The sequence below is a fragment of the Bidens hawaiensis genome, unplaced genomic scaffold (assembly GCF_021521415.1).
Source record: "Bidens hawaiensis isolate Kalapana, Puna unplaced genomic scaffold, B.hawaiensis_p1.1 tig00033241_1, whole genome shotgun sequence".
NCBI lineage: Eukaryota > Viridiplantae > Streptophyta > Magnoliopsida > Asterales > Asteraceae > Bidens > Bidens hawaiensis.
In genome coordinates, this window is record NW_027495701.1 from 29,777 (window position 1) to 94,615 (window position 64,839).

The 64,839-nt window shown below is 36.3% G+C and overlaps 4 protein-coding genes and 1 pseudogene across 5 annotated transcripts; 3 read left to right on the forward strand and 2 right to left on the reverse strand.

Annotated features, from left to right (window-relative positions):
* Nucleotides 1-18,180: 18,180 nt before the first annotated feature.
* Nucleotides 18,181-20,490, reverse strand: LOC143584700 (uncharacterized). The gene has a single exon (XM_077066695.1). The coding sequence runs from the start codon at nucleotides 20,488-20,490 to the stop codon at nucleotides 18,181-18,183; it is 2,310 nt and encodes a 769-aa protein (XP_076922810.1).
* Nucleotides 20,491-33,642: 13,152 nt separating this feature from the next.
* LOC143584691 (NAD-dependent malic enzyme, mitochondrial-like) lies at nucleotides 33,643-39,570 on the forward strand. Its single transcript, XM_077066689.1, has 19 exons — nucleotides 33,643-33,846; nucleotides 34,211-34,307; nucleotides 34,993-35,111; nucleotides 35,201-35,368; nucleotides 35,451-35,579; nucleotides 36,100-36,160; nucleotides 36,245-36,348; nucleotides 36,456-36,539; nucleotides 36,614-36,720; nucleotides 36,805-36,916; nucleotides 36,991-37,104; nucleotides 37,688-37,753; nucleotides 38,311-38,383; nucleotides 38,470-38,556; nucleotides 38,645-38,699; nucleotides 38,784-38,855; nucleotides 38,959-39,021; nucleotides 39,115-39,229; nucleotides 39,324-39,570. Exons 1-19 carry the CDS (start codon nucleotides 33,688-33,690, stop codon nucleotides 39,396-39,398), a joined length of 1,860 nt encoding a protein of 619 aa, XP_076922804.1. The 5' UTR covers nucleotides 33,643-33,687; the 3' UTR covers nucleotides 39,399-39,570.
* Nucleotides 39,571-42,205: 2,635 nt separating this feature from the next.
* LOC143584701 (phragmoplastin DRP1E-like) lies at nucleotides 42,206-47,446 on the forward strand (annotated as a pseudogene). The gene is made up of 14 exons (XR_013144401.1): nucleotides 42,206-42,226; nucleotides 42,905-42,966; nucleotides 43,360-43,466; nucleotides 43,561-43,662; nucleotides 43,761-43,811; nucleotides 43,902-43,963; nucleotides 44,033-44,123; nucleotides 44,203-44,267; nucleotides 44,365-44,559; nucleotides 45,066-45,185; nucleotides 45,275-45,637; nucleotides 45,711-45,761; nucleotides 46,528-46,977; nucleotides 47,070-47,446. The product of XR_013144401.1 is annotated as a phragmoplastin DRP1E-like (transcript).
* A 2,701-nt stretch (nucleotides 47,447-50,147) lies between these two features.
* Nucleotides 50,148-52,617, forward strand: LOC143584696 (UMP-CMP kinase 3-like). Its single transcript, XM_077066693.1, has 8 exons — nucleotides 50,148-50,228; nucleotides 50,316-50,370; nucleotides 50,499-50,616; nucleotides 51,131-51,287; nucleotides 51,672-51,752; nucleotides 51,827-51,934; nucleotides 52,018-52,089; nucleotides 52,549-52,617. Exons 1-8 carry the CDS (start codon nucleotides 50,199-50,201, stop codon nucleotides 52,558-52,560), a joined length of 633 nt encoding a protein of 210 aa, XP_076922808.1. The 5' UTR covers nucleotides 50,148-50,198; the 3' UTR covers nucleotides 52,561-52,617.
* Nucleotides 52,618-56,747: 4,130 nt separating this feature from the next.
* LOC143584702 (hypothetical protein At1g04090-like) lies at nucleotides 56,748-59,769 on the reverse strand. The gene is made up of 3 exons (XM_077066697.1): nucleotides 59,577-59,769; nucleotides 57,288-58,185; nucleotides 56,748-57,207 (listed from the first exon to the last, which is right to left on the reverse strand). Exons 1-3 carry the CDS (start codon nucleotides 59,767-59,769, stop codon nucleotides 56,748-56,750), a joined length of 1,551 nt encoding a protein of 516 aa, XP_076922812.1.
* Nucleotides 59,770-64,839: the final 5,070 nt, after the last annotated feature.

Sequence of the window (64,839 nt, forward strand, 5' to 3'; positions counted from 1 at the left end):
CACTGATCTCATCTTTAAAATGGATATGACGCTAGGAATGTCAAGATGTGTTTCTTGAATCAAAATCTTGCGCCTCAAAATGATGAAACATGGTGTTGACATTGGTTACCTAACTTTTGTAGTCGGGACAAAATTACTTTTGTGGTTTAATGGTGTTGGTGTGGGACACTTTAACAGAAAACTACTTGGATCTAGTATGTCATGATTTCAAGTAAAGAGAGGAAAGTTTATGAATACATTGATTGTCATGACTTTGTCGATCTTCATATGAAAAAGTGAATAAAATGGTCATAAAAATATATATTATATTAACTAATTATATTAACTAGAGTTTTTCTTTCAAGCTAACTCACATACCTCTATAATCCTACATTTTAATTTATACATTTTATTTATTATTAGACTTGAATCCTCAATTTTATGTGGATGGATATTATTACATCACACCTTAATTCAACTAGGTTAAACGCCATGGATGCCTAGTATACAGATACTTGGTTGATTTTCAAATGGTTGTGGGCGAGAAAGTTATTAAACTGAAATCTATGTAAGGTGAGATTGTTGTTAACATGGTACGATAAGTCATTACATTGATGGTAAGCACTTTTTATATATTTTGTGTTCGTAGAGTTGTACCATTATAGCAGTGGCGAAGTTTGAACTGATGCACCGGGGGGGGGGGGGGGGTGGCTCAAAATGCATACATAAAAATCACAAACAAGGGGGACCGGGCTCAAATTTTTGGTCGAAAAATGCTAAACTTACACTACGTATAAAAATTTTCGGCCGAAAACGGGAAAATTTATACTACTACGCACAAAACAGGGGCCGGGGCCACCCCAGGCCTCAATCAAGCTTCGTCAATGCATTATAGTTCACATGCACATAATTCTTGAGTTTTTTTACCAAAATGGGGGAAGGGAAAAAGTATTTACCTAAATGGATGAATTGAAAAGTATTTACCAAAATGAGTTATTTTGACTTACATTTTCTCACTCCTAATCTTATATTTTCTATTAAAAGTTTCTATATAAGGTAGATAAAAAAAATGAATTAAAAATAATAAAACTTTTAATGTGTATTTTCTCGTTTATATCAAGCTTATTAAAAAAATATTCACGGAAACTCTTATTTATATTCATATTTTTTATTTAACAAAAGCGATTTAAAGCAAAAGAAAATTGTTTTCGTTTTTAATTGCTTTATTATATGTTATTTTTGTTGATTTCTTCATGCTTTTTTTTTCTTATATGGGAATTTTCAAAAAAATTTCAAATATTTAATTGGACTTGATAGATATTGGTACCGATACTGTTTAGTCAATATCGGTTCAAGTAATGGCGATACTGGTATCGATGTTGTTCATCCAAAATCGGTTTAGTTCGTCATAGTACTGGTAAAGCACCGATAATCGTATAGCTTATAATTATAATAAAAAGTACTTTAGTTTGAATACACTTTGTATTCAACAAAATTTATAATTGAATATAGAGAAAAAATTATCGCAACCTTGTATTATGTTTTTATTTTAAAAGTTAGCGATTGTAACTTGTAAGTTATTTTTTCGCGTATATTATTTATAGCATAATGATTAATAAGAATTTTTAAAAGAAAACAACACTATAAAAAAGTTGTTTTCGTACATAGGTTTTGATCATAAAAACAACCTGAAGATAATTTGTATTTCTATCATAAAATAGTGGTACTATCAAATCATATTGTGCCCAATATAAAAAGAAAATGCTAGAAGAAAAAAAATAAAGGAAAAAACAATAATAAATCAACAAAAATAATGAAATATACGTAGACATGACTTTATTTTAAATTAGTTTTGATAAATAAATAATATGAACATAAAAGTCAGCTTCCAAAAACATTTTTTAATAATTTGGATTTAAACTAGATACAAATTAAAAAAATTATAGGTTTTATTATCATTAATTTAATTCATTTATTTATCTACCTTTTTATATAAAAATAATTTAATCAATAAATTAGGTGTAAGAAAATAACAAAAAAAAACTCATTTTGATAAATAATTTTCAATTCATCCATTTAGATAAATACTTTTTCCTTCTCTCCACTTTGGTAAAAAAACACAATAATTCTTTTCAACTATTCTACATGAAATAATGTGGTTGGTCAAAATTCAAGAAAACAATGGCATTTAATACCTCCATTAATATAAATGTAAAAAAAGGATTTAAACTAGATACAAATTAAAAAAATTATAGGTTTTATTATCATTAATTTAATTCATTTATTTAATTATCTTTTTATATAGAAATAATTTAATCAATAAATTAGGTGTAAGAAAATAACAAAAAAAACTCATATTGATAAATAATTTTCAATTCATCCATTTAAGTAAATACTTTTTCCTTCTCTCCACTTTGGTAAAAAAACACAATAATTTTTTTCAACTATTCTACATGAAATAATGTGGTTGGTCAAAATTCAAGAAAACAATGGCATTTAATACCTCCATTAATATAAATATAAAAAAAAATTATAACTAGAAACTCACATCCCTCTACCACTCTACTTTTGACTTTGTACATACACGTTATTGTAGAGTTGTGTTAAAATATCCCTCCCTTATTTTTTATTTTACTAAATGCACCTTCAGTAAGCATACTTGATTGCTAGCATAATATTACAATGAGGAACTATTCCACTAGTGTTTATGTGGTAGATTTGATGGTTGCGTGTGAATCACGTTTTTAAATTAAAAGCTACCTATTTTGTAACTTAAAATATTGTTCTAACAATAAATTATCGTACAATGCAAGTTGACATTATTAACATAGCACAAAAGGTTACAGTAAACATTCTTTTTGTATTTTTTATGGAATTATTGATGGTTGGTTAATTTGTATATAATTAAGTTCGTTTATTTATTAGTTTTAACTGTTTATTGTGGCAACTTCGATACTTCATACGTGTTTATTGTATTTCAGGTCATAGACGTTAAAGTACCTAATTTGGACCTGTACGAGCACGAGATGAAGACCCGGAATGATGTGTGATAGTGTATGATCAAAACTAGAGGATCTGGGTAAAAGTTGGTTTAGCATATCATTTGTTGAAATCAGAGTATCTTATGCTATGTAGAGAAGCAACGCACATCAGGAAGTTTTAAAGTATGGTTTGCTGAATTAGAGTATCATACCCTAAAGTTAGAGTACCATTTGTTGAGCCAGAGTATCATTTGCTGAAGCTAGAGTATCATATGCTGTACCAAAGTAAAACCACTTGAGTCGCTATTTTAAAACCCTATATAAGGATAAAGTTAGGGTTTCATGAAAAAGACTTCTGGCAACCAGAGCTTAGAGAGGGCGATTCCACCATTCCGATTCATACCGAGATCACATACATGTTCCATATCATCATAATTGAAGATTCCATGATGTTGAGACTCGGCTAACTTCTCCGAATCATACCCGAGATGTAAAGTTTGTATTATTTTCAGTTTTCTCATGTAATTAAGAACGTTTATGTATAATTGTTTATGGTTAATCTATTATTATTGATGTTTAGTATTTCTGTGTGTTCAATCGGTTTAGGTTTACGTTGATCTGAACGATTAGTTACCAGTTGCTATAATAATTGATCATAGGATTGCTTGATTAGGTTGAATACGGTAAAACATATGATTGCCCTTAACTGAGTCACACTGCCAGGGACTGTTTGATAACCAGTGCCGTGTGTAAAGCGATTATTGATGTCTAAGGTTTTGTCTAGTTGATCGGTCTGTAGTTAACCGTTAATGATTAATCTGTTAGGTTGCATGAGATTATCGTATGTTACTTACTTGAAGTCCCGGGTGTGATTTGCTTTTATTAATTTATTGAAACTTGTTCACTTGGTCGTTGCTTAATTCTAAACTAAAACTAATTGCTTGTGTGATCAGCACTAAAAACCATTTACTTCATAATAGTAACTCTGTACACGAATTACATTGACCACATACTTCTGGTGGATACGATACCTTACTTATCCTATCTAGATAGTTTAATTAGGTTTTTTATTGACTCAAACGACGATCATCAGTTATACAATTATAACTCTCATGCACATACAGTCAACAACTTTTAAATTGGGCTCATAACAAAGTTTTTCTACATTTCTTTTCAATTACTCTACCTTAGATACAATGTAATTGGTAAACAAAAAAAGTAAAGATAAAATTATGAAATTTAATACCTCTGTCAATAGAAAATTTTGATCATTAGAAACTCACTTCCTCCTCCCTTCTAGTTCTATACATACACACTATAATATGGTTGTGCTAAACACACCCTCCCCTGTTATTTTTATTGGATGTACCCCACTATTGCAACGTGGAACATGCTCTAGGATTGGTTATATGGACTATTTGATGGTTACATGTGAATCACAATTTAAAATCGAAAACTACCAATTTGGTACTTTAAAATATTGCTCAAACAATAAGTTTGCGTACCTTTTAGGGTGGCATAAAAGGTCATGATATTGATAGTACACATTTTTTATGTATTTATGTCGTGGAGTTGTACAATTACAGTTCTCGTACACATAAAATTAACTTTTAAATTGTGGTCGCGATAACTTTTTTTCTACATTTTATTTCAGTTGTTCTATTTCAAACAATATACTTAGTCAAAATACAAGAAAACAGTGATATTTGATACGTCTGTTGATGAAAAATTAGATCATCAAAAAATCACATCCCCTGTCTCTCTAGTTTTGTACATACATGTTATAATAAAGGTTTGTGCTAAACAAATCCATCCCACTAAACTAGTTACATCTTTTATATACTTACCTACTAGAGGTACATTTAAATGAGTATGCTTAGCCACCACATTATAGTGTTGCATCAAATTAGTATATACTTTTGGGCAATACAAATACTATATATTGAATGATTTATTACACTTAGAACATGTTTCAAATTAAGATGTTGACTTACATAAAAAAATATGATGAATAAGAAACAACACACCAAAACTTATTTTAATGATTTTTAGTAAAGTTTTAACATAATTACTGATACCCTTTGCTATTTAAAGCCATATAAAACAATTGATAGCAAAAACATACCTACATATTTTTTTAAAAAAATATCATAACAAACCAACATAAAAAAAATTCGCGCGTTGCAACGGGGAACATACACAAATTCGATCAGTTTTAAAAACTAACATAAAAGCCCTAAACCAAATATAAACCAATTGGAAAAAAAACAAAAAAAGAAATAATTTAAAAAATACCTACATATTTATAAAAAAAATCACGGCCAACAAAAACTACATAAAAATAATAGATGATGCTTCATTTAACTTTATAAGTTAAGAACCAAATCTAATAAAACGTGGATTATAAAATTGATTACTTCCTGAAGAAACACTAACCGAACCCCGGGCAGGTTACTGGTAACCTGGGGGTTGGAGAGATGTTTCCCACGAGGGGTTAGACCCTTGGAAGATGGTTCTTCTGATAACCTGCAAAACAGACACCGTGAGCTCGTCACTGAGAAGGGGGGGGTTCCTCCTTGTGACCACCCTCCGGCGTGAGAATCAGACTAGATTGCTCTTTAAATATAAAAGTATATTAAGAGATTGCTAGAGCAGATATCAGGTATAATATGATGATAATGTAGTAAGATATGATAAGATGAGATGATCATACCATTTGTGGTATTTATAGCCGAAGGTAGGTTTCCAAGGGGTTTAGCCGGCCCAACACGCTACCAACTGTAACCTATGCACGTGCCCTGCCTGTGAGTGGTGGATAGGTAGCGTCTGACACAGAGCAGGCGTGTCGTGCACGCTTCCTCTTCTGCCAACTACAGGCTAGGCACGTGGTATGGCAGGAGTTGGTGGGTAGGCGGCGGCTATTGGTCACAGTGCTGTGGCGTGCTGTCTGCCATGCTGCTGTCAGTGAGCTGTCGCATCTCTGATCAGATCTTTTGCCCATACCTCGTCAGGTACAGTAAAAGATCCTTCAGTATACGGACTGGCTTATTTGGGCGGGAGTATTCCCCCTCCCGCCTCTGTGCGAGATTGCTCCCGGCTTGGCTCATTCCTTCAGGTGACACTGAACGATTGAGAGCTAAGTGCCTTGTGCGTGTAGCCATGCTGCGCGGGTGGCCTTCCCTCATGGCTTGTATCCGAGGCTGCGGGAACAGGCGGAGTCCTTCACCATGGGGGGCATTTCCTGCGGGACCAGCTTGCATACTGCGCGTAAGGACGTCACTTCTCTGAGCATGGTTGGTCCTGCGGATCCAGTTGGTCTCTGCGCAGACGTCCCTGTTTAAGGTGAGTCTTGCGGGCCCAACTGGGCTCTGCTGGGACCTACCTCTTCAAGTCCCCCCAGTCCAATGTTCTTCTCATGAGTGTTTAATGAAGTGAGGTGAACTTTTGGACTTGAGCAAAGGGTTTTGAAAAGGGTTTTGTAAGGTTTTCCATGGGGATTCTTTCCGGGGAAGTCCTTGTCACTTGCAGAAATGCCCGAGTTTCCTGCTTGGTCTTTGGGTATGATGCGGGTAGGTCTGTAACCTCCTCGCAAGTCAGGAGCATTGAGTCCCAGTTGTATGTATTTTCCATGAGGTTTTGGTAGTTTTGAACATAGTGATCAATTATGTTAAGACCACCAATTCCATCCTGGAGCTTCAAACAACGTAGTTCTCGATGTTCCCGCTATGCGGGGATGCTATTTCCGTTTCCGCAAGCATTGCCCAGAAGATCCTTCTTGGTTTCAATTCCCAGCGGAGCGCTAGGTATGTGAAGGGTTTTGCCTTAACACTGTACCTGCGCTCGTCTTACGGTTACTTTACTCTCAAGGTATTCCTGGCGTCAATTCCCTGCGGGTGCTAGGTATGTGAAGGGTTTTGCCTTTACACTGTACCCGCACCTGTCTTATAGTTACTTGGTTGCCGATGTACTTGGCTTCAATTCCCTGCGGGTGCTAGGTATGTGAAGGGTTTTGCCTTAACACTGTACCCGCATCCGTCTTATGGTTACTTGTTCGCCAAGGTTTTCTTGGCTTCAATTCCCTGCGGGTGCTAGGTATGTGAAGGGTTTTGCCTTAACACTGTACCCGCATCCGTCTTATGGTTACTTGTTCGCCAAGGTAAGGGGGTATTTTCCCGCTTCTTTTTAAATTTTGAATTTTGAAATTCGAAAGGTTGGTGAAAAGATAAGTCCAAACCTTTGAAACGTCGTGCGACGGTTTCTTCTGACTGTGTCAGAACGTGCAGGAAGTTATGGTGACGTGACAGAACATGGTCATTCCAGTCGCTTTTTCAGGCGCGTGGGAGCGATTTTTCGGGCGCGTGGCCGCGAATTTACTGGCACACGTCCTTTCCACAGCTGTTGCCAGCTTGCTTTTTGCCACGTGTCATAGTTTCATTGCACATTTGATTTCTCTCTCCTCCGCATTAAATTCACCGCATTAATTGCGATTACTATATAAAGGGGGAGAGGGTTATTTGCAATTCACACTTTCCACTTTCATCTCTTCTTCTCAAGTAATTTCCGGCAGATTTTTCTGTTCAGTAAAGCATTACCCTGAAATCTCTTTTCGTCCTTCTTCCACCATGTCTTCTCATGATGCTGATGACCAGAAGACTGCTGGCGAATGCCAGTGCTCTCTTCCCGTCGATCTGTACCAGTATATCATCAGGAAGTTCATGCTCGAGTCTCTCGAGCCTGAGTTTCCTGAACCCCACCATACTGTGTACGATGCCCCTAGTGGCAAGATCGGGGTTTATGCTGCATTCTTTGTCTACGGGAACCTTAGGTTTCCGTTGACAAAGTTTGTGTACCGTGTCCTAGAGAGGCACGGTGTGCACCTGACAGAGGTGCACCCCATGGCCATTGCCAAGGTCCGGCACTTTGAGTGGGTGTGCCGGATACTGGGCTTTGAGCCCCTCGTTGATCGCCTGATGACCTTCTATACATGGAGGTGCATCCAAGGGTGGTACACTCTTACAACCCGTATCAAGGGTTTAAAGATCTGTACCACCGAGCGGAGTCTTCGCTCATGGAGAAGAGAGTTCTTCTTCATATCCGCTCGCGCCATCCCCATCGCCATGAAGTTCAAGAATGGCCAGGCGCTTCCGAACCTTCCCGCCCTCAACTACGAGGAGGCGGAATGGTTCTCGAAGATTTCCCGGGTCCAGTCCCCGGTTTTCCGTTTTCCGGAGTCGGCGATGGTGATGTTGGGGATGAGCCGGGTGTGGAAGGCGGCGAATGCGGATAAGGTTCCGATCGTCCTTGAATATGGTTCGAACTCTGTCCCTTATGGTACGTCTTGTTTCATTTTGCTGACTTCGATTTTTACTAACTTTCTTGTTGATTTCAGAGGGGAACGATCTTCAGTCGCTCCTGAACCCGCGGGAGGAAGATGGTCCTGCGCGGATGGGTACTCGTGCTCTGGACGAGAACGAGTTGCCCATCTTAGAGCAGACCACGGGTCGGTTCGTGGAGGTTTACCCGCCAGGCCAAGAGATCCTGAGCCACCGACGGCCAGGTAAGCCTATCTTCTACCCTGAACCTCTCAATGCTGTGCCTGCTGCTGGAGTTCATGACATTTCTTCTTCTGAGGAATCCGCAGAAGGTCCGCCACTGGTGCGGAAGAAAAAGGCTGCCGTCGGGAAGGGCAAGGAGAAGGTGGCCTCTACGGCCGACCCGGTAGTCCTATCTGACTCGGAGTCAGATAATGCAGAGGTGGCGGGGAAGCCCGGTGGTGAGGAGACCACTGCTCCGGAGGCTGCAGGTGTTACCTCCGGGGAGGCAGCGACGACGACGGTTACCGGTGTCAAGAGGCCGGCTCCATCGGGTTCGCCCCCGCTCGTCCGTGCGTTCAAGCTCAAGAAACCCCGTGAGTACCCCCATAATTCTTGTCTAAATTTGTTGTTTCAAATAAATTTTTCTAACACTTTTGCTTGTGCAGGTGTGGATGTTGACGCATTCCAGGGTGGAGTTGGAGCAAGTGTTCCCCCGCCAATGACGGTAGGCTTGGTCAGTCTTCCCGAGGCGTCGACCCAGGCTTCTGCTTCCGCTGGTTCCAGCCTTCCTGAGGCTGTTCCAGCTGAGAAGGTGTCTCCGCCGGCCGTGACTGCAATTTTTACAGCATCTTTCACGGAGCCGGCGGTTACTGTTGCTGAGGAGGCGGTGCCAACAACGGCTACCACAGCGGCTGCCACTATACCTGCGCCACCGGCACCGACGGCCGGACCATCAGGTACACGCCGGGCTTTCCGCCGATCTATGCCACCTTCCCGTCTGCCTGACCTGTTGGATGGATTTCCTTTAGGTTCAGGTGATGGGTTTGGCGGCTATCGGCCTGTTATTGACCCTACAGGTACGTAGGGTTCTTTTTTTCCCTTATATATTTTTATCATCTTTTCCTAACTGCCTTTGTTTCTTTTGCAGTGTCGGATTCCAATGAAGTGTATGTTCCAAGATGGAACATACGCCGAGGAACAACCCTTCGCACCCCTGTGGAGTGCGTGGACTGGGCTCGCCACGCTGCTCCTCCTGGTGCGTTGGGGGAAGCCATGGCTAGCTACCAAGAGGGTAGGCTAACCAATGAGCTTCGGGTTCTCCAGGCCCGGACGCAGCCCCGCGTCGAGCTGCTTTGTCGTGAAAACGACAAGTTAAAAGCAGCTCGCGCCAAAGATGTATCTGAAGCGCGGGCTCTTCGGGAGGAGAACCGGCAGTTGGCCGCTGCCGCAGCCGAGAAGGAGAAGGCATTCAAGGCCCTCGAGGTTGAAGTCCAGGCGCGACTCGAGGCCCGCTCCAAGGCTGCCCAAGCTGTGAATGAACAGCTTCGGCTGGCCAAGGAGACTGCGCGAAACTCAACTGAGAGGGCTGCCAAGGCTGAAGCTGTTGCTGAGCCACTTCGCGAAGAGAATGAGCAGCTTAAATGCAAATTAAAGGCTCTTCAGCATGCTCATGACGCCTTGGCAATGGAAGACGCCAAGAAGCTGCAAGAGATTCTTGACCAGAGGGGGGTGCTTGACCAAACCGAGCGGAAGCTTAAGGGCGTCGAAGAGGCTGCCGCAAAGGAAGTATTACTTGCCAATCTGAACCAAAGCGAAGCCGAACGCGCCCGTGACGAAGTGCAAGCTACCCTCCAATGGCTACTTCGAGAAGCGTTGCCTCAGGTATCCTCTTTTTTTTTTTCTCTTTTCTACTTGTAATTAGAAAATGTTCTAACTTGTAATTTTCTTTTGTAGGTTGTGCGTCGGGTCCTTTCAGAGACCTCTTACGACGATGCAATGAGCGCAGCCCTCAACGCTTCTCATGAGGATGGGGAGAAGACTGGTTTCCTGCTTGGTCTAGGGTTTGCTGAGAGAGGCTTTCCGCCCTCCAACTTCCCTTTATTCAATGTTAATACTGAAGTTGCTTGACCAAGCTGTGAACCAGTATGCTGCCTTCCCGCATCCAGTGGTGGAGAAGGTGAATGAAGCTGCTGCTGCTGATGATGGGCTAAACATCCTTAAGGCTTTCCTTGGGCAGCCACGCTCAGACGGTGCTGGTCCAAGCGGAGGTGGCCCTGAAGCCTGATCCTGAAGATCTCTTCCCACCGTTAGGATAGACAGCTTTGTATAGATTTCTTTTAGGCGGGTAGTTACCCGGCCACTGTTGTAATACATCATTGAAATATTAATCTTTTTGCGTATAAGACTGTTATTTCCTTCTTTGGGTTCCTTGCTTTATAAACTTATGACTTGCATACTTAGTTTAAATTAGCAATTTTCCAAGTGTTCAGAATAAGAACCTTTGAACGTGGTTGATAGTGGGTTAAAGTTTCGCTTCCTCCTTCGTGATTGTGCGGGTAGAACCGTCACTTGCACTTGGTAGGATGGCTAAACTTTAACTTTTATCTAACCTGCGTGCTGGTTTTTCATCTTTTGAGGATAAGTTAACCTTTGAACGTGGTTGATAATAGGTGAAGTTTTGCTTCCTCTTTCGTGATTGTGCGGGTAGAACCGTCACTTGCACTTAGTAGGATGGCAAGACTTTACCCTTATCTGACCTGCGTGTAGGTTTTTCTCATCTTTTTAAGAATTTTGTTTTGAACCGTTCGATGCGCGGTTGTTGGTGCAGTTCCCTCGAATGATTCATGCGGGATAGACCGGCACTTTCATTTAATGGGATGAACTCCTTCAACTGACCTGCGTGAAGGTTTGCCACGTTATTGGGTTCGTGCGGGTAAGACCGCCTTCCCACGCAACGACTTCACGTGATATGAATGTCGTCCAGTGTTGGATAGTTTTAACCGTTCGACGCGCGGTTGTTGACAGGTTATTATTCAGTTTCCTTAATGATTCATGCGGATAGACCGGCACTTTCATTTTTGGGTGCTGAATTTTTTCCCCTTCAACTGACCTGCGTGAAGGTTTGTTACGTTATTGGGTTCGTGCGGGTAGGACCGCCTTCCCATGCAATGACTTCCCGAAACTATGCGGTGAAAACCGGCATATTAGTGTCCAGAAAAGTATAAATGTAAAATCATCAGCTTCGATGTTCTAGGGAGAATCATTTCCATTAGAAGTGGCTCTTGGCCTTTTCTTTACAAATTGGAATTGATTTACATGCAAACTGTGTAAATGAGCTCCCTTCCATGTTGTTGGGATGGGAGCGCCATCGAGCCGACACGCACCTGTTTCGGGATCTCGTTCTTTACGCAGCATGTAGTCTCTATTGAAGCTGATTTTTTATTCGTGTTTACCCCAGCCGTGGTTCCACACGCACCTGCCTGCCTGCTTAGCTTTTATTTCGCCACGAGGTGCGCGAGCGTCCCATCTCTGACGAATGTTTCGACCATGTCTTTTACGTCTATGCATTCTTCAGTGTTGTGGCCTTTTGTTCTGTGATAGTCACAGTACTTGCTCCGATCAGCATCGTGACGATGTCGGATTTCTGGAGGCTTTGGCCATGGGAGCTCTTCATTAGCAAATATGTCAGTGACGCTTTTGGTAAGTGGCGTCCATCTGGGGTTCCGGTGCGGCTTTACATTATCCCTTTCACCCAATCGGTGTTGTAAGCCGGATGAGGTGTCAAAGTTTACCCTTGACTGCCAAATGCCTTGCTTCCGTTTTTTGTTCAATCGGGCGGTGAGGACGTTGTCCTCTCTCGTCCTCTGGGTGTAAAGGTTTGTGTTCTGCGGAAGGTCTCTACCCAGTTGCTTCTCCGTTTCCGCATAGCGTTTGGCTGCTGTCATGATGCCATCCCATGTGGATGGCATTCCATCTTTACCCGTTAGGGTGCGGATAAGCTCTGGGTCTTGCGCGCCCTGGATGAAGGCTGCGCGAACAAGATCCTCGCTGATATTGCCCAAACTTAACTTCTTTGAGTTGAAGCGAGTGATGAAGTTTGGCAGAGATTCATCTTCTTCCCGTGTGCATTTGAGGATTGTCCATTGCTCCTCGGTATACTTTCGCTGCTGGCTGAAGTGTTGGCTAAACTTCTGCTGGAAGTCTGCCCAGTCGTAAATGTGGTTAACCGGTAAACGATCAAACCAAGCCCTAGCAGCCCCCACCAGCGTCATTTGGAACATGTAACACCACGTAGGTTCCGTCCAATTGCTAACGGTTGCCCCCGCTATGAACCTGTTCAAATGATCGTCTGGATCAGATAGGCCGTCATATGTGCCTATGTTAGGCATTTGTTTAGCACTTTTCGGGGCAATTGCTTCAGCAATGTCCCTTGCAAATTTGGACGTTCCTGCATTTGTAACGTTTGGTCTGAACGTTTTAGAGAAGTCTCGTGGACTTCCATCTATGCTTTTTGGTTTGAAGGCTTGTCCAAAATGCCTTTTCGGTTGGGTTTTCGTTTCTTTACGCTTCCCTTTTGCCTTATGACGAGGGTTCGCGTCGGAGTCGGATTCCTCCGAGTCATCCTCCCAGTATTCGAATTCGTTGGCCTGTTGCACGGAACGCAAGCGTTCGTTCAACTCAGCCTGAAATTCCTTTTGTCGTGCCTCCGCCCATGCCTTGACTTCGTCGAGAGTCTGGCGGGGGAGTCTTCGTTTTTCAAACTGGGTATCGGTGGATCCCAGTAGGCGGTCATTTACTGCACTTGCCCCTGCTTTAGTAAGTGGGGTAGTGTTCGTAAAATTTACTTCACTTGCTCCGGCTTCGGTAGCCGGAGTAGTGTTTGTAAAAACTGTGTTGCCGGTATTCCCCCCAATAGCTGGGGTTGTGGTTACCGGAATTTCTCTAACCATCTTTTGTATAAAGTTTTGAAAAAACTGGAGAAAATTGTAGTTCTAGCTTTATGCACGGATGGCGCCAATGAAGAAACACTAACCGAACCCCGGGCAGGTTACTGGTAACCTGGGGGTTGGAGAGATGTTTCCCACGAGGGGTTAGACCCTTGGAAGATGGTTCTTCTGATAACCTGCAAAACAGACACCGTGAGCTCGTCACTGAGAAGGGGGGGGTTCCTCCTTGTGACCACCCTCCGGCGTGAGAATCAGACTAGATTGCTCTTTAAATATAAAAGTATATTAAGAGATTGCTAGAGCAGATATCAGGTATAATATGATGATAATGTAGTAAGATATGATAAGATGAGATGATCATACCATTTGTGGTATTTATAGCCGAAGGTAGGTTTCCAAGGGGTTTAGCCGGCCCAACACGCTACCAACTGTAACCTATGCACGTGCCCTGCCTGTGAGTGGTGGATAGGTAGCGTCTGACACAGAGCAGGCGTGTCGTGCACGCTTCCTCTTCTGCCAACTACAGGCTAGGCACGTGGTATGGCAGGAGTTGGTGGGTAGGCGGCGGCTATTGGTCACAGTGCTGTGGCGTGCTGTCTGCCATGCTGCTGTCAGTGAGCTGTCGCATCTCTGATCAGATCTTTTGCCCATACCTCGTCAGGTACAGTAAAAGATCCTTCAGTATACGGACTGGCTTATTTGGGCGGGAGTATTCCCCCTCCCGCCTCTGTGCGAGATTGCTCCCGGCTTGGCTCATTCCTTCAGGTGACACTGAACGATTGAGAGCTAAGTGCCTTGTGCGTGTAGCCATGCTGCGCGGGTGGCCTTCCCTCATGGCTTGTATCCGAGGCTGCGGGAACAGGCGGAGTCCTTCACCATGGGGGGCATTTCCTGCGGGACCAGCTTGCATACTGCGCGTAAGGACGTCACTTCTCTGAGCATGGTTGGTCCTGCGGATCCAGTTGGTCTCTGCGCAGACGTCCCTGTTTAAGGTGAGTCTTGCGGGCCCAACTGGGCTCTGCTGGGACCTACCTCTTCTGGTCGTGGGTTCGCGTCCCACGGATGGCGCCAATGAAGAAACACTAACCGAACCCCGGGCAGGTTACTGGTAACCTGGGGGTTGGAGAGATGTTTCCCACGAGGGGTTAGACCCTTGGAAGATGGTTCTTCTGATAACCTGCAAAACAGACACCGTGAGCTCGTCACTGAGAAGGGGGGGGTTCCTCCTTGTGACCACCCTCCGGCGTGAGAATCAGACTAGATTGCTCTTTAAATATAAAAGTATATTAAGAGATTGCTAGAGCAGATATCAGGTATAATATGATGATAATGTAGTAAGATATGATAAGATGAGATGATCATACCATTTGTGGTATTTATAGCCGAAGGTAGGTTTCCAAGGGGTTTAGCCGGCCCAACACGCTACCAACTGTAACCTATGCACGTGCCCTGCCTGTGAGTGGTGGATAGGTAGCGTCTGACACAGAGCAGGCGTGTCGTGCACGCTTCCTCTTCTGCCAACTACAGGCTAGGCACGTGGTATGGCAGGAGTTGGTGGGTAGGCGGCGGCTATTGGTCACAGTGCTGTGGCGTGCTGTCTGCCATGCTGCTGTCAGTGAGCTGTCGCATCTCTGATCAGATCTTTTGCCCATACCTCGTCAGGTACAGTAAAAGATCCTTCAGTATACGGACTGGCTTATTTGGGCGGGAGTATTCCCCCTCCCGCCTCTGTGCGAGATTGCTCCCGGCTTGGCTCATTCCTTCAGGTGACACTGAACGATTGAGAGCTAAGTGCCTTGTGCGTGTAGCCATGCTGCGCGGGTGGCCTTCCCTCATGGCTTGTATCCGAGGCTGCGGGAACAGGCGGAGTCCTTCACCATGGGGGGCATTTCCTGCGGGACCAGCTTGCATACTGCGCGTAAGGACGTCACTTCTCTGAGCATGGTTGGTCCTGCGGATCCAGTTGGTCTCTGCGCAGACGTCCCTGTTTAAGGTGAGTCTTGCGGGCCCAACTGGGCTCTGCTGGGACCTACCTCTTCACTTCCATAGTTTTGTTTTAAAATAAATAAATCTATCAACTCTTAATATAAAGTCAAATTTTCGTTACAGATATTTTTATCTACGAATCATGTGCATTACATCTATGTCGGGACCAACTCCATTAATTGGTTAGAAGAGTTTTATTCACACTATGAATGTGACCAGGGTCCAGGCTATGGTCATAGTTTTGAATTTTGAAACAAAGATTTATAGTTACATATAATTGTCTGTATATAAGTGTTCTCGAAGATTGAATAACAAAACAAAACCGTTACGTTCACAAACGCTCAATTGTGGGGACTAGGTCATAAATGCATTTATCTATTCATGTTTAACGTCTATCACATCTCAAGAATTAGATGCATAACTTATGTTGGATTTATTCATGACATACAACAAACAACGTAACTAATGAAAATTTTGATTGTTTTACATTACAAATTAAAAACTCACAAAATATCAAACTTCATAGGATGTCCTAAAACTTCCTTTTTAGCGGATAGCCCTGAGATGCTCTACTCACATGCTACTATAACTTATCATGAAATATGTAATAACATTTACCAACTTTTCCTCCATCACTAATCTATGTTATACCAATAACTCGACACTCTCTCTTTATCATTTTATACATTTTTTTAAATACATGTAAATGTTATGAATTTTATACTTTATTGTTGTCATTGAGTGGTAATGCCCAAATATGTTCCACAAAATCCGAGTATAGGTTGCCATGCGTATCTGGTTGTGTAATGCCCACATAATAGACTCTCGCTATGTGTAATCAGTTTTTTTCAAATTCCTCATCGTGACGTTTCATCGTAGAACAAATCACACAACATTGATCTTCAAGAATTATGGTGTGCAATATGATGCACGCACACGCCATGTTTTTTTTGATGAGATCATACATGTGGAGTTTTGCACTATGTGCCAACGTTTCTTGAGGACACCAATGCTTGTTTCATATCTTGATTTGCATTTTGTAAATGAGTAAAGCCCCTTCTGTCCCTCGCATCCCATGCTAATATGACAGAACGACATTACTCTCTAAATCATCAACTATCATTGAAACAATTGTCTAATTAGTCGGAACCGTCACCTAAATTATTCGTCGGTAAAGCAGTCGGCTACCAAGCGTTCACGTGTAGCTCTACGATATCTATTCAAGCGAGTTTTCTTGTTCTTAGATGCGAATTATGCTCTTCATCGAATAATATATATGTTGTCTCTTTAGTTGTGCTAAGAAAAAAAGTGGTTTCCTTGGATGATGTATTCATGTTGTAGTTGTGTAGAAGTAAAAAGGAAATGAAAATTTGTTTTTTTTGAAAACTAAAAATAAATGATAACATAAAGACAAGATTTCCTCTCTAAAATTGGCCATTGCACGACCACACAACCACAACAACATAAAATTGATCGAGTGATGAGCGACATGATGATTGTGCATCTCACCAAAATATGTGGGATGAGGGTGTGGCTCGGTGTTCCACGCTCACTCACATATGCCACCTCATTATCGCACGTATAACATATAACCCAACTATTCACAATTATTTTTATAAATTATTCATGTCACGTATCACCATTATAATTACAACGCCAACATGTCTACCCCATTGCATCACATACACAAGCAAACGTAACCACAAAATTATTTGCCACCTTACGAATTACATATTATGTTGTTATGTCATAAACTTTCTTTGTACATAACATAATTTTGTGGCACATATCATGACTAAACCATCACATGAACATCGCCCTCGTACCACCAGCTAGTCTCATGGTTAAACAAACACATGACTGCTACCATAGTACCACGTTACTTATAAATCATTGAAACATTTTGAACAATATTGGACTTCATCTATTCTCAACAAAGCTTTATGAGCCGGGGGTCTCTTTAGAAGCAGCCTCTCTATTCTTACGGATAGAGGAAAGACTTGCCTACATCACGCTCTCCCATGACCCTACCGATAGCGTGCTATGCGGTGGGATATACAGGGCTTGATTGATTGATCTATTCTCAACAAATTACATTTTACAACAAAATCTTTCGTTGCATACCCTTGTCATTATACGACCCTTGTGACAACCCACAAAACGTCACTCCATAAAACACCCAAACCTCACTCCATAAGACGTCTTCTTATTATTGACACATGGTACACAAACCCACAAAACCATTCATATTCATAAATAAAGATGTATATATAAACCTTGTTTACAAATCATTATGATTAACCAAATCCCTTAACCATCTTGAATTTTTCCCATAACCACAACAAATTACATAAACTCATAAGCCAGTCATCATCCCATAACTCAGTCACACCTCGTTCTCACAACATAACCAACTCATTCACATAAACTTTTAACTCGAGATTCTCGTCGGACGCACAAACATAACTTTATACTTGTATAATTCTCTAACATACCACAATTACTTATACCCGTTATCGTACCTGAAACATGGTTGTCCACCAACCAAGCCACAACACCTCCAGATCACCTCAAACTCAAATTTCAAACTCATATATATATATATATATATATATATATAATACATATACACACCCTTTCACCTCCCACCTTTCTCTCTCATGAGACGCCGTAATCTTTATTAGGCTGAGGGGTGTGGGGGGCGCGAGAGGGGGCGCGAGTGGGGGCTCCAGCCAGTGACGGATTTAGAATTTTTTTTTATCTGGTTCGCTATTTTAAGATGCTCTAAATATATAAGAACGCGTATAAAAAAATTGGGTCGGGTTGACGATTCGGATTGGTTTAACGGTTCGGGTCAAGAAAGATTAATCATATAATAAAAAACGATATAATAACTAAAAAACATCATCATTAGAAACTAAAAAAACACGGGACTTAAAAACGATAATCTTTCGAAATAAAAAAAAACTAACCTTATAGTTGTTCTTTACGAGTTTTCATCTTTTGAAAGCGTTGCATTACATCTTCGATCGAAACTTGTAGTAAAAACTCTCTTTCAATGTAGCAAATGCAAGAATCATTCATGTACCCGTCACCCATCCTATTACGTAGTTCCGTCTTCACATGCTTCATTGAAGAAAAACTTCTTTCAACACTAGCCGTTGCAACCGGTAGAACTAGTGACAATTTTATTAAACGATAAACCAACGGATAATCAATGTGTTTTCTTGTTTCCACCATCATTTTTGCAAGATCACTTACCCCTTTAAGATTGTCAAACCTCGAATCTTCTTTCACATTAGCAATGTAGTGGCCAAGTTCAAACATGAGTTTGTCTCTTTCATCAAAACTAAAATCATACGGATACATCTCGGCCAACTTTAGCAAGTTTAGCTTATGAAAGGGGCGAAAATCACGACACGGGCTCAAAGAACTCATAAACGTAAGCAAATCCGTGGTTACCTCATTAAAACGATTTCCAAGCTCTTGAATTTGCATATCGAGAACCGTATTGAAATTATTAACCACATAATGGTGACGATTAGTGATGTTTGTTTTTCTTCTTCGGTTTTTTGGGTCAACATACTCATCTTCCATGTTAACAACTTCAATCTCATATTTGTCACAAAAAGATGTAACATCTTTTAAAAGAGAGTCAAAACCTTCAAGTCGATAGTTTTCAAGAGCTTTTTTGGTTGATCTAACCAGCTCAACTGCATTCATGATGTCTTGATCCTTTCTCTGAAGAGCTTGAGACAATGTGTTTGTAACTCCCAAGATGTACTTCATCAAATGTAGATAAAATACAAAATTAAAAGATTTTATGTATACATGAAGGCCATGTGCTTGACTTTTCTGAGCACGTATCTCTCCCCAATTTTCTATGTACTCGAGCACATCAATAACGGCAGGATATAAAGCAAGCAAACGCAAAAGAGTTTTTTCATGAGAACTCCAACGTGTATCTCCAGCTCTCGCAAGTGACAATTCTTGACTTTTTCCACGCCCTGTTTCAATTTCCGGATTCAAATGTAATCTCTCTCTTTGACTTTCTCTAATCAAATCTACTCGTTTGCAAGAAGCACCAACAACATTCGTTAAATCCGACACTTCATCAAAAAACTTATAGATGTCATGATGCTTTGTCGCAAGAGCCACAACAACAAGTTGTAGTTGATGAGCAAAACAATGAATAAAATATGCCGAAGAATTTTCTTTCAAAATCAAAGCTTTCAATCCATTAAACTCACCGGACATGTTGCTTGCACCGTCATATCCTTGGCCTCTAACCTTCCGCAAACTCAAGTTGTAACGAGCAAATAAATCATCAATTGCAGATTTAAGAGACGACGCGGTTGTTTCCTTGACATGGACAAGGCCAATGAATCGTTCTTTTACAATTCCAAATTGATCAACGTATCTTAAAACCACGGCCATTTGTTCCTTTTTAGAAATATCTCTCGATTCGTCAACCAATATTGCAAAAACATCATCACCAAGTTCATTGAATATCTTTTTTAATACTTCTTGTGCAAAACAATTGCAAATCTCTTTTTGGATGGATGGAGCGATCATTTGGCATCTCCCCGGAGCGTTACTTAATATAACCTTAGCAATATCTTCATTTATTTCTCCCAACAATTTCAAAAACTCTATAAAATGTCCTCTATAGAGTGAACTTTCAGATTCATCATCACCACGAAAAGGTAATCCACCATTCAACAAACCTTTTGCAAGTCTAACTGAGGTACTCAAACGGAGTCTATAGTCCCTTTTTTGTTTATTAGTTTGTTTGTCAAAGACAACATGTATGGATTGTTCTTGTTTAAGTAAGTCCTCACCTTTTTTACGTGCTTTGTTGTGAAGGCTTCTAATACCACCAACATGTGAGGATATTCTATCAGAATGGCTCCAATTACCAAATCCATCGGTCACAAACGCATCTTTTTGACCAGTTTCTGGAAACAAATAACAAAACAAGCAATATGCTTTATCCGTTTTAACACTATACTCCAACCAATTTTCATGTGTCTTAAACCACTCGGGACGAAATTTTCTTAAGCAACCACTAAAATCTCGTTGCGGGAAATTATGCCCAATAGGTTGACATGGCCCTCTTAGCAAATATGTTCTTCTAATTTCATCTTTTTGATTAGGATGATATGATGAAATCGGCTTTCGATCTGAAGGATCCCATGGAAGATCATCCAATTCGACTCTTGCCAGATTATTACTACTAGATGGTGAAGGGTCTCGTGGCCTTCTCGATAAAAAACGGTCCATAATCTATCAAATTTAAGTTCTGTAAAAGCAAAAATAAAATTCAAAGCCCTAAAAAACTAACATCTTTTTTGAACACTCAATCATCAAAAGTCTCATTCTAACGAACTACAAAAGGGGCGGGATTCGGGAACGCACCTGAACGCGGAGGCCGGACTGCCGGAGGGTATCGGACTATCGGTGAGACGGCGACGGCGAGTTTCTGGTGTGACTGTGTGACTGTGAGTGTCGGAGTCGTCACCGTCGGCGAACGCGGAGGCCGGAGGATGTCTGGATGTGTATTGTGGATTTAGGGTTTTTAATTTGTGGGAGCTACAGATGGAATTGGAGATTTGGAGGTGGTCGGCGTCTGTCTGTGTGACTGTGAGGTGGTCGGCGTCTCGGCGAGTTTCTTTCTCTACGGTAGAGGTGGACAGACAGACAGTGAGGGAAATTGGGGGTGTTTAGGGTTTTTAAGAAAGGTTTATAAGGGTAATAGAGCACAAAAGAAAAAGGCAAAAAAAAATAAGGTTGTGTCTTGTGTGAGACTCGAACCCGGGTCTGCACTCAAACACAATGCACGCCTTGCCACTAAGCCAGTATATGTTTTATGTATATATTTGAAACGAATTATATATATGGTTCAGCCCAGAAACACATGGTTCGCTAAAAAAGTCGCTATTAAATGCTCCACTACGGTTCGAAAAACACCTGGTTCGCTTGACCCGGTACTCACATGAATAAATCCGTCCCTGGCTCCAGCCAATAATATTGTGACGTGTGGCAGAGAGAGAAACTTGATAAGATGGGTGTTGGAGCCCCCGCTCGCGCCCCTGGCCCTGGTGTGGAGGGGCGCGAGCAGGGGGCGCGAGCGGATTTTTTTAACATTCCCAACGGCTATATTTAACATTCCCAAGCTCTTTCTCGCGCTCTTCCCAGCCGCTACCATTCTTGCGCCCGCCTGGAAATCCGCGCTCGCGCCCCTCTCGCGCCTCGGTGGTGTGGTGCTCGCGCCCCGGATGGCCTCACGCGCCCTTTCTCGCGCTCCACACCCCTCAGCCTTACCCTCATATCGGCCGGCGACTTTATCCCTTCAATCCTTCAGTTACCTATTATCCTCCGGCGATATTAGTTGCTCATTCAATTGTCTCGTTTTAACACCCTTTATCTTTCAATCATCAATTGTCTGATCAGTTTCAATTGAACTCCCTACAAAGCATCGTTCACGTTCTCTCTCTCTGGTGACCACCCACCGGATTATACAGTTGATTCATGTTCGACCTATAATCAAAACTACATGCCTGCCCACTTCCTCAACTCCTCCAATTGGTCCAGGTTTGTGATCCCATGACATGTCCTAATAACAATATTATGTCCGATTTTGGTAATTAGTTACCTTTCATGTATTGTATTCTTGATTCCAGATTGATTTAAGGAGCCCAATATCATGGAAATCATGCTGCCAAATGCCACATCCTGATATGCTGGTAAGTGCGGGTATTATTATTATTATTATCATCATCATCTAATTGACTTCTTATCTTTGAATTTGTATTCCAGATTGAGGCAAGAATTTTGAAGGTTTTGTTGGCTAGCTTTACTTGATTTGTTCATGGCTGACTTTGCCCAAATTTTTAATAAGTTTATTTATGGTTGGACAGATGAACCAATTACCAAGCTTGTCTGAGTTTATGGCTTGTAATCTTGATGCTAACAAGGTTTCAAAGAAGTTCATTTAATGTGTTTCTCAGTTACTTAGGTAAGCAGTCATGATTTAATGGAATGATATTGGTTTTAAACAAACGATTAACTTGTTTATAACTCTAGTTTTAGGTTACTGATGCTATTGACATGTTGGTTTGTATGTCACATAGAGGTGCTTGTGGATGTGAGACCAACTATGAAAACTATGCTGGAGCTTGTTACTCGAAGGATGCGTTTGAAACAACAAAGGATGTGATCAGTCTTAAAACACAAAACAAAGAGTGTTACTCCGACTGTGACTAGATATACAAGAACACTTCGTTATTTAGTGAAGGGGAACTCGTTATGATTGTTTTATATTTGCATAAATTTGCCTCTGATTTGATTGTTGCATCAAACTACATTAAAATTGTGTCAATCTACTGAATTTGAGACCTAGGTACCAAAACCAAACCTTTTTTCCCTTTCGAAATCATGTATGTACTGCAATATTATTACTCTTTTAGTCATTCAAATTCAGTTGATGTGATAATTTGAAATTGGTTACTTGGGTTATGCTTATGACTAGAATGCATTCAATTGCTAGGAAGAGCATTTACGGTACCATATGGCACCCACATGGTTTGCTTAGGATTTCGTCATTTCGTTTATGTTTCTTTTTATTTTTAATTTTTTAATAAAATTGTCAAAACTGCACAAAAAAATAGTTTTGGTCAAAACTGTTGTGACTTTTCTATCAAAGCATTTTAGTAGGGACACTTTGGTCAAATTTCTCAAAGCAATATGGTCAAAACTGTTGTCAAATTTGTTTTTGCTGTCTGCAGGTGTGTGCAGAAATCGTGTTTTACAATTAGGATTGAAGATTTGTGTGTAGAAATCGTGTTCATACAAGTAAAAATGAGGTTTTGACTGAAGATTTGTGTGGTATTTATGGTTGTCTGTAGACGTTCCACCACCCGTGCTCACCTACCTGTTTTGGGTTCCGGCTCGAAATCAAGGGCAAGAGGAGGAGTCTGATAACATCTCTGATAGGGTGCTGACTTTGGCTTCCTCAGATTCTCACCATTGATGTTTGTAATCCTCCATGAAACAGGTAAAACACCAACTCATGCTTCTGAGTTGTAACTTATGAATTTGTATTGTTCAATATTGTGTTATTGATGTTTAATCAAAACAATCGATCTTAAGCCTCAAAATGCGTTTGTTTATTAAATGAGTCTGAGCTTGAACTTTACTTGTGGAGTTTGAGCTGGCTCGCCACTTTAAGGTCCATAAATTAATTAATATATAATAAACGAGCTGAGCTCAAACTTGACTTATGGAGTTCGAGTTGGGTTGCAAGCCTAAACAAGCCACATTAAATAAATACTTTGTAATATATAATATTATATATAAAACTATATTAAAATAACTAAATGAGCCAAGCTCAAGCTTTCATAATCTAAATGAGCCAACATCAAGCTACAGGAACTCGGGTTCGGACCAGCTTGTTTGAATTGAGTTGGCCAGTTGGAAAACGTAGAAGGAAATTCAGATATTAAATATGATTATATTTAGCCACTCAGTGATTCAAATTATTTGTTTGATGCTGAGTTTGTTCTGTTTGAAATGCCCCTTGATGGTGGTTGTGCATGCAGTATCTTGAAAAGGAACTTGGAAGAGAGAATTTGAAGACAATGAAAAAGATAAAGGCTACTCTGACCAAACTGAGATTTTTTTGCAGGGTTGACTTTTTAGTCACAATTTACCAAACTGTCATCTGGATTATGTGCAATTTGACTGCATTTCAGGTACTGAACTTATGCAACACATAGACGCATTCATAATATGTTTTGATTATTAAGGGTTTTTTTTTTCATTTTTTTTAAAAACTGTCTGAAGATTCAAGTTTATGAAAGTTTTAGATTAGAAAATATAGACGCGTTTGAGGTCCATTTTCCGGAATTTTATAAAATATTCAAGCTAAAATAAATGACAAAATCATAACAGGCCATATTTTAAGTAAACAATTCAATCTGGTATGGGTGGTCAAACGTGTCGAGCCGATAAAATGAGTCAAACATGTTCTAAAATCCATAAAAGTGTAAGTGAAAAAGGTAGATCATTACTATTGTCATATATTGTTGTTTTATGATCGTATTTTACAAATTAATTGCTTGTGAAATTAACACATTCAAAGTACAAAAGTATCAATATGACGACCCAACTTTACCCGAGCCGTCTTTACCGCAGTAAAATTTTAAAAGTTAACAGGGATAGTTTTGTTTGAAATCGTCTCGTTAGCTATTATATACTTACATGCTAGAAATTGACCTGTTAAACGCAACACTTTGGACCCGTTAAAAAAGTTCGACCAACTTGTTTTCAAGTAAATGTACGTATTTTGTTGGAAAATGACCCGTTAACTAATATGTATTTACTTCTTTGTCGGAGTCAACATAAGTTCTCTACAATACCAACTAATATTCACATTTTTCTTAATAAAAAAACGTTATATATGCTAAAAAAATCCGACAATTAATGTGATTTTGACCCCTCTTTCTAAGGTTCCGAATTTGTACTCTTTTTAATTGATTTTTGAAAAGAAAAAACTAATTCTAGACTTAGTGAGCTTACGATTTGTAGAGTGTTAACATGGGATAATAGTATAAAGATCTTTGTTTCCATATACTATTGATCATATTAGACTGTCGTTTATGAACCTGCTAGGAACTTTCGTTAAAGGGAAGCAGAATGCTTAGGGTTGTATATGTTGAATATCGCTGTAAAGGGAAAGTCTAATGTTAATGTTACTAAAAAACTTGCATATGTTATTTGGTAATAGATATCAACCTTTTTTTACTACATATATGCTCTATGGTGCACTGTATTTGATTTTGATAAATTTCTAATGCCTATATTTGATTCGACCTGTTAGTTTGCATGACTCGTAATACACTTATTTTTTAAATTTGCTTTAAAGTATATATACTTGATTCGGCCCGTTTGACCAGTTTCCTTGACTTGTAAAACACTTTTTTTAGTATACATATTTGTTGTGGCCCATTTGACAAGCTTAGTTGACTTATAAAGCATTTATTTCCTGATGTGCCACTTGATTATGTTGAACTTCAGATATTTCCATGTCAGACCATGTTTATTCCTTTTTAAAACTGCTTTTGGATGCTAATTTGGTACCACATTACTTTAAACATTTAAATTCAAATTCTAATCGATCATAATTATCAGTTTTAGAGTGTAATTGTTCATGTTGCAGGTTGCATATGTCATGACTTTGTGAGAAATGCAGCTTGCATATGCGGCTAATATGTGGAATGAAGCCTTGAATAAACGGTTCTGTATAGGTATCTTATATTCTACTATTAGTTAATAATGTTATGTTGATAGTTTTTAAATTTATTGACATATGCAGGTATGTTGGCCCAGGTGCGTACATGCTATGTAAGTGGTTGCTAATCGGTATGTTATTTTTTTTAATTAAATTATTATGGATTTTATTAGAAAAATCAACTTATAGTTCGTTGTTCATGCAGTTTCCCTTCCCTCAAAGTGGAATGTATTTTTGTGGCTATTCATTCTTGTTGCCTTGACTCAAAGTTGACCCTCAAGGTTGAATTCTTCTCTTTCATAATTATTTATCTGATTAAGTTGTTACCAGTGTTTTGAAAACCTGGCCCGGCGTCGAATCGGGACCCGGTACATATACCCGGCCAGGTCAAGGTATTTTGGCCCGCCTGTTCTCTAAAAACAGTTGGGTTCTTCGGTTGCGGTCGGCCCGGACCCGGTGTAAATGCACATGGAAATTGGTTGTTACTATTATTTTTTATATTTATAATTTTTAATATATATATAAAATATATATTTATATTTAAATTATTTATGGTGTCATACGGGTCAAACACCAGTTTGTGCTCCCTGGTCGGTTCGACCTTTGACCACGTAAGGCATCCAGGTCGGGTCTGAAAAGATTGGTTGTTACAACAATCTTTTAGTGTTGTTAATGTTTTTATCATTTGAATTCTGGGTTGTTTTCGTTCATATAGTAACTAATCCTATAATTACTTATTTACCCATTTCGGTTACCTTGTTTAAAATACTTTTCATCTATAATGCTGATTGATGACAGTTAAAAATCTCTAAATATTGATACTTGAAACCAGAATAACATTAATTGTTCATTTTTGCTAATTGAAATACATTAAATGTTCCTTTTGAAGATCTAAATATCTTAAATGTTGTTTTTAAGAATTAAAAAAAAATAAATGTTGGCAACTGTACAACATTAACGTGCAAATGGTTTACATTCTGGATGGTTTTGAACTTTTCAAGGTCAAAGCTGGTTTTAAGCATGACTTGACTTTTATGATCAAAATGACATAAGAGACATAACATGGTTGTTCGAGGTTTAGGCAACAAGCGGGCATGGCAATGGCGGCGAAATGCAAAGCCACAGTGACAATCGTTTTAGGAACAGTTGACACATTGTTTTGGTATTAATACGTGTTTATCTTTTTTTCTTATCTTGTATGCATAAAGTTATAATCTTGAATCAATATAGTTTATTTCATTTATTATTTTGGTATTAGTTCCCGCGTATCCGTTGCGAAACGCGGGCTCTCCTTACCGGGATGGTTTCTACGTTATCAAACCGTAGTGAGCGGTTTGGTTTGCGCTTTATACCGGATTGCTCGCCTCGCCGACAAGATATTGTAACTTCTGTTCACATATGATGCGGAAATTATCTCCTACTTAGATTTTCAAAAGTTTATTTTCTGTTTTACTTTTATTTATTCGTGTTTACCTCTAAAATTGCTAGGGTCGACTATAAATATTGTTTTTTGGTTTGATTATCATTAAACGTGAACTTTTTAAGTTCTGTCACCAACAAAACCTTAGAGGTTTCTTGAAGCGTGTGTTAATCTTTAACTTTCTAGGCATTTGATTGCTTTCGATAACCGCATTAGATCAGTTATGTCATTGATTTAACTTTATTGGATTTTGGTATGTTTAGGCACACTAGGTGGAAAATGACAATCTTGTGCTGCTCAGTTAAGACTTTCAATAATATTTTTACTTGATTTTGAAGTAGATATGCTGACTTTGTCCTAAATATCTAATATTTTAAAGAGTAAAATATGATTGAAACCACTCTACAATCCTAAATATGCTGAAGACGTTTAAGGTATCCTCGGCAACCTTTAGCTTCAATTGCAATCAGTATTATCGAAATCCCAATTGTTCCATCCATTATGGTGCAATCAAAATCAATAATCTATATCTATGCTCATAAGTTCTATAGGGACATGAAATTTGAGCCCATACATGAGATTTGTAACGAGTGATCGATGCTTTAAAAAGTGCAAGTCATATTGTCTATATTGATAGTAGGCGAGTTCTGGCCGTTACAGTTGAGCTGGAACCCGGGATACCGACAATTCCTGGGATCATTGTGTCATGAGGGGGCTGGTATTGGATCCCTGAAACGGTTCCACACGAGAACGATGTCGCACGGTTTATAGGATTCATATAGATTGCCTAAAGTTTGTGGAACCACAATCACAACAAACACGGTTATGATGATTAGCAGTTTCATCAGGATTATTTTATCGTCAGCTTCTACCCTTTTTTCTTATACTTTGGTCGACATTATATGCACCTAATTACCCAACTAACTTCAGACAAAAATCCTATTTGAGTTGAAATTTGATTAATATAGGTCAAAGCTATGTTTACTCGACCACCACAGGTTAACATTGACTCAAAATGAAGAACAATTTGCTAACTGAACTAAAAGAAAAATTAAAGTTCACACCCGATAAGTATGTTTTTATATACATCAAATCTTCTCTTCAAGTGGTAATTTGTGTAATGGGTCAAAGGGACCTATAGATAGCACGTGGAAAAATGGTTCGCTTTGACTGATTTTGGAAAGTTCTTCTAGATACTACATAGTTTGTATTAAATTATAAAAAATGGTGCCACCTTATATTTATTTAACATATGGACAACCGTAAAAAAAAATTCAAAAAATAAATCAATATTAAAGGTAAACCGCAATATATATCTCAAACGGTCATATCGCCCGATTTGCTTTCATTTGCGTGGTTTAGTCAATTGTTTATTAACACCTCTTCTAAATTCTGTCATTTTTGTGGTGCATATATGTGTGGCGGTAATAATGCTTCCAATTACTTTTACTATAAATAAACTTTGTGGTATTATTTAAGTTAACGGTTCATAAATATATATTTGTATATCAAATATTTATTACTTATTCGGTTCTTGAATTTTGTTTGACTGATCAGTTGGTCCTATGAATATGACAAGTAACACATGTGTCATCGCTAACATCCTTATACGACCCCGCCGCGAAGCGTGGGCTCTGTCCGTAACACAACGAGCCGCAACGCGCGGGCACTCTTACTAGTATATATATGTATATATATATATATGTTCCGAGTCTTGCTTATAAACAGTGTCGGACTCGGAAAAATTTCTCACATGGCGGAAATTTGTTGGGTCAATACTCAGTGATATATAAAAATCGAGTTGGTTCAATCGTTTGGGTCGGGTCAAAGGTCCGGTTGATGGTTGGAGGTTCACCTGCTTCAAATATAATATTATCAGGACCCCTATTTTTATTTTTTAACTAGTTGATTCACCCGCCGCGTTGCAGCGGGGTAGCGCGGGGGAGTCAATGTAAGTTATTTGTTTTAATTTGTTATGAAGGTTAACATATTCTTTTCTTCGTTGGTTGCATATGAAGTCGGTTGCTTATGAAGAAATTATCGTCTAGACATCTTACATAATGCACATCAGCTGGTAAGACTGATGTTAACCTACTATTATTAAATTTATTTTGCGGATAGTTAATATGACAGCCATTATTTATATACTACATGTGTTTTGCATTTCCAAAGTTAGGAGCTTGCATGACATGTATTAGGAGCTTGCATCACATGTATTAGGTTGCTTTTTGGGGAATGTTCAGTTGTTCAAAAAGACTGTGTAGCATCATGGTTGAGCAGCATCCTGCCTATCCGCTAGCAAAACATTCCTGGGTTGGTCTTCTAAGGTAATAGTTGGAGGTGCTTGTCCTCGTTGGTTGTTTCAGCTTCTTTACCTTCTTTGTCTGGTATGGCAGATTGCAGTTGTCGCTTCGATGGGACCGTGGCAGCAACACCTGAAGTGTACGTTGTAGAGTTGGTACTTGTAGTTTGCAAAATATTATAGTATGGTATTCTACATAGTTTTAAAGTATATACCTGGGGTGTCTATGATTGCCTGTCGTTTCAGTGGTGTTGAAGGTGCTGGTGTGTTGGGTGGTGGGATTGCGTCTGTTACCGTTGCTGCATTTAACGTCCTTTTGGTTATGGTGTTATAAAAATATGTGTTTTGATTCATTGTATTGACCAATTAATAAGTTATACCTGGTGAACCCTTCTTTGGATCTGACGGAGATGATGTGCTGCTGGTGTTTTCTGCAGATGATAAAACTTAAGTTAACTTAATCCTTCAGCAAGTAATGAGAACATTTTGCTAGTGAGCTGAATTAAACCCATATTAAACTAACCAATCTGGTTAATTTTAAGCATATAGAATTCAGTTATTTAACGCTTTTAAGTCTTTGTCCCTAAGACAAAAGCTTGTTTTATTTTAGGGATGACAATGGGTCGGGTTTGGGATGGGTCTATGTATTCCCAAACCCGTAACTGATTATTAATACTCGTCCTCAAACATGTCGGGTATTTACCCGTCGGGTATCAGGTATATCCATGGGTTTCGGTATCCCGTTAGTGCATTAAAAATACCCGTTAAGTATACGTAACTCAAAACTCGTCAAGTAGGTTAACCATTAAAGCAAATTGTCATATTTGTTACATAGAATATACATTAAATCATATAAAAGGACAAATGCTCAAACACTTTAAAAAATGAGTATATATTTTCGGAACTATATACTAAAATTTAAGGTGCATTGATATAAATAAAGAAAATTATGTTAGGTTACTCGGGTATATAATTGAGTAAACGGGTCTATATTATCAGGTGATCGGGCCAGGTAATCGAGCATAATACAAATCCCATACCTATACTAAACCCGTTAATATTCAAAAGCAATCCCAGACCCGTCTCATACCTTGAAACGGGCATTACCCATTGCCATCCCTATTTTTGTTTTGTATTATAAAATGAGCCTCTAATGTATGAACAGAGCGCATCTAGTTACGCAACATTGGTTTTATTTATTTATTTATTTTTGGGTGTTGTTTAATAGCTTTAGAACTCTGAAAGTAACCTGTGTGTTGTTTAACTTTTAAGTTGTGATGAATATCTTTACCTAAAAACTTAAAAGCATGCACACTACATTTCTTGTGGAGTTTTAGTATGAATACCTTGTGAAATTAGTTGTTGCTCAGGAATTAATGGCATTTCTTGTGGAATTTCATGAGGTATGTTAGTTTCTTCTAGGACTTTGTTACAGGTAAATCTTGTCGATCCTTGCTGAATGCGGTTTTTGAATTGGAGTTGGAACTTCTTTGTCTGGCCATTTATTACATGCAATGGACCTGGTAGTGTATTAGGGTCTTCAAAGGCTTTTTCAACCACCATTGTCATTGCATCTATTTGCGCCAATGAGTAAACTGCCTCGTCAAACAATGTAGCTGTTGTAGTCCCTGTTTTGTCTTCGATTGTTACATTGACACAGTACCTATATTTAAATTCTTTTGTTAGTATTTAAATGGAATTTTATGTGCAGCATGTATTAAAAAAGTTGTTATAGTTGATAGTCTTACATGAATCTTTGTTGTTGTTCATTTGGATGGTTACCACACATCCATCCGGGGCCACGCAGATGTAGTTTTCGATTACACTGGATGCACCCTCGATAAAACCATTTCCGTTCATAGATGACATCTTTGATGGTGGCGATGCAAGAAAATCTTCGTTCCTGTTAGCGTTTAACATTTAGTGTAAATATTGCAAATTGAATGTATTTTAACACAATAAACTCAAAAACTTACATTGTTCTATGTCGGATTCATCTGCAATAATTGTGAGATTGTGAAACGACCTCTTTGGTTGTTTGGTATGTTGGCGTACCTCATTGTAAACCTGTGTACAATATACTTTGTAATTGTACTATGTGCGCTATGTAGGTTTTAAAAGTAGTGTGTTTGAGGGTATGCGTGGTTCTTACCGTTCGATTAACTCATTGGTTTCAGGGACACATGGATTGATGTAGACGTGTGTAGGAGCGGTTGACTCAAGCTGTAAATCTTCATATTTTTTTACCCTCATTGAAGTGACAGCTACTATACATGGAAAAGCTGCATTGGTGAGGCTTTCTATGTCAACCATATCAATTGTTTCTTCCCAAAGAGCCACTTCAATGAATTTTTCATTCAAACTGTATCATTATATGTTCAGATGGTTAGTTCGACAGTTGTACTTGTGTATCAATAATGTGCGTGTTGTGGTGTATGTGCTGGTGTCTTACTCTGCATCTTCCAATAGAAATTTCAACAATCTTCGTCCTGATGATGTTGGTCTGTTTGTGGTTATCGAGTCAAAACGCCCTATGAAATCAGTAATGTACATGTTCATTAGTGCATATATAATGTGTCTGGTAATATAAATAGGCTGATTTTTTTACACCTGTTAACAGTAAGTGGGAATCTAGACGACTTTGGAGAACGTGGTACTGTACAAAGTTGAAGTAGTGTAATGGGAAGCCTGATGGGTCGACTGGAATAAAAGAGGTTCCTCGGACAAGTTTTATGGTCGCCTATTGAGGAACAACGTTGTGAGTGCGTCTCGGCTTTTGCGACACGTAGTTAGACACCCTGTAGCAACCTTGCATTTTCATATTGTTTTCAAAGTGAAACTTATCGCGGTTGTTTCCACACGCCTCAATCGCATGCCCCTGTATATTATGTTGATTTGTAGGTTTTGTTAGAATTTGAATTATGATTAGGAAAACTATAAATATTAAGGGTGTGTTAGGCTTAAGTTGTCCCTTACCCAATCGATCGGAACCGGTTCAAAAGGAAAAACTTAAAAAAAGATCGTGCATATTCAAAAATTTTAACCGGTTCCATTCGGGTTTAACCTATTTCAAGAGAAGTTCTCAAATTATTAATTGGGATATACAAAACGGTTGTTAAATTTTGTATATGTTACAAAACTAATTATAAACAGTCTGAGAACTCCTCTTTAGAAATATAAACACAACATAGGACAATTTATTTATTGTGATAATCATGATCAAAAGATCAATACTATAATAGAATCTATATGGTAATAGTATTCTTTTATAAGGAAAAAATTTAGTCGTTGCACCTCTTTATCCACAAATAAGTAGCAACATTCATTCTTAAAAGCGTAGGATTGCCATTTTCTTATGACACGAATGTCTACAGGTTCTGCACCATCCTCATTCCAAATGAGAGAAAGACTTCTAGATGTCATCTTAGGTCACCTGTAGAGTAAAAAATTTAACAAAAACAACAGGGTCAAATGGATGAAAACATGCACCTTTGTTTATCAATTTTTTAACATTTGAGCGATAGTGACTTTATAATATGGTTATTTATCAAAATTTAAGCTGAACCCTAAGAGTTTTGAACTTGATAATGCATGATTCACTCTATAAAAGTCAAAATTGAGGCATAAACTGAGCTGCATATTGCAATTAAAAGGGACTAATAAAAAGCATAGCTTAACTGGATTATATAAACTCTAGACTCTTATCAATTTACAATGTTTACTGGTTATTCAAAATGGAAGCAAAATTTCCGTTAACCGATTAACAAATCCCTAACAAAGAAATCAATAACATAAAAAAACTAAGCATACCTGTGTGAGGAATACAAACAATTTTACTGGCTCCTCATTGTCGTGCCATTTCGCGGGCGTGGGGGTCGGGTTTTATCCGGTGAATCCCTCAATAGGTGGATCGTTAGGGGCTCCGTCCGTCCGGACTAGTGGCCGGCTCGGGCTACCTTTAGCCAATGGGGGCCGCGTACAGAGTACTCGGTATTACTTAGTTGGTCGTTCAAAAAAATAATGATGAGAATCAAATATAGTAATTATATATACAAGCTATTTAATTATGTACTTGATTCTCACAAAATTTAATTTGTAAGTTAATTTTCCTTTGCTCTGTATAGTTATACTCAAACCTTTCATCGAGTCAATCTCAAAATTCCTTGATCGAGATTCTTAATATTTTATAAAAGTGAGCTTATATTTATCATAACATATACCAAAAATAACATGTCCAAATTATTATTATGTGGTCACACTTAATTCAACCCGACCCGTTAAAACTGTACAAGGGCCTAAAAGATCTTTGCCGACAGACAGCAAGCACCCCGTTGATTATAGTCTGACTAAAATAAAAAGTCTCTCTTCACCTTCTTAACTAATTAAAACCCAGAATCAACTTTATGCTTTGATTTTGATTTCAGTTATTCTCTTATCCATCCGATCGATCATTGAAAATTCAACAAAATGTCCAATTTCAATCGTCAGATTCGCTTATCATCGTCCGTGATCCGATCCTTATATGACTACAGGATCTCCAGATCTTTCACCACCATTGAAGGTCATCGTCCCACCATTCTTCATAAGCAAGGTCTCGATATTCTTCATGATCCATGGTTCAACAAGGTAGTTATTATTATTATTATCATATTATATGCAGTTTGTAGAATTAGATAGGTTAGCTAATAAGTTGGTTAATTTGCTATCAAGTTATAATTAGTTGTATGCTAGTAGAGCTGCTAGTTTCAGAAACTGGTTCGTGGTTGGTCAACAAAAGTCAAAACCGTTTCGGTTAAAACCGGCTTTTTAACTGGTTTTTGGCCGGTTTCGGTAGAGAGAATTACAAACCGGTTTTCAATTGGTTCCAAATTGGTTCGGTTTCACTTCAATTTTCGGGTCTGTTCGGTTAACTGTTTTTTTTGTCACCTCCAAATGCTAGTGTTGGTTTACATGTTGCTGGTTGGTTAAACTTTGAAGTTTTGGTTAACAGGGAACGGCATTTACGATGACTGAACGAGATCGTCTTGAGCTTCGGGGGCTTTTGCCTCCAAATGTCATGAGCAATGAACAGCAAATTGACAGATTTAGTAAGTTACTTTTAACTTCTTTTGGTTTTAACAACTTACCGGTTATTAATTTAGTAATGCCTGGATATCTTTATGAATCATGTGATCAGAGTAAATATTTTGAATATCATGAGAGTAAATATTTTGATAGTTGAAATTAGACGTATTGATTTCCTTATATAGGTGTCGAACTGTTACAAAGTTTGGGGTGAAATGTCGCAATGTTTTAGAATTAGTTATGTGGCAGTTAGGGTGTATGTGTGTAATCATTGCAGTTACATCGGTATCAGGACTGCACTTCGGTAGCAGAGTCAACAACTACCAAAGCATAGTTGTTAATAGCGCTCATAGCAAACACTATAAACATGAAAAGAGCGTATTTAGATTTAATATGCATATGAAATATTTCTAATTTTCTTCCTCTCGTGTATCGCTAAACATAAAATAGCGCTCGCCATTTCATCACTACGTAGCGTATAGGTAGCTTGTCGCTATCGTCCGCTCCGCTATTCGCTATTAACAAACTATGAACCTTCAGTGTCACTACCGAACTTTGAGTTCGCTAACGAACTCAGCCAGGGGACCAGTATGGTCATAAATCACACAAACACACAAAAACACAACACACGTATTTACGTGGTTCATCTGATCAGGAGCTGATTATTTTTGTGAAATGTTATTTAGAAATATTTTATTAAATTTACAGTGGCTGACCTGAAGAGACTCGAGGTAAACGCTAGGGATGGACCCTCAGACACAAATTCTTTGGCCAAGTGGCGAATCCTTAATAGACTACATGACCGAAATGAGACAATGTACTATAAGGTGAGTGGTTAATATATCAACAAACGTGCATATATAATTAATATATCAAACAGATATACTTATATGTGCGTTTAAATGGCACTTGTTAGGTTCTAATTGCCAAAATTGAAGAATACGCCCCTATAGTATACACTCCAACAGTGGGACTCGTTTGCCAGAAATACGGCGGGTTGTTTAGAAGGCCACGGGGGATGTATTTCAGTGCTGCGGATCGTGGAGAGATGATGTCAATGGTTTATAATTGGCCTGCTGATCAGGTCTCTGTAATTTACAATTTTTATAAGTTTTTATTATGAGAAAAGCCTTAACATTAAAACTGAATGTGGCTCATTTATGTAGGTTGATATGATTGTTGTTACTGATGGAAGCAGAATCTTAGGTCTTGGTGATCTTGGAGTTCAAGGAATAGGTATTGCAATCGGGAAATTGGATTTATATGTTGCTGCTGCAGGAATTAACCCTCAAAGAGTAATTTTACCATTTCCAACTTTTATTTATATTATTATTATTTCTAAGCTTAACACGGGTATGAAATTCTGGCACGACATGAACCTAACACGAAATGCGCTGGTTTGGTATAAACGAGTTTGGGTCAGTTTCTGGTCGACTCCGTGAGCTCGTTTAGGAACACATTTATTTTTTGATTTATTTTTTTTAAATATATTTTATGTAATAAATTAAATTTACTTGGGTATCTTATGCCAAATTTTAAAACTAAAAAGGAAAGTGACATAAGATTTTCTATAATTAAAATGTTATTGGTTTATATAACTTAGTCAGTTTTGTTGAAAATGTAAATTTTAAGTTTTAATATGTGAAAACAAATAAATAAAAAACTCTAGGGTCAAATGGGGTCGTGTTTGGGCCACCCCGCAAATATGCGTGTCGTGTTCGGGTTCACGTGTGTGACACAATTTTCGGTTTCGGGTCTTGTTTTGGTTCATTTAGCACCCCTAATAGCTTAGTGACTTCTATGTTTGTATAACAGGTGCTCCCTATAATGATTGATGTTGGAACCAACAATGAGGTTCTTCTTAAAGACCCCCTATGTATGCTTTACTATATTAGAATTTTTGTTCACAAAATATATTTATTTTTTTCAAAAATGTGGTTTGATTAACTCATTTGTATAGATTTGGGATTACAACAACATCGTCTTGATGGTGACGAATATCTTGCTGTCATTGATGAGTTTATGGAAGCCGTGTTCACTCGTTGGCCCCACGTTATAGTACAGGTAATCAGTTCCACTAGGTTTCCATGTGTTTGTTTCAGGGGCAAAGTAGTCTTTTTGTATTCAACATTTTTTATTTTACTCCCACGAATGTTTAATATTGATATTAGTTTGAAGATTTCCAAAGCAAATGGGCCTTCAAGTTGCTGCAACGATATAGAAACAGCTACAGAATGTTTAATGATGACGTGCAGGTAAATAGTTGATATGACTCCAATTATCTTGATACTTCTATTTGAAATAAAAATGTTGAATTTTTTATTTTTAGGGAACAGCTGGAGTTGCAATTGCTGGTCTTCTTGGAGCTGTGCGAGCACAAGGAAAGCCAATGATTGACTTCCCAAAACAAAAGATTGTTGTTGCCGGTGCCGGAAGGTTTATATTCTTTCTTTAAAGTGATTTTCAATTATTTTTATAAAAACAACAATGAGATAATTAATATGAGCGCAAATATTGCAGTGCGGGAATTGGGGTACTGAATGCTGCTAGGAAAACAATGGCAAGGATGTTGGGAAATAATGAGTTGGCATACGAGAGTGCTGGGAGTCAGTTTTGGGTCGTCGATGCTAACGTAAGCATATTATTAGCTACATGATAGTTAATAATATAAATCCTCATATGGGTTGTTTTTGGGGGATGAATCAGGGTTTGGTGACAGAAGAGCGTGAAAATATTGATGATGATGCAAAACCATTTGCAAGAAAGACCAAAGAGATCGGTCGCCAAGGGTTGAAGGAAGGGGCTAGTCTTGCAGAAGTGGTGTGTTTAAATACCTTAATCTTCATCCAGTTTTTTATTATTCTTCATATTGTGAATTATCATATATCTTTCTGAATCCATCACAATCGAAGTTTTATATAATTTACTATAAAACGATTACAATAAAGTGGCAGGCAAACGGGCAACAAGCTGCGCCGCAACCAAATTCTCATATATACCCAGTTTAAATGAAATTTAGCCATTTTACCCCTATGATGTCATTAACCTACCAAATTCTCCCTATTTATTAGTATATATATACTTATAAAGAAGTATATATACTTATATAATATAGAGAAGAAAGGTGTTGTAAATGTTTCACATATGATATGTCATATGAGTTTTGTAGTTGATATTCCAGGACGATTTTTAAATCTCATATTTTAAGAAAAAAATATGTTAATGCTCATTTCTTGAATTGTTTTTCTTGACATGGGTAAATTTGATATATTTGACTAATTTGAAGGGGATGTATGATATATTAAGTTTGGATAGTGTATAAATGATATCACACAAATTTGTAGGGATATATATGAACTTGTCACTACTATTTATTAATCAAATATGGGATATTATGGATCAGGTTCGGGAAGTAAAGCCTGATGTACTCCTTGGGTTGTCTGCAGTTGGCGGTTTATTTTCTAAGGAGGTATGTTTAGATTTCTATTAAAATTTTAGTGTTAATTACATGAATACTCCCTTAGATATACCCAAATTGCGTGTTTGATCCCCAATGTTGTTAAATGACAAGTATCATCCAAATAGTTTGTTATGGTTAACACTGGTACATCCTAGCATGGATGGTCGTTAATCTTTCCAGTTAAGTGTGTAAAATTTCTTTTTTGCCTTAACTATTAAAAATAAAAAAAATAAAGCATTAAAAGAAATCATGCGGAACCGACAAATATTTGCCGGTGAGGCCCGTTTGATTTCTTTTAATGTGTTATGTATTTATTTTATTAATAGTAAGGGTACAATAGTAATTTTACTCACTTAACTGGAAAACTTAACAGCCATCTACACTAGGGAGCTTCAGTGCGACCCTTAAGTCTATAACAAACTGTTTCGAACTTTCCGTCATACTTGCCATTTTAAAAAATTGGGGAGCAAACATGCAATTTGGGTATACATCAGGGAACGTCCGTGTAATTTAATTCAATGATTTAATACTCTTTTCATGTTATTTAAGTCACACTGTAAATGTAGGTATTAGAAGCACTTAAAGGGTCAACTTCAACAAGACCAGCAATATTTGCAATGTCAAATCCTACAACAAATGGTATGCATATATTTACGTTAACAAACAACCTGACATGTACTTTTACATATGAGTTCTATTTATTTGTTTTAAATTGTTCACGATAGCCGAGTGCACCCCCGAAGAAGCATTTTCCATTGTTGGAGAAAATGTCGTTTACGCAAGTGGAAGCCCGTTTGCTGACGTGGATCTCGGTTTGTCTTCTAATTTTTTAACATTTTACTTTCAGAACTTAAACTATTTAACTTCAAAGCATTTATCTATTTATTATTTTTGATGCAGGAAATGGACATATTGGCCATTGCAATCAAGGAAACAATATGTATCTCTTTCCCGGGTAAGTTGTTATTTTCAGCATCTCATTAAAAATTCATATCTTCTTTCATTTATTATTTATTCTAATCTTTACTTAATATTGCAGCATTGGTCTCGGTACTCTTTTATCTGGCTCTAGGATAGTCTCGGATGGCATGTTACAGGCTGCAGCTGAGTGGTAATTATTTAAGTAATTATTTAAATTTATAAAATCAGAATTAATTTCTTGATTGTCTTGTAACCTTTTTTTATTTTATTTTTTTCAATAATTAAAATAACAGCTTGGCGGGATATATGACTGAAGAGGAGGTCCTTAAAGGAATTATATACCCTTCAATATCAAGGTATCGACACATGTATTCGATTATACTTTTTTGCTTTTTTTATATTAAAGAAACAGTTATGTTAATTGTTTTATATGTTGTTTTGTGTCCCAGTATTCGTGATATTACAAAACAGGTAGCTGCTGCTGTTATTAGTGAAGCAATAGAAGAAGATCTAGCAGAAGGTTATCGTGAAATGGATGCTCGTGAGCTATGTAAGCTAAATAAGGTATTCTCATAATTTAGCCTATAATATAGATACATGAACACATGTATACGTACATTTAAAAAGTTTGTTTCTTTAACACTTACGTGTTTTACAGGATGAAATTATTAGCTATGTGGAGGACAATATGTGGAATCCTGAATATCCGACACTAATTTACAAGAAAGATTGAACGAGAAAAGGAAGTGTAAACGAGTCAGACGATTGAACTTTTGACTTTATTTTTTGTTGCATAGCCCTTGCATTGTTTTAAGTTAAGATGTTGTGCGTGCATATAATCGGGATAACCTATGAGGAACCGTATAAAGCCTGATAAAAGTTAGTAAGATGGATATTTGCAGTTATACACGGACAACCAAGGTTTGCGTTAGAAAATTGTTTCGGGTCACAAAATTGAGCCGGGCTGAAATATGTTGTAAAGGGCGGGTATATTGAAGAGCAATATTGCCGGGATATTTCAGACATTAAATGAATTTGATGAACAAAATAAACCTTCTATGAATTTCCCCCCGATTAATTAAATATCAAAATGACTTGTATAAAAACTATAACATAAACAGTAAAAAACTCCAAAAAGAAAAAAGAAAAAAAGGAATTGTGACACTAACCCATGAATTTTATCTATGCATATATAATTCAAACATATTTGGCAAACCGTTTATTAATAATTATAAAGCTAATTATATGATTACTTTATTTATGAGTGCTTTAGCCAAATAAAGGCTTGTCATTTTTCGATTGTTCTTACATACTTTTTTACTTTTAGTCATAAAAAAATAAAGTAAGATATATATTTTACTATTTTTGATTGCCACGTTTATATAAGATAGCTCTTCGTCCAATTTGAGTCATTTAGCAACCAATACTAAGTTGAAAATCTTATAATTTTTGTTATTTAAAAAATTGATTTGGTGCTGATATGACGTCTCTATATAAAACTTAAAATTAATATTACTTTTAATTTTATCAACTTTATACAATATTTAATATATATATATTAAAAACCAAACAATATTACAGTCTCAATATTCTACTATTCATCGTTATCCAAGTGATTTTTCTGCTATTTCTCCCCCCTATCGTCTCCACCTATACCATGTTGCAATGTAGTTTTAATTCACTTATAAACTGTTCACGTCACTTCTTCTTCTTCACATAATCAATGTACTCCATTGTCCAGCTTCTACACCTTAATCTCTCTCTTAAAATCTTGCTTTCAAGTAAATGTTTATCCCTTCTTCATCGGATTGTGTTTATTAGTTGTCAAATATCGTCTCATTCTTCTACCGCAACATGATGATGGTTTCTTCTGTCCAGGTACATCATATTTTACCCAAAATTTATTTCATATAAAATTTTGACACTTTTATAAAAAAAAGATACTTATTTCATAGAGTTGTTCATTTCAATATGTGAGTGTGTCTTGTAAATTATGTCGTATGGTTTTACGAGTGGTTGTGAGTATTTGAAAGATAAAATGTTATATAAGAAAGTTAAATGTATAATTTATTAAATTTTTTTTATAAAGTAGTGAGATGAGAAGAGAAACAATATAATATAATATAATGATAAATGAATATGAGGTGAGATCCGGTACAAATAAAATTAGGGTACTAAACTTACAAATAACTAAAGTAATTACAGTTTTGAAGTAGAGTAACTATGTTATAAAAAATAAAATAGTGTAATAATAATTACTCTAGCTCAAAAGTTATAGTGTAATGATAATTACTTTAGATATTTGTTCACTTATTAGGATAAAAGTTATTTGTATTTGATCTATCCACATCCCATTGTATATAAAGGTATTATGTAATTGAAAAAGGAAAATATAAAAACAATGAATTTGAGTGTAATTATATTAATATAATAGACAAAATTACAAAAAAACGTCCTTTATATTTAATCGTTTTTTCAGTGGACGTCCTTTAGCAAAAGAAATGGCAGAAAACATCCTTTATATTTAGAAACTCTATCACATTATATCCTTTGATCCTAACCCGGTTAACTTTTCTCGTAAAATCTGGTCATGTGCAGACACATGGGGTATTCTGGTCATTTTACTCTTGAAAATTAATCATCCTTAGGTCAGTGAATGATTCAGAGTTAATATTATTTTAATTTGCAACATTAAAATGACCAAAATACCCCCATGTGCAGGGCACATGACCATATTTAACGGAAAACGTTAGCTGGGTTAGGGTCAAAGGACATAATGTGATAGAGTTTTAAAATGTAATGGATGTTTTCTGTCATTTCTTTTGCTAAAGGACGTCCGCTGGGAAAACGATTAAACATAAGTGACGTCTTTTTGCTATTTTGTTTCTAATAAATTGGTTGTGCTTCAATGGTAGAGCACTCATTTTATGAGTGAGGAGTAGGGGGTTGAAACCTCACTATCACCAATTTATACCAATTTATATGAGAGATATGAGGGATGACCCTGGCTTGCCAGGGTTCGAGTCCTGATCTCACCCGGTTTTATCGACTCCTCGTTGTCTTGCCGTTTGGTGGGCGTCGGGGTCGGGTTTTACCCGGAGAATCCCTCAATAGGTGGACCGCTAGGGGCTCTATCTGTCCGGACTCGTGGCCGGCTCGGGATACCTTTAGCGAATTGGGGCCGCGTACGAAGTACCGGTGTTACTTAGTTGGCCGCTCCAAAAAAAGTTTAATATTAATATAATATAATAAATAGAGGATGAGGTGGAATATTTCTCCAACCCCAGACAGTATTATATTTTTAAAGTAGTTTGTTTATACTTTATAGTTATACCCATGATCAGCCACTTGGTTTTAAGTCTTTTAACGTTCAATTCCACACAAAAACAAAAGATTCCCGGTAAGTAATCCTTGACGGTCACAGACATATTCATTCTTTCCTTGTTCTTCTTCTACCAACTTCTTTTCTTTTTATTTTTATCCACCATTATTGACTTTAGCACACACACACTCTTACTGTTGAGTTGAGTTATGGCTACCATGGAGAGCTTGATCGGTCTGGTGAACCGTATACAGCGAGCTTGCACCGCGAGACGACGCCTTGAATTCGCTTTGGGATGCTCTTCCCTCCGTCGGAGGCCAGGTATTCATTCATTCACTACCTTTTTAATTTAAGATATAGTATGTAATTATGCACTCTTCAATTATGCCTAGGCTTTTGATAGTGCGTGCTGTGTTTCGTCTATTGAGGTTGGTAATATGATCAATAGTTGTTAGTTGGTGGTTAATTAGGTTAGGGTTGCAAACTTGCCCTTTTTTTTAATCTGATTATATTATGCTTTTATTTTAGGGCTTATTGACCTATAAGCTGTATAATGACACTTTAATTCGATAATTAAGATAGTGTTCCGGTTCAGTTATGCAAAATTGTTTCTTGTGTTTCATGAATTGAGTTCGGTAATTTTTTTTATCGAAAGTCAAAGTGAGGCCGAATGGATGATACTAAATTCGTATCTGCAACGAGTATGTATGTGTGATTATACTAATTGTGGTTTTATCTTAAGTATGATGTTGACTTTTGCTGCCACTTGATGTGATTATGTGATATATGCTAGTATGCTACATGAAATGAAATGGTGAAAATGAAGTTAGGGTTCATTTCAGTTGATTCTTTCTGTTTCAGATGTTTGTTTATCAACTTGTTTTTGCATTCTGTTGATGCAATTGAGTTGATTTTAGAGTTCTGGAAAGTCTTCTGTCTTGGAGAGCATTGTTGGGAGAGATTTTCTTCCTAGAGGATCTGGTTAGTTTTTTTTTATGTTCCACTGAATACGTTTGAATGATCTCAATTTTCAATATTGTTCAATTGTTGTGAAATTTTTCATTAATGTTTTAAAGTGACATAAATGGAACATATATGTTATTCCTTTGAAGTCCAACCTCACGTAGAAGGTAATTGTGAAAGAAAAAAAGTCAGTAAATAAAACATGTTTCATAATTGTTCCATTTAGGTCAACAATTATAATTTTTTTTATAACAGTGGAACAATATTGAAACTCGAGTGGTTTTATGGTTAGAAAAAAATATTGAGTGATTTTTCTGAAACAATATTGAAACTTGGTTACTATTTCATGATTTTATTACTTTAACTTTCCACTTCTTTTGAGATAATATCAGATATTAACATCTATTGTTGGGATTGTCACAAGGAGACCATTGGTGTTGCAGTTGCATAAGACAGACGGAGGAGAAGAATATGCTGAGTTTGGACACATTCCGCGTAGGCGATTTACCGATTTCTGTATGTAACGTGACTCTACATTGATGGTTATCCAATTTCTTTTATTTTTTTAATAGCATAATCTACTAACAAAATATACTACTTTTTTCAACAGCTTTAGTAAGGCAAGAAATTCGAGATGAAACAGACAGAATCACTGGAAAGTCAAAACAAATATCCCCAATTCCAATTCATCTCAGCATATACTCTCCTAATGGTGCATTTCTCTATATAAGTATTTATATAAATACATCTGTATCTATATACAGTTTATATGATACAATGACCCCTTTTGTGTTCCCTTTGTTGCATCAGTTGTCAACTTAACCTTAATTGATTTACCTGGATTGACAAAAGTTGCTGTTGGTATTTTTCTTCACCTTCTATGATTATAGTTGTATTATATGATTTATATGAGCTTTATCTTACTGAAGTAACCAACCTATTTATTTCCAGAGGGGCAACCTGAAAGTATAGTAGAAGATATAGAAAAGATGGTTCGCGCCTATGTTGATAAGGTAATTTAGTTATGTTCATAGTTTCAATTTTAAAGAAACATGTGATTAAGGATGATGCATATGTTTCAGCCAAATTCCATCATACTAGCTATATCTCCAGCTAACCAAGATATTGCAACGTCTGATGCTATAAAACTTGCTAAAGAGGTGGATCCATCAGGTAGGTTTACGCTATAATTATTATTATAATATTATTTTTTTCCTTAAAATTCTTGTTTTTCATGTTATGAATTGACCAGGTGAAAGGACCTTTGGTGTGCTGACAAAGCTTGACCTGATGGACAAAGGAACTAATGCATTAGATGTGTGTTTTGAAGCTGATTATGCCGTATTGAATAATTAATTGATCGCTAAATAATAATATTTATCTAATGATGATGTGAATGTGATTCTTTTTGAAGGTTCTTGAAGGCAGAGCTTATCGCCTGCAACATCCATGGGTGGGGATCGTTAATAGATCCCAAGCTGATATTTTGAAAAACACTGATATGATATATGCAAGGCGAAGAGAACAAGAGTACTTTTATACGAGTCCTGATTATGGACACCTGGCTAGTAAAATGGGTTCAGTTTATCTTGCAAAACTTCTCTCTCAGGTACACTGTTTTGTTTATATGTCAATTTCAGTTTACATGTTGATATCTGGCTATTAATACTAGGAAGTAGGGGTCTGCATGGGTCGGTTTTCGGTTTTACATTTGGGCTTGAAGTGTTTGGGACCCGAAAACATTTGCCCAAAACGTGTTTGGGCCTGAAATTTTTAAATAATCAATTAATCATAAATTAAAAAAAAGTTAGAAATTTTAGGTCCAAATCGATTGTTCTGGGTCCATTTTTCAGACAAAAAATTTCAATCCCAAATGGTAAAACCGAAAAAACCAAAGCCTTACGGTTTTCAAAAACTTAAAAACAGAATTTTTTGTTTTTCATTTGGTTTGAGCCCAAGACCAAGCCAAGCTGATCCCTATGTCGATCATTAGTATGATTCGATTATGTTGGTTCGGCTAAGTGGCTTGTTGCTAACCCAAACTAGGAATTGTGGTCTTAAACTTTTTCAATAGTATTATTAATATCACAAAAAACCTACTGATTCATGTTGCAGCATTTGGAATCTGTAATAAAAGCAAAAATACCAGGCATCATCGCCTTGATAAACAAAGGCATTGATGAGATGGAAGCAGAATTGGACCGCCTCGGTAGACCAATTGCAGTTGATGAAGGGGTGAGAGAGAACCTTATATTATATAATATGTATAATAAACACCCTTTCACTATCTGACTATCATTTCATCCTTGACGTCTTCTTTTCAGGCTAAATTATACACCATTTTGGAACTCTGTCGTGCTTTTGACAAAATATTTAAACATGTAGATGGAGGGTAAGTAATAATATTGCCACAATATTTACCCAAACATTAATTTACTTAAAATGAATTTTTAATTTTTTGTTGTTGTTAGACGTCCCGGAGGTGATAGAATTTATGGAGTATTTGATAACCAACTTCCTGCTGCTTTGAAAAAGCTTCCGTTTGATAGGCATCTTTCATTACCAAATGTGAAAAAAATTGTGTCAGAATCAGACGGTTATCAGCCTCACTTAATTGCTCCTGAACAAGGATACAATAAGGCGCATTAAATTATTTTAGGGGGCCCGCTGAAGCTTCTGTTGACGCAGTAAGTGGCTTTCTTGCTCGCGATTTATCTATTCTTTTTACTTGTATGCAACTTATAGTGAATCATTTTTTAGGTGCATTTTGTCTTGAAAGAACTTGTCAGGAAGTCAATTGGAGAAACTGAGGTTAGATTCGATAACGATCATACAATTTATAATTAATATCATCACCAATCTTATTTAAGCGATTTAATCTATTAGTCTTGATGTGGCACTTGATTGGTGCCATGCCATAACACATCACTACATCAGATGCCACACAACGAAACAAGTTTATGCGAAAAAAGTAAAGGGTAAATTTTTTTATTAGTTTGAAAAATGATCTTTTCTGAAATCTATATTATAAAATATTATTAAATGTTACACTAGATGTCCTAGTAGGGTGTTAACGAGCCTAGTCGCTCGTGAGCTACTCGAGATTTGACTCGTTAAAAGTTCGAACTAAGCCAAGCTTAACGGGCTTGAGCCTAAAAATAAGCTTGTTTAATAAACGAAACCATGCCTGAGATTCAGAGCTTCACTTATTGAGCTCAAGCTGACTCGGTAGCCTAAATGAGCCTATTATTATATAAATTTTTATTAACGTATTAAATATATATATTTATATAATAACTATTATTATAGATAAATTTATGTCAAAATAACTAAATATTATATATAAAAATTAGAATCAAAACATAAATTATTAATAAATAATAAACAAGCCAAGCTCGAGCTCTGCTCGGCTCGTTTACACTTGTAGGTGCTACGTGTCATCCATATAACACGAAAATGACAAATAATATGCCACACCAGCAACTTTTATTAAGTCAGCCAAAAATAACCCACTAAAAATTTAACATTTAAAAATGTGCATCCAAACACCCTCTGAAATATAAAGTATTTCTAACAGGAGTTAAGGCGGTTTCCAACCCTTCAATCAACTCTCGCTACTGCTGCTACCGAAGCACTGGAAAAATTTCGTGTGGAAAGTAAAAAGACGGTTTCCAGATTAGTAGAAATGGAGTCTTCATATCTCACAGTCGATTTCTTCAGGCAACTTCCCCAAGAACCAGACAGGCTTGGACCTGGACCCAGGCCCGGGCCTGGGCCAGCGCCCTCACCCGCAGACCGCAGAAATCCACCTCCACCTCCTTCAGACCGAGGAAACCCGAGCGACCCATTGGGGGACCGTTATGGAGATTCACATTTTAGAAGGATTGGTTCAAACGTATCATCGTATATTAACATGGTGTCCGACACACTCAGGATCACGATCCCAAAGGCGGTTGTTCTTTGTCAAGTGAAAGAAGCAAGGCAAAATCTTCTTCATTATTTCTACACACAAATTGGAAGGAAGGAGGTAGTGAATTTTTTGAAAACTTGTTTTAAGTTTTGTTTATATATTTTTATATGTTTTTAACGGGTGAATATGAAATATTGAAATACGTTTAGGGTAAACAATTGGGGGACTTACTGGATGAAGACCCGTCTCTGATGTCGAAGAGACAAGATCTTGCTAAACGACTCGAGTTGTATAAAGCAGCACGAGATGAGATTGATGCGGTTGCTTGGGTGCGGTCATAGTGGTATTCTGTTAAGTTGTGTTGTCGATTATTTAACTTAACTATTAATGCTGGCTTTGTTTGTTACTGAGAATTGGGAATATGCTATGTACATTTGTAACACTTCTCTCAATATGTACATGTATATATGTGTGTATTTGTATTCTTCTGTTACTCTGAATATTGCATGTTAGTTGTTTTAGCAAAAATGTTTTTAAGCAAGATTTTGTTTCTTGGGTTTATAAATGTGTAGATGAATAACAAGATATGTTTATGGGGTTTTTGGTGTTTGATTAGTGTGATTGGACTAGTTTCTTGTTTGTGCTTTGTGTGCTAAAGTTTTGTTATTGGTTTAGTTTAATGGCTGGCGTCAAGTGAAAACAATCGCCTGAATGCATGATAGTGCGGTGAGTCAAACCTGTTCAATTCAAGGATTGAACTAGGTATCGCTGCCTACTCGTCTAGTATTCCATCATCACCAGGTGCCAACGAAACTAAATGGTGGGGGCATGAATCGAACATGGACCACATGAAACACCAGGTCTCTCTTGTCATTTCACCACCAGCTCATTAAATTTAGGAGACCGTATAAGTTTGAAAAATAATTAAGTGTTATACCTAAAAAATGTTAAAACTAACACAAACATTATTTGGAAATTAATAATTAATAATGATTACAAATTAAAAAATAACAGTTAAATTAATAGGTAAGGCTTTCATCCAATATATAGTTCTGTATATATTATTATGATTTGATCGTCAATTCGTCATACATAAAAATGTGCAATTTCATATACGTAAGTAATACACAGAAATAATCTCCCCAAGTGTAAAGTAATCCTTCATATTATATTATAAATTGTCAAAAATTATTATATAAACTTTTAGTTATAGTTATTACTATCAATGAACCTTAGCTCAATCTATGTTAGAGAAAAAGTGGATATTTGGACCAGAGACCGTAGTTCAGTCCCAACCGAGTTTTACCGTAGTGGACATTTAGGCGGGAGACTTTCCATGGAATAAGAGGTGATGGGCTTGGATAATTCAACGTTGTCTGCGATCTCAGACGTATAACATCGTCTTGCCTTTGAATTACTTCTGGTAGCTGTGTTTTATCGTGAAAGTAATATACTTTTTATAAAATTAATACATGTTTTTTGTGTAAATTAAATTATCATCATCGTACTCAGTATATCCTATCAATAGCAAAGCTATGGTAGAGTCTGAGGAGGGTAAGATGTAGACAACCTTACCTCTATCCTATATAGAGAAACTGCTTTCGGTGAGACCCCGACTCAATTTGTGTAAATGAAATAAAACTGCTACAAAAGGTCAATTGTTTGGCATTTTATAAACCTTTTTTTATTCTTTTCAAAAGGCTATTCACTTTCTTGCTTGTGGTAGCGTTACGTGATGTCTTATTTAAACTTCTTCCCCTACAATTTTATTTATTTATCTTTATTCTAAACAAACTTTATTATGACTTATATATATAATTAAATAATTGTTTAAAATCTCAAAACTAAACATAGGGTCCAATGGATTTACTTTACCGTAACGGTGCAACTTCTATTTTAGTTTATGTTTTTTCTAACAGTGGGTTTTGAATAAAACGCTACAAAATAGAGATGAGCTCGGTACTGAACTGATATTATTTTTATCAAAATCTTAGTATCAGTACCGGTATAAAAACAAAATTTAGGAAATTTAGATACATAAATTCTAAAAGTTGGTACTGAACATGTATCCATTTGTTCATCCCTACTATAAAATGTTTCATTAAAATAAAAATATAAAATTTATTTTATTTTAAAAGCTATATTTATTTATTTATTAGGTCCGGACGAAAGTTATGAATGAGCGGGTGGTAAGAAATATACTTGGTGTTTCATGTGACTCATGTTCGATTCATGCTCCAATCAATCATTCAGGCACTGACTGATGTTATTAGACTAGGCGTGCAGAATATGTAAATGATGTTCGCTAGTTAGATTCTTGAACTGAACGAGTTTTATCTCATCGTACTGTCGTGCCTGGTGAGGGTTTTTCTCGATATGATAAATTTAACCCGTAACACATTTGAAGGATACGTGTCCGTCGGTTAAAAAAAGAAAAAATAAAAAAAGGTCAGATCAGATCAGATATAAAATAGATGCATCAGATTCTCTTCTCTAAACATAAACACATATCAATCATAATATTCACATTCAAATTCGTGCAAATTATCTCTAAATCGGTAAGATTTACTTACATTTGTAGCTGATCTATCTGTCATTACAAATCTGATTTCTCTACTATCTGCTGTGTCTCCATTGATTTCTGTAGGTCGTCGTTCTATCTCAATTTTACCTAGGTCAGATGCGAATTACCAATGTCTGTGATTTAATTGTTAAAAAATAATCATCATCATGACATAGATCACAACTTTCATCATTATTGTTATTGTTATTATTATTATTTTTTTTTATATTAATTAGTAGTTCAAATAAAGTTGTAATGTTTATATCGCAATGGAAGACAAACGCTAGTCTTTTTATTACTACATGCATAGACTGGTTGTAAAAATCTCTACTAGGCGTCGGTTAACCCCGATTGATCTCCGATTAACCGCTAGTCTCCGGTCCCCACCATACTGTCCGGCTAGCGACTACTATGCATGTTTAGTTTTAACTATTTGTGAAAAGTTATGCTAATACTTGAACAATATTGAAACTTGAGTGGATGATTTATGTTTTAGAATACAAATATCAGATAATATAACAAATTCATTTATGATTTGCACTTTATAATGAAGGATACACGTTTTTCTCATAGGATTTGACCTGTTATCAATACAAATATTTGTGTGTTGACTTATGTTTTAGATTTAATTTGGATAGAAAAATGCTTAAAAAGAGCAAAATGCTTTGATCACAAAATGATTGAAGTCTAAAGTATGATAGAAAATTGGCAGAAATGTTCTTACTTTCATTTTGTTGAATGCAGTATTAATCTAAACACACGCAAGCTCGGACTCATGGGAACCATTGTTGATGCTGCACATACGGTAACTATATAATTTTTTAATCGGTTTTAGTTTTAGAATAATAATTTTCTTATAAGAAGCTAAATTAATTTATCTATTTGATTGCAGGAAGGAACCAAAAGTGCTCTTAGTGTAAAGAAGCCCAAAGTTGTGTTTGTTCTAGGTGAGGACTTCTATTTAAAGTTTAAGAATCCAAATAATGATGTTTTGAACAATATATTTGAATAGTAAAGTATGTATTTTTACGAAGTTTTACTGCAAATGTCTAAAATACCCTTCAACATCGAGCAGGAGGCCCGGGCAGTGGCAAGGGTACACAATGTGCAAATATTGTTGAGCACTTCGGGTATACTCATCTCAGTGCTGGCGATCTTCTTCGGGCCGAAATAAATTCGGGATCCGAAAATGGGTATGTTTTATTTTTACCTGTTTGACCATTAAGGGTGTTCATCGAATCGAATTCGGGTTATTCAAATTTAAAACTTCTAAAAATGAATTTGAAGTCAAATTAAATTCACACAACCTCATTCGAATAAGCTTACGAATAAACTGAATTAGGATTAGCGATTCAACGGCTAGGATAAAAGTTAAAATAAACTGACCAAATTGATTTTGGATTTTAGTGTAGTTCAATTTCTTTAGTCCATAAAAAACTTAACAGGTAATATAATTTTAAGGTCAGCTATAAACCATAAGTATGTTATACAACAAATAAGTATATATATAAAATGCGAATTCGGGTTTTTTGAATTGAATCAGTTTGAGATGCCTAGGTTCGAGTTTGACTCACGTTCGGTTTAGAAACTCGAATTGAATAAGGATGTGTTTTGAATATCGGGTTATTTGAATCCGATTCGAACAATGAACACCAAAAGTTTTATGTTGTAATTAATATTCTTAAGTGCTATCTTGATACATTATAGGACCATGATCCAGAACATGATTGCTGAAGGAAAAATTGTTCCACCAGAAGTAACCATTAAGCTTCTTGAAAAAGCAATGATGGAAAGTGAGAATAACAAGTTCCTAATTGACGGCTTTCCACGTAATGAGGAAAACCGTGCAACCTTTGAGTCAGTTGTAAGTTTTTTACTCAAAAGTTACGCATGTAAACGAACCACACGTTCAGTGAACCATTCATGAACCGTTTGTTGGAAAGTTCGTTTCTTTAACAAACGAACAAACATGAACACATGTCTCGTTTGTTCGTTTATGTTTGTAAACGTGCATTTATGTTCGTTCTATGACGCGTTCGTTTATGGCATAATTAACGAACAAAAAATAAACGAACACGCTAATTTTCTTGACGAACAAACTCGAACAAAAAACTTTGTTCATTTAGCTGTTTGTGTTCAGTCGTTTGTTCGCATCTTTTACAAGCCTACCAAAAGTTACATTAAACTTGTTTATTTATATGGAATTATTTCGCAAAGAAGTTAAAATATTATGGTTAATGATATACAGACTGGAATCGTACCCGAGTTTGTTCTTTTCTTTGATTGTTCTGAGGAAGAGATGGAGAGGCGCCTCTTAAGCCGCAACCAGGTTCGATATACAACTTAAATGAGTTTTTACTAATTTTATTTGAATTTAAAACTTTGATATTTTGGGTTATAAAGGGAAGAGTTGATGATAACATTGACACAATAAGAAAGCGTTTCAAGGTATTTGTTGAATCAAGTCTCTCAGTTATCAACCATTATAACTCCAAGGGGAAGGTCAAAAAGGTAAATACACTATCCTTTTTTTTTATATTTGTTATTAAATTTTTGTTAGTAATATTGTGACAAGTGATTAAACTTGGTTTTAGATTGATGCTGGTAAGCCGGTTGCTGAAGTTTTTGAGGACGTTAAAGTTATTTTCACTTCTGTTGATGATAAGGTAAAGTATTGCATTGTTATTTTCACTTCTGTTGATGTCAGTCGTGTCGGGTTGACGGATTGAAATCTGCAACCCAAACCCGACCCATATTATTATTATTATTCGTGTCAAAGATTTCTTCACTAACCCTTACACATAAATTCTAGTCGACCTAAACATGACCCGTTTAGCCCATTTTTCAAAAACAAAATTATATAATCTGGAGTCCGGTGGAGTTTATGAGTAGAATGAATAATTTTGTTAAAATTCATCAAAAGTCTTAAAAATGAGATGGAAATTGCAAGTGTATCAGTATAATGGAAATCGGAAAAAAGAGAAATATAAATATATCTTTTAAATACTTAAACGGGTTTAGTTGACCCAAAACTTTTTTTTTTGGGTTCGGGTCGTGTCAACAAATGCCACCCATAGTATATATATTTATTTGTAGCTTTATGGCATGATTGTTATATTTTGCAGGCTGCTGCCTAGGTGATATCCAGTTGATTATAAGACGCGTGACATACGCTATAATTACATGATGAGTTGAGTTGTAAATCAACATTGTTATGGATTGTTTTCAAGCTAAAGTTATATCTTGGATGATTGTAGAACACCCCTTGATTATATTTATTAATTAGCTTATTTAGTCATTATTTGACTAATATATAAGACCATATGGAGTTTACTAATCATCTGTGTTTTTAACACCGGACCGGGAACCAAACATGGACTGGTCCGGTTAAGCCTTTTGACCATTTCTCATTTGAACCGGTCAGACTGGAATATGGATTTTTCCAGTTTTTATTTATTTATATTTAATACTATTTTATTCAAAATCTCATTTTCTTTTTCATTTAGTATTTGAGAGTCGAGACTCCATGTTATGTTATTTAAATCTTCATATTTTATTATATTACAAAATCACAACAAAACATAAAGCATATTCATATTATGATTTGTTTTAGATATGCATATATAGTTTTATTTTTTATATTGTATATGACGTCCTCTGGTTTTTAAATTCAATCCTGACTATTGAATATTTAAGACGATCGGTTTGTTGTTTGGTCCAGTTATGAAAATGCTGAATTATTTTAAAACCAATTGACAATAGAGGGAAAAGGTGTGCTATGTCATACTTTAAACTTAGGTCATTGGCTATAAACGTCAAAATGTTGGATAAAACCCTAATTTAATCTTACATTTGATTGATTTATAGTAAGAAAGGTTTCACTATGTTAATGTTAATGATCATGTGCAAAGGCGGACCTATGTATACAAGAGAGCAATGGCATTTTTGTAAATACAAAAAATAACTTTCTTTTACAAAACTGGTGATGACATTTTTGTAATATTTATCAATAGAGAAATTTGATGTGTAATTAGAGTAATTGTCGTTTATAGTGTTATTATTTGATTTTGTTGATTAATTATGTTATTGTTCAAACTAATTACACTACACTATAAAGAAGTTGTTACATTATTCAAGTAATTACAATATTTTTCAAGTAATTACTCTATTTATACACAATAATTACTCTAGTTTTATAAGTAATTACACTTTGTAATAACAATTTTTTTTTGTGGAGAGTAATTATCTTTTGTAAGTAGAGTAGCTAGTCATCATCTTTCTATTCTAATAAAAGAATACCAAATTGTGCCACTTGTCACTCTCACAACCATTCTAACATTTTAAAACCCATTTTCAATATATGGTCTCTTTTGTGTATTATCTGACCCAGACGTTGTATTTCGGATCTATATTTTTTTATAACCAAATTTTCATTCAACACAATTGTAGATTAAAGGTAAAACTCTTCAATAACAAACTTTCTATTGTTTTTGTTTGGCGATTTAGTTGATCAATTTACAAACATTTTTGTACAAACAAACCCTAACTTTGAAATATTATGGGCTTTGAAGGGTTCATTTTGATTAATTAATCATAGATTTTAACACCTGAAGTTTTTATTTCAATTGTAGGTATTAAATCGATTTGATTTCGTCTTTCTTTTAAGACACGTAAACCTTAAATATATGTGTTTGTTGTTTCCTTAAGTCATTGATGTGGTTGCATTGGATCCCAATGATGATTTTTTTTTGGTATTTTGTTTAAAAAGTTCTTAATCATCCTTATTATATGAACCTCTAATCCTGAATTGTAATAAATTTTGTCAATTAAATATACAATTTTGAGTGTACCGTAAACTATCAACCAAAATTTTGATTCCATGTTTAGTGATTACATAAAAACATATATAATTGTTTGGGCTTATTCTTATTTCTTACTTTTTACAAGTTTGATCAATTTACAAATTAAATAGATTAAAAAATGAACTCAAGGTCAAAATTAACTCAAAAGCATAAATATAGGCATACAGTTTATTGGTCTTTTTTTTAACAACCAACAAACATAGAATGCCGAGGTACTCCGTATACCCAATGGCAAATGGTCATTGCCAGCTGACCAACCCAACCGTACGGAGCCCTTAAACGTCTTCAAGTTATCTCCATTTTCGGGGAAACCCAACCCACCCGAAGGCCCACTGGTGGTAAAAACCGGAGGATCGAATTGGATATCACAAAGATCTCAGTCTTCCTTCACAAAGTAAATTCGAATTGGATCGAATTTACTTTCAAACTTAGATTGAATAAAAATGATTATATAAAAAACTTTAATGATGAAACTTTATTTTCAACAAAATGATACAAAAGGACTAATGTTGATCTCTTTTAAACAATCAATGAAACTTGCACCTAAAGGTTTTAGTATCAATCTATTATATTTGTTAATTTCTAGCTTTTCGTTTGAAGTTAATTTACTTTTTTCTACTGTACAGCTTGAGTCTTAGTTTAGACTAGAAGACTCTCAATCCAGACGATATGGTTCTATAACCGTACTTTAAAATCAAAGTTGTGCAAGTTATATTTTTCTTTTTCATTTTCATAAAAACTATTTTATTGTTTTTGTTATGTGTGTAGCTACTAGCTAGCCCAATGACATGATCAATGCAAACATTGTCAATAGTTATAAAAAAACTGACATATAATTTTGTTGGTTCAGTGATTCTTAATCTTTTTTTTAGTATGGTATGGTTTTAAACTTTTAACTTCTTTTTAAATTTTAGCCATATAACTTATTTCCTTATTTTAAATCTAAAAACAGGGATCAAATTTTAGTTACAAGCAGACATAGACATGAACTAAAGATTTTGATTGTTGCTAAACAATGTCGTGTACAAGAAAATTTTTACTTAGGAGGTGTTTGGGTGAGCTATTAAATGTTGATTACTTGCTTATTTGGTTATTGAAAAGCAAAAGATATTTGACAAAGCTCATTTAAAAGCTTAATAATAAAGTTTTCAAAAACTCTTTTTTTTTCAAAAATCAAATAAGCAAAGTTGAAAAACTCACCCAAACACCCCGTAATTGTAAAATATTTGCGTGATGTTTGTTTTGTACTTTCTATAATTTTATTATAAATTGTAATTGTATTAACAATATATGATAATTGTATTGTTGATTACATGTTGCCTAATGTTTAAAGTTTAAAATTTCATCAATTCTCCGTGTAATACACGGGTCTCAAACTAGTGTATAAATAGAGTATTTATCATGTATATTAGAGTAATTAACTAATTATTCTATGTGTAATTAGATACTTAAATTGTACAATCTAAAGTTACATAATTACTCTACTTATGAAATTAGTTACTCTAGTTATATGTTTAGTTATAATATCTAGTTACATAATACTCTACTACGAAAATAATTACCGTAGTTATGTTTAGTATCATAGTTCTTTTTCTCTCTTAATGTAGTTCGTCTCTTTCTACCATCGATAGTCACTCATTAATAGCAAAAACAAATGCAACAACTCGATTTATTCAATTGTTTTCGCACAATCTGGGAATTCAATTGATTGTGCTCGTAAAAGTTAAAATACCAGTTGATCAAATTAATTGATTTCGTCTGAAAACCCTTGGAAAAATCCATGCACTGTTTAAACTGCTCGAGTCTCGTTAATCTAGCACAGTGGCTTATTACTATTGCCATCGTGCCATTTTTTATTTTTGTTTGATTCGCACGCTTCGTACTCTTCACACCCTATCTTTATTTGTATTTAATCAAAACCTTTATAAACGATCAGTGTTACAAAATATTTTAGTGATGTGTTATATTTATATACAAATTTAATGTCTTGGTTGAACATGATTTAACTATTTTGTATTTATGTGTGAAAGAATGGTACACGTGAGATTCTTGGCACCTCTATAAGGTTTCTGACTTATGTTGGTGATGGAGAAAAATCATAAATGGTTTGTTTCATTATTCTTTTAATCTTATAAAAAATAATTAAAACTAACAAAGAACAATTAACTATATCATCAAACATTGAACATTATGAGCATTAGTTTGATGATATGCTATTACATTAAATATGCTTATTTTTGTGATCATGCATGATTAATCTATATATCATACCCTCTCATCCTGAGTCCAACTATCTCTCATCTTGGGACCTTGTGGCCCTTCTTCTCCAAGTAACTCAACAGGGAGCTTACTCAAAACTTTATTGGCAATATATTGTATTTCATTTGGCAATTTTTTCACAATATTCATTATCTCCCTTGCATATGAATAAAAAATCTTAGGACCCCATCTCCCTGTATACATCAACCATGGTTCCATACCTCTTCCATGTATTCAACAGAAACAAGATCATAGTGTGACGCGATATCCATCACGTTGTTACTTTTTGCCGCATCATCCCTAGCACCAAACCCGAAATACTTTCCCCCCTTGACGTAGACAGATTTTCCTGAATTGTTCATCCTATGATACACATCATTTAATTTCAGTATGTCACTTGACTCGAGCTTGCTAGCCGAATGCAAATAGTAAGTTGGAGTAGAGTAATGGGAATGGCTATGCAAAGATGAATACACCACCGGTCTAGTTCCATTCATGAGCTCGAATTCTCGAGGCCTTACCCATTTTCCCTTAGCATGTTGAGAGAGATACACCGCCTTTAGAACCCCACGATAGTTATCGACCCTTAATGTTATATGTTCCCAGTCGCCAACATGTTCTCCTATTATTCCTAAGTCTATAGCGAAAGGTCCGAGTTGAAACCTGCCTCCCCCATTGAAAGGGTAATACAACCATATGGCAAGATCAGTAAATGTCCCTCCTAAGATTGGTTTCACATGTACATAAGCGGTCGCACTAGGCAAGTACCCATGCTTTGCCCTGTCTTTGTAAGGCTCACTATATGGGAGATCTCTAGATATGCATTCTCGGGTGCAACGTTGTTTGGAAGGTTTTCACCGTTGCCTCTCACATGCTCCGGAACTTGGCCACGTTGGTGTAACTCCGCCCCATTTTGAAAGAACCACGAAGCGGATGATGGAAAGTATTCCTCATCCGGATGAAAATAAACCCATGGAGCATAAGCTGACATCATTGTTCTAATTTGGAAGTGAGTAGGCATAGCATAATAAGGATACTTCTTGACCATCTTTAGACAAGGTAACTCGTGTGTACTCAAGCTATTTTTCGTCCAAAATGTACCTACGGGCACACTTCGCTCTCTACTTATCGGCTTTGTAGTATAAAAATTGACTACATGTGAACTATCCCCCTTAGCATATCCCCAAATAAAAATATCCGCTTGGGTTGAATCTGTCAAGTCAGATCTGACACAACGAACCTTGTCAAGTGCGGGTTTTTCAGATGAAGTTGTAACAATGTGACCGACGGTTTTATAGCCATTGGGTGGGATAGGGAGCCAAATGTATCCATCTTGTTGTTTGGCCATATCCAAACCTTTACTAGTCCATATTAGAGTGTAGTCTATGGGACTCTTTAGGGTTGATTTCTGATAACGTGTAATGTCTCTAGCTATAAGAAATGTTGCAATGGTATACACATTGTTGATCTTACCAAAGTGACCAAGCAAATTGTACCCTTCTGGCAATGAGCTTGGTTCATAAAATGATACACCGGTACCCTTCGGTCCGTCGCTTTGAACGTCCCAGATTTTCTTGAAATACAAAGATTCATGCACTAGAAGTCCCCCAAGATCGATCGATCCCTTTGCGAAGTGTCCATCTGTGCACACATTTATTTAATTTAGACTGGTGTTAAATGGATCGTGTTTGAGGATGGGACATGACATGAACCCGAAAATCATGTTGGTGCATGAAAAGTCGAACATGACATGCTTATTAATTCATTGTTTGACATAAACACCACTCGTTTAACCCAGAATTTTATTATATATGCTTATGTACGCGTTAATACTTTGAAATTTACAACAAAAGGTACCAACATATATAAAACAACTGTGTTTTAACTTTAAAACCTTATGTTGCTTTCTCTTTTATACTTTTAATTCGGCATAAAAAGAACTAGCCAGTTTAACATTTAAAAAACATATATACAAAAAACGGGTAAATTTGTGAATCCGTTAGTTGATCCGTTTAGCTAAACATGTTTATGGGTGTAGATGGAAATTACAAATTATGTTTCAACAACCGATTTACACATTAAATGTTTAAAAAATAGATTAATAATTTCTTAATGAATGTACAATATATAGAATGTTAAAGATCTATTAAAATCATAAATATTGTAATCACAATTTTACATAATTGATGATTTGATTCTATTAATCTAAATATCTAATTGATGGATCACGCAGAAAACTAAAATAATAAATATATGCAAGCGTTAAAATTACATAAGTATTGTACATGTTATTTTTGGTAGATCAAGACAATGAATAATTTGCACTAGACTTTGTGCGAGGTTGTCAGTTCGAATCCCGAGCCTATCTGTGTTTCCCTCCCACCGTGTGTTACGTCAAAGAGTTCTGCCCTTATGGCGGCACAACGACTGTCAAGTGGCAGCCGATTGTATGGTTTCCCGGGGTAACGCCCAAGCCAAACTCTGAAAGGCGGCATTACCCCGGTTAAAACAACATAGTCTGGACAGAGTGAGACAACAGGGCTCTCTAAATTTGAAAAGTGCGGTCACCTAACACACAAAAAAGTCGTTTTTCCAAAAAGAAAAAATGATATACAAGTAACGTTGAAATCTTATTATTTTAATAAATTACCATTTTTAACCTATTAAATATCAAATATGAAAAACATAACAATTTCATGTTGAAATCTAAAAATTTTATATAAATAATAAAAATTGACCTTTAGCTTTTATCTATGAACTGAAAACATAAGAATTGCATACGGGTCACAGATAGATAAAGACGTGTGCGCAATGCATACATGTTGTGTATGCATTGCATATACGCATGCTATGCGATTTTGTGTTTATCTATGCATGGATTGTTTTAAAGGTCTAGACTAACAAAAAGAATGGGAAACTAAAATTTAAATAAACCATCTTAGTTTCTTATCATACAACCCATATTGTTAATGAAAAAGAAAAACTATATCAGACCAACAAAAAATAAAGATTACATAACATAAATGTATTACCTCCATCATATACGGGTGCTTGACCAAACGTATCAAATAATATTCCAGTTTCATTTTCGACTTTATTGTCGTGATGATTAAGCACTATTGGGAAATCATCATACGCTTGAGAAGTGTTACAAACAATTTGAAGTATTATCAAAATTGTTATGAATATATGAAGTGAGAATCTAGAAAAAAGAGTAGAAGACATTTCTTGGGTAGTCTAAAACTTTGTACATGCAAATGAAATCAGCTCTTTGTTTTATAGAAGAGAGAATTATGGTTTTCGTCATTGTAGTTTGTTCCAATCTTCCGTTATGTCCGAAAGTTTAAAATTTGTTATTTCTGTCACTAAAGTTTCATTTTCGTTGCAATTTCTGTCCTTCCTGTTTACATATTTTGGAAGAAATATATAGCAGAACTTTAACTAACCATGGGACGAAAACTGGACAGAAATAACAAATTTTAAGCTTTTGGGCTGAATTGCAAATTTGAAGTATAATAAAATGTGTTATTAATCTCATTAAAATTGCGGTTAAGATTATTAACTTTAAAGAAATATAGTCATCATATCTACATATCTAGAATGAAAGTTAACTCAAATTCAACATTTTAAATAAGTATATTTAATGAAAGTTAAAACATGAGTGCCGCTAAACGTACCCCATTTGCTCTAATTTTACTAAACATACTCCCTCCCTTTAAGTATTTAAGAAATACAATTCAAACATTTTATTTTCCTTTTTATAATTTGTATCTCATATTATTTGTTGATCTTAATTATTTTACAAAATAAACTTTAAATCCTCAACCCGAAACACTAAACTCTAAACCCTAAACCCGAAACCCAAACCCCTAAACCCGAAACCCAAAACCCTAAACTCGAAACCTAAAACCCAAAACCGTAAACCATAAACCCGAAATCTTAAAATGACAATATATATATATATATATATATATATATATATATATTAAAATAGAAAATTTAATTTGAATAGGAAAAATTAAGTAATTCAAAATAACATAATACAAATATTAATATATCACGTTATCCAGTGCAACAACAGGAATCAGTTTATAATTTAAAAGGGATTAGAATCATATAATATAAAAAATTCTTAAAACCTTAAACTCGAAATCATCAAATGAAAACGCAACATTGTAAGAAAATAATTCAAAATTCTTATTTTTGTGCTAATTTGTTAATTATATAATTTCAATGGGTAATATGAAAGTTGAGAGGGGGTATGACAAGCAACCAGGGAGGTACGTTTAGCTTGACTCTAAAACATATATATCATAATAATAAGGATGAAAGTATACTTAGAGAAATATAATCATCATAACTAGTGTGAAAGTTAATACCTGGTCCATTTTGGTTAAGTTAAACGTTAATGGAATTGTATATATTACAGTTGACCAAATAAAGATTTGTCTATAATAAGAGAGATTGACTCTATTTAATTTTTAACATGCTTTACACATGCATCTCAGGATTTTTATGTGTTTTAGTATATTATTTTTGGAAAATGTTAAATATTATAATTTAATTAATTTTCAAATTAGTGTTCCTAATAATATATATATATATATATATAAAGATTTGTCTATAATAAGAGAGATTGACTCTATTTAATTTTTAACATGCTTTACACATGCATCTCAGGATTTTTATGTGTTTTAGTATATTATTTTTGGAAAATGTTAAATATTATAATTTAATTAATTTTCAAATTAGTGTTCCTAATAATATATATATATATATATATATATATATATTGTCTTCTTGAAGAAGCTACGAAATGAGCAAGTTGACGGGCTGGGGGGATGGGAGAATAAACACTAATTCGTAAAGTGTTGGCTAAATCTTAGCTAACAGTTAAAATTATAAGGAAAATTGGATTTTAATAATCCGAACCATTACTCATTGGCCAATATTAATCCCAATTATCACTTTGACTGGTGACAGTCCCAACTATCACTTTTGTTGTCAATAACAATCCTAGTCTAACGAAATACTAACTCCGTTAGTTATGGTCTTATAAGTTAACGTGAAATGGCTGAAATACCAAAATCGCCCCTATTTAAAAGAATTAAAAAGAGAAAGAAGACATAAATTTTAAAAGTTAAAACCATGAGTAATCAAAATAAATTGTTCACCGGCCAACAATTCATCACCGGCTAAATTGGGCATTATCCGTAGAACTCCACTCCGGCGACCACCGCAAACTTGCTCCGACAACCATTCTTCACATACCCCGTCTCCGCCTCCTTCTCCGCCTATTTACCATGAATCACCATCTCCACCGTAGTCAAATTTTCGCCCCTTTTGTGTTTATTGTGTTTTTGCCGGCGAGGAGATATTGGGCCAGTCATAGATAACCAGATTTCTCGCTCTCTCTTTGTCGGGCGCGGTCGGTCGGTAAAAAAGATGATGGTTGTCTCTAAGATCGTTTCAGACGACATTTCAAACTATCTGAACAAGATCTGAGCCAAATTAGAAGTAGAGTTTCATATTGAAGTTCCTGATTATGCGTTGATTTTAGATCGGACGTGATACGACCAAACAAATGCGATCTCTAAAATTGTCTGAGAGTATAGTTTGTGATTATTTGTTGATTTAGTCTAGTTGCATGTTCGGCAACGGTCACCGGAATTCCCGATTTTCTGGTGGAGTTAGCTCCGGCGGTGGTTACCGATGGTCCCCATTTTCTGATGGAGTTAAGTCGAAGAAGATGACTGGTGATTTTGGTTTGTTATTATTATTATTATTATTTATTTGTTAGTGGGGATAGATTGGTCATTTCACATTAACTTAAAAGAACATAACTAACGGAGTTAATATTTTGTTAGTCTAGGATTGTTCTTAGTAACAAAAGTGAAAGTTGGGATTGCCACCGGTCAAAATGATAGTTGGGATTAATATTGGCCAATTATCAATAGTTTAGATTATTAAAATTCAATTTTCCAAATTATAATTGAGTCTACGAAGACAATCAATCTAAATAATACACGCTCAAAATGGAAACTAAGCCTTAGTTAACATCTAGAAGTGGAGGCTAAATCTTAGTGGTTAAAGACTTAAAGGTGGGACTAGCCGACACTTTATATGTGTGTTGATTTGGTAGGTTGTAATGTATTTCATGCACCTGCTTATTTTTAGCTGTCTTAACCAACTTGCTTATTTGACGTTGGGTGCTTAGTTGGTTATCTTTGTTGGTAAACGAATAATTTTCTATGCCTATTTTACTAATTTGCTATTTTGGTAATTAGCGGGTGGGAGTGGTCCATTATAGCTCACCCCTCCGCCCCCCGTCACGCGTGATGAGGGTTGGACCGTGATGGCCATCACGTGTTGGGGTGGGGGAGGGGGGGGGGGGGTGGAATGTGATTGTTGGGGGTATTAAAATTTTTTTTAACAATATAAATAATCTACCATTTCAATTCAACTCAAAACCAAATCCAACTTAAAACACTCTCAATCTTCTACTACAAAAACCTATTTCTTCACCACTTCAATTCAAAACAAAAAAATATGGAATTTCCGAGCAACTCGTTTCTGCTAAACACTGATAGCTCTTCGTCTTCGGGTGATGACATTGTTGAATGGTTCCCGTTGCTATATAACGAACTTGAAGGCTCGATCCGTCCAAAGAAAAAAATGGCGGATCGTGATCGTATACATGCCCACAAAGTGCTAATGAACGACTATTTTGTGGATGAGCCGAAATACAATGACGAGACGTTTAGGGATCGGTTTCGTTTGCCGAAATCTTTATTTTTAAAGATTGTAGCCGACGTCGAAGCAAGCGAAGAATGGTTTCAAGAATCTTACGACGCGAGAGGTAAACGTAGTTTTACGGCGATTCAAAAATGCACATCCGCTATTCGTCAACTAGCGACAGGTAACCCACCCGAACAATTCGATGAATACTTACAAATGTCTCAAAAAACTTCACGTGAATGTCTGCAATTCTTTTGTAACGTGATTATTAATTTGTATGACAAAGAGTTTCTACGAAAACCAACAAGACACGACATTACACGTCTTTGCGCCGCGTATGAGGCTAGATGGCATTTTCCAGGGATGCTCGGTAGCATCGCTTGTACACATATCGAATGGTGGAATTGTCCACGGGAGTTTCGAGGGGCGTATGTTAGGGGTGATATCAAACAACCGACCATCGCACTTGAAGCGGTTGCGTCAAATGATTTATGGATTTGGCATTCTTATTTTGGTGTTCCTAGCTCAAACAACGACATCATTGTTCTATACACATCATCGTTGTTTCAAAGCGTAACAGATGGTACCGCACCATTCTTTCCGTATTTTGTCAACGGGAGATATTACAGACGTGGCTACTTTCTTGTCGTTGGTATCTACCCGGCATGGTCTATTTTTGTGAAAGCATTTTCGTTTCCTGTCGAGGTCAATGAAAAGGCGTTCAAGAAGTTGCAAGAATCGGCAAGAAAAGATGTCGAGAGAGCTTTCGGTGTCTTAAAGGGCAGATGGTGCATACTTAGTCGACCGATTCGTGCAATGAAAAAACCCATGATCTCTAGCTTAGTATATGCATGCATCATATTACATAAAATGTTAATAAAAGAAGATGGACGTGCAATTTCTCCAGATTGGTTGTTAGATCCTCCTACTCAAGTTCCCTTTCCTGAGAATGTGCAATTAGACTTGCGAGATGAAGATATTCACCATCGGTTGACATATGATCTAGTTGAACTTGTAGGTTCTTTAGGTTTGGAATTTCCGGATTCGGGCGAGGAATAGATTGTTTAATGTAACTTTTATTTTTTAATTATAATTTTTAAGTTGTAATATGTTCTAGTAATATTGTTTTTAATTTTTAAGTTGTAAAAAAAACAAAAAAACAGTAAACAAAAAACCAAGTTCCCTTTCCAGAGAATGTGCAATTAGACTTGCGGGATGAAGATATTCACCATCGGTTGAGATATGACCTAGTTGAACTTGTAGGTTCTTTAGGTTTGGAATTTCCGGATTTGAGCGAGAAATATATTGTTTAATGTAACTTTTATTTTTTAATTATAATTTTTAAGTTGTAATATGTTCTAGTAATATTGTTTTTAATTTTTAAGTTGTAAAAAAAACAAAAACCAATAAACAAAAAACCATCACGCCACCACCCCCACTAAAATTTCATCACCGGTGATGAAAAATGGTAAGGCGAAGTGGCACGCCCCCATTAGATATTGCAAGTGATGGGTTTTGAACCACCCCACCCCTTTATCTTTTTAGTTTTCCATATCC

Coding starts and splice junctions, on each gene's coding strand:
- LOC143584696 (XM_077066693.1), top strand. CDS start 50,199: ATGGGAACCATTGTTGATGCTGCACATACG. Junction 50,617..51,130: donor AATTCGGGATCCGAAAATGG/GTATGTTTTATT, acceptor GATACATTATAG/GACCATGATCCAGAACATGA. Junction 51,753..51,826: donor GCCTCTTAAGCCGCAACCAG/GTTCGATATACA, acceptor TGGGTTATAAAG/GGAAGAGTTGATGATAACAT.
- LOC143584702 (XM_077066697.1), bottom strand. CDS start 59,769: ATGTCTTCTACTCTTTTTTCTAGATTCTCACTTCATATATTCATAACA. Junction 58,186..59,576: donor AGCACCCGTATATGATGGAG/GTAATACATTTA, acceptor ATGTGTGCACAG/ATGGACACTTCGCAAAGGGA. Junction 57,208..57,287: donor TGCCTAGTGCGACCGCTTAT/GTACATGTGAAA, acceptor TGGGGGAGGCAG/GTTTCAACTCGGACCTTTCG.
- LOC143584700 (XM_077066695.1), bottom strand. CDS start 20,490: ATGGACCGTTTTTTATCGAGAAGGCCACGAGACCCTTCACCATCTAGT.
- LOC143584691 (XM_077066689.1), top strand. CDS start 33,688: ATGTCCAATTTCAATCGTCAGATTCGCTTATCATCGTCCGTGATCCGA. Junction 37,754..38,310: donor GCGGTTTATTTTCTAAGGAG/GTATGTTTAGAT, acceptor CTGTAAATGTAG/GTATTAGAAGCACTTAAAGG. Junction 38,384..38,469: donor GTCAAATCCTACAACAAATG/GTATGCATATAT, acceptor TGTTCACGATAG/CCGAGTGCACCCCCGAAGAA.